This window comes from Vigna umbellata, chromosome 5 (genome assembly GCF_029865625.1).
Source record: "Vigna umbellata cultivar VRB3 chromosome 5, Vumbellata_1.0, whole genome shotgun sequence".
NCBI lineage: Eukaryota > Viridiplantae > Streptophyta > Magnoliopsida > Fabales > Fabaceae > Vigna > Vigna umbellata.
The window spans coordinates 19,179,141-19,251,229 of record NC_142169.1 but is presented as its reverse complement, the minus strand read 5'-3'; the positions used below and the strand labels follow the sequence as shown (position 1 = coordinate 19,251,229).

The window sequence follows — 72,089 nt, the reverse complement described above, 5'->3', positions numbered from 1 at the left end:
CTCAACGTCTTTTTCTTGAGAACATGGATTCTGACAAAGTCTTTCTGCTTTTATGAATCTACGCAAATATAAAATATTTATAAGAATTTAATTAAACTTAAAATTGATTGATAAAAATGCATAAAGAGTAATTTACTAAAAGTATGTAAGATATGTTCTTAAGTAAATACTCATACATAAGTTTGATCTTCAAGTCACTTGAATGTGTCTACAAATGAGATTAATCCAAAGGCCTAGAATTCATTTTAACGTTATGTTGACTTCTTCATTCAACAAATTACTCTCCATGGCTTTGCTAAAAGCACAATGGTTTGAGATAGAACTCAATTTAGAATGCGTCTAGCACCAAGGCGATTCAGCTGCAATACTAAGGGCATTTCATCTTTTACACATTTTATGGAAATGCAAGAGAAAAATCATGGGAGTGCAAAAAGAAATCCCCAATTTCCCTAACTCGTAGACTTGGCCCAAATTCAATTTTTTAAATATCTTTCGCCCTTTGTACTTGTTAGGCTTACCCCAATTATATCACCTTTTATTTTTATTTTAATTGGACTAAACGTTTTACAATTTTTCTTTACTAATGTATGTCGCTACCTTTTAGAACGTGTAGAAATTTCTAACGCATTTCGAGAAAAAAAAAAAGCGAAATGTGATGAAATTATCATATTTCGGAAAATATTATGTGGAAATATTTAAAACTTTACCATATTTTGGAAAACATTTCTTGAAGAAACTTAAAAAAAAAATAGATATCAATTGCTTTTAAATGTTGTGTTTGTCGTGTATTAATATATTTACCCCTTTTTTTATTTATAAACATTCTAATCACTTTGACAAATATTTCAAGTGAAATAATCATTGATATCGTTTGTTACTGATGTCAATAATTGAAAATCCCTTTTTTCATAATTAAATTTTTAAGTATTATTTATTTATTTAATAATTTGTTTGACTAAAACTCTTAATTTATAAAAGTATAATAATTGTAATAATTTATAAAGTTAATGATGCCAATTTGAATATAAAAGACTACCTTTGCGTGTTTTCAAATATCGAAATATTTGATTGAATCCTAATTTTGTATTTAAATGCGGGATTTTAAAAAATTAAAATGCTATGATGTTTGAATTACTTTGCAATTAAGTTTTCTCTTTCTTTTGGATAGAATAATTAAGATATTTTATACTTCAACTTTTGGTTAAAGTAATCAAATTTGTTTATGAGATAAAAGTTACTTTTATATATAATTTAAAAAACATATTAGTCAACTTTAAATATTAAAATAATATTTAATAATTCAATTTTAAATATTTAATATTAAATAATATTTAATAAATTTTTAAAAAATAATTATTAATAAATATTTATATTAATATTGATTGATTTTATAGAAGAAACATAATACTATTTTCTAATTACTTCATTTAACAATAATAAAATCATTTAATTATAAAAATTACTATTTTAATACATAATATAAAGCAAAATTATAAGTGTAATTAACTTTTTAATCATAACACACATTTTATTATTAGAAAGGAAAAGTACACGGTACTAAGCTTTCTTAACAAAGTACACGTTGTCACTTTTCATCACTCTTTCAAAGAGCTTTCTTAGCAAAGTACACAGTTCCACTTTCCACACTTTGTATCACTTAACTAGAAAGCTTCCCCAACGAAGTACATAATGCCACTTTCCATCACTCTCTCAGAGAGCTTCACCGGTGAAATATACCTTCGATACTGCTATGTTGAGTCCTAATTCCTTGCTGCTCCCCCAAAGAGCTTCACCAATGTAGTACATGGTGTCACTTCCCGTCACTCTCCCAAAGACCTTTACTGATGAAGTACACAATGTCACTTTCCACCACTCTCCCAAAAACCACAGTTGGACTCCTAAAGGCAATCTCCTAGAGTCCCCCTCACCTTTGGTTGAGTCGCACGCTTCTCATCCACACCATCACATATGTAAGCATCACATTCACAATAACACATATTCTATTTCATATTATCAAACAACCACATAACTTAAACTCACATCATTATTACATGCAATATAAAAATCACATCATATCCCCTAACCAACTTTCTAACCCGATCCATAATCATATTTTAGTTCAAAACATATTATCAAATCAATAATGCAACCACACATGATTTAACACCCTATTTCATCACATATAATGGTCTCAAAGCAAGGCACCGACTCATACAAAGCTACCTGATATATCTAGGTGATGACGAGTTTGATATAACTCAATCAAGGATTGATACATCTCAGCCAATGTCTGAATCTCGGTCAAAGTCTAATACAACTTGACCAAGATCTAAAACATGTCGGTCAAAGTTTGATAAAATTTGACCAAGTCTGATAAAAAAGTCCAAACAATTCTGATAAATCTCGGCCAACATCTTGACCAAAGTTTGATGGGTCTCCACCAAAGTTTGAAACATCTCAACATCTCATACAGAAATTGGTGAGCTTTGACAAAAACATTAATTCACTCCTTTAACATTGTACATATAAATTATAACAAAAGCTCTTATTGTCTTTTCACGTAATCATAATGAAATCAAAACAACATTGTACCAATTGAAGTCGTATTGATAAACTAAATTAAAACTGTAATTTACTATATGTTGATTCAAAACATCTAAGAATATTTTTTTATAACCATAATGTTGTGTTTTTGTTCAAAAGCATACTAACTGGGATTTGTTTTTGGCCCACCCTAATTCCTTCAAATGGTCATTTGCTCTCAACCTACCTAATCATTCTTGCCAGCCCTTCTACTATTATAAGAAATAAAAAAAAGACTAAGAAAGAAATATTAGATGATTCTAAACCGCTCATAATCCATCTAATCCATTTACAACAAAAACCTAACCTTTGCATCATATATAAAATAGAAAATCTCAATTAACTAAATCATACACTTTCCGAAAATCCATCTTTACGATAATACCCTTCATTTTAACCTTTTTACTTCCTCTTTGTGACTTCATTTATTACGACCACACTATCCATGATTCCCTTATACCCTTTATGAATGAAAATTGTTTTTTATGTATAATGTTATGAACTACTTTCTGGATTCTTAGATAAGAGCTTGGATACGATTTTATACATACTTCTTACTAAAGATATCGACCTATACTTTTCAAGTCCTTGTGAATTGTATATCTTTGAGATTAATTTAATAAATGATGCGTTACAACCTATAGGTCATCTCCCACATCTATGAAAGCAATGCAAAGTCCTCATTAAGTTTTCTTTAATGATATCCCAGCCAAATTTATAGAAATTAAAATTAAATCCGTATGGATCGGGGTCTTTTAACTACTATCACAACATCATGCCGCATCCTTGATCTCCTCCTAAAAAAATCTACTAATTAGTAGAACATTATCCTCCGTATTTATTTGTGCAAAATCAACATTATTCCTTCTAACTTTGAACTCTGAAGATATACTGTAAATCTATTATTGGTAATAAGCTTTGGACCACCTTTTTTCCTTACTATAACTCTTAGTTGTTTAATAAAATCTTTTTCCATTCCTCTATAAGAAAAATTAAGCAAATTATGCTGTTCCAATTCAATTTATAAACGAATTGTCATGTATAAAACACCACTTTTAAAAAATTCAATTTATAAATGAGAACGCAACGAAAACAAAACCTACTTTTGTATAAAAAGTTGCATGCTATACATTAGTTACACATTCCAATGTGAAAGTCTCTCACTTTCTATTATTGGTTGTACAATAAATATAAAATTTAAAAGCTATATATATTAAAAAATCTCATTCCCACTTGAGTTAATCATATAGAAAACAAAATGCATGTAGATATATAAACTCTATTACACAAGTGTCATTCTTTTATATAGAGATAAATAAGTAAGTAGTACAACAATGTATAAAATAAATTGTATCAAAACTGCTAAAAACAAACTAACCCAAAGAAGAAGCATAAGAAAACATTGTTACAAGCATTACATAATATTTACAAATTGGATAATTAATATTAGAGGTGTCAATTTGACCATAACACATGGATTATTTCTAACCTTATTTTGAATAAGTTCCTCTTTATTGAACTATCAAATGAGTGGGCCAAAATAAAATCTTAGTCCCTAAAGCCTCCTTTTAAGTGGGTTAAGATCATGACCAAAGTGGGTTTGACCCCAGAACAAAAATTTAATTAATTTATAAATAATACACCTTCAGCCTAGGTCAAAGGTCGTGCTAAGTCATCCAAGCTTCAAGGTCTACCCAAGTTTGGCTGGACTGAATTTCAAGTCGAATTAGCCTAAAATTGAAGGTAAAATCAAGTTGGCTCAAGACAAAGTTCAAGTCGAGTTAGGTTAATGGTCGACTAGAGTCGATTATGCCAAAGGTCGAACAGAACAACCTAAGTTAAAGGCCAAAAAGGATTGGCTCAAGAAGAAGGTCAAGTTGAGTCAACCTAAGTTGAAGGTCAAGTTAGGCCAACCGAAACTAAAAGTTGAGATGGATCAACTCAGCTCAAGCTAAAGGTGGAGAAGGGTAAGCCTAGACAAGACAAGTCAGCCTATGCCAAAGGTCAAGACAAACCAACTCATGCCCAAAGTCAAGACGTGTTGGCCTAGGCTAATGGTCAAGACAGGTCGCCTTTGGTCGAAGGTCACTATGTTTTGACCTAGGTCGAAGGTTAAGACGTTTCTAATCGAGCCAAAGGTCAAGAAAGGGCGACCTAGAATAAAGGTCGACACGAGCGGACCCAAGTCAAAAATTGAGACAATGAGCCTAGTCGAGACTAGTTGACCCGAGCTGAAGGTCGAGATAGACTGACCTAGACTAAGGATCAAGACATGTACGGGTCAAGGGGTTGACCCATGTCAAAGCACTAGTACTAAAACATCGTCTAATGTCAGTGTTTTTTGGCCTTTCACGTTGAATTTAAGATCGACGTCAAATTAGAGATTTTAAATTGACGTCGAATTTAAAAAATTTGATGTTACGTTAATTAACGTCGAATTTTGTCAATATACGACGTTAATCATTTTTTTTGTTTTTATTAATTAATTGTGATCATTTTTTACAACTCTATAAAGACCAAAAAATAGAAAAACAACAAATTTCAGTTTTTGGTATTTTAAAAACAGAAAAACAACAAATTTCAGTTTTTGATATTTTATAAAGTACGAACTATGAATGTGCAGTGTAGTATCAACAACATACAACAAACAACAACAACAAACAAGTTCAACTAAACAACAACAACAAACAAGTTCAACCAAACAACAACAATTTAAGTTCAATCAAACAAGAACAACAAACAAGTTCAACCAAACAAGTTCTTCAAAACGAAAATGAAAACTAACCTTCAAAAGGTGGGTTCGTCAGAATAAAGTGTTGCCACCCATGAGAGAGAAAGTAGAATGTGCCTATGTAGGACAAGAACATGAAAATAATCGGTCAAAACAAACGAAAATCATACCTAAAGTAGTTAATTAACATGCATTTGTATCAAATGAAAGAAAAATTACATGTGATAGTTGTCAAACTTCGTTCGAGAAAAATTTGAGCAGAGAAAAGGGTATCGCGCGCAAAGATAAACTGAATGAATTTTCAATCTCTCGCTCAATTTTTTATTGAATTCACTAACCTTTTGACATCTAATGCTAGGGCATTCGACATTTTATAACCTTTTGACGTGTAATTCTAGGGCATTTGACGTCATACGTAAATATATTTTCACCTTCAGGCCAAACACTTTTGTAAAATTTATCCAATAAGACGTTGAATTTCTCAATATTCGACGTCTTATAAAAAATTAACGTCGAATTAAAGTTCTAAACGACGTCTAATAATTGCATTTATTTACAAAAATGTCATCGATCATTTTTAACGTTGGTTATTCAGTGGTTGGACATTGAACGCGTGACATTATACGCTATTTTTGTACTAGTGAAGGTTGTGACAAGTTGGCCCGAGCTAAATGTTCAGATGGGTTGATCCATGCATAAGATTAAGACAAGTTGGCCTAAGTTGAAGGTTTAAATGGGAAGACCAGCCAGAAGGTTGAGATGTGTTGACTTGGGTCGAAGGTCAAGATAGATCATTTAATTGCAAAGTTCTAGATGAGCCAGCCATGAAAAAGGATGAGATGAGTTGAGTTGACCCCAACTGATGGCCAAATTAAGTTGGCGTGAATCGAAGGCTAAATTAAGTCATCCTAGACTAAAGGTTGAGCAGAATCGGCTTGACCCGTATTCTAGTTGAGTCAATCCATGCTTATATTTAAGCCAAGTTAGCCTAGGCCCATAGTTGAGTTGAGTCAGCTTGGACTCAAGGTCAAGACGAGTCAGTTCTAATTGAAGGTCAAGATAAGTTGGCTAGGACCAAGCTTTAAGACAAGTTGGCCCAAATTAAAGGTCGAGACAAGTCAGTTTTAGTCAAAGTTTTAGTTAAGTCAATACAAGTCGAAGGTTGAATTGAGTCGTTCAGGCTTAGAGTTGAATCAATCCATATCTGATTCAACCTTGTCTATCTTATATTAGACTAATTAACATAAGTTAACCCATGAAGCTTTTGGCACCTTGTAAGCTTTTCCTTATACAGGTCTTTTGGTCTTGTGAATTTGTTTACTTTGAGCTAAGTAGATTGATATTTAATATGAAAGTTGAATTATAGCGCAAATAATACAAAAGTTAAGCATATCTCGATATCTTTCCGAGAGACGTATATGGAGCAACCAACACCAATATGACAACATTGTGGTGATGCGAAGCAAAGTGTGAAAGAAAGAGAATCTTGTGAGGAGAAGAATAAAAGTGCAATCGCAGTGCAACGGTTCAAATGGAAAAGTTCAAGAACAAAAGTAGAGTTTGAAATGAAAGACAATGAATACACACAATGCAATAGTATCATATTAGGAATTAAATGTGAGTTTAAAATTTGATATTAAGTAAAAATAAAAAAATTAATAATATACAAAAAAGAATTCATAAATTATTGTTTTAAGATTTTAAATTAGAAATAATATTCTAGTCTTTGATATAAGTTTCTTCACATCTTATTGGTACTAAATTTCTCAATGTTTTCTTTTTCTTTTTTTTTAAAAAAAAACCTTAATAGTAATATCAAAACCTATACATAGATCATGGATTATTTGACATGATTTACTATAGATCATTCCATGTCATAATTAAGATGCTATAATGAATATTTATGTCAAGGTATGATGGTTGATGAGTGTATGCTATTTTTCCTATTCTCGTGTCTAGGCCTACAAATTAAACCGATTTAACCAAACCGCAAGAACAGTACTCAATTAAAGTGTAGGAATTTAAAAGTAAGGTAAATTTAATGTGAAGTTGGTAAAATGCACACACTTACAACATCATGATGCTATTTACTGCAATAAACAAAATCTGAAAACATGGCGTGCTATAAAGACTCTTATAAATCAAATAGATTATGATCAGTAAATAAATCGAGTTAGGTCTGTGGGGGCATAGAATAGAAAATAAAATGAACAAGTTGACTTTTTTGGCTTATGTGGTACATTAATTAGTGCATTGATGTCTCTTTACTGTGCCACCTATTTAAGCACAAAGCTTTGTGCTCTCTCTCATCTTATTCAAGTGCTCTCCTTGTCATCCAACAACTTGGTGTGGTGTATGCTATTGCTGTTCATCCTCTAAGATGCAGAGAAACCTCATGAAGCTGCTACTGCTGCTCGTAATCTTTTTCTACTTCTCATGTCTTTTTTCTGCCTCTGCTTTTCCTGTAACAAGTAAGATTTTCATTGGATTTATAACTCAATATTCTTCACTTTTCTTTTAGGTTTCCGTGCAAATTTTTAAAATGAACTTGATTAATTTGTTTTGTTACAGGAACCCAAAATTTGAAAGGTGATGAAGAAGATGAATTTTCGGCCGTTCCTTCTTTAACTAGGGTTAGTGCTCCTTACTTTATAGTCTCTCTCTTAAGCTAAGAATATCTTCCTCTCATATGTTCTGGAGTTACTGATTATTGTCATTATTATCAGTTTATACAGCTAATTAACTTAATTAGGGAATTTAAAAGAGAGTAGTAGTTTAAGTGAAAGGATTAAATTGTTCAACAAAATACTTACACAAAATCCTATATAGTAAGGGATGAGATGATAGGTTTTGAGTTCATTAAATAAAATATTACATGTTTATCTCCTTTTTATGAATACCTTTTTATTATAATGTGTTTTGAAGCTGGACCATGCCCTTGGAAATGGTGATGAAGTGGTGGTTGATATGAAAGAAGAAGAAGAAGTCACAGAGAGAAGGGTTAATTTGGAAACTCAAGATTATGAAGGGACTGGAGCAAATAAAGATCATGATCCAAAATCCCCAGGAGGGGTTTAATCCCAAAAGCCACTATATATTTTCATGAAGTTAGTAGCATCCAGAAATGTATAAGAGAATTAATTAACTTACATATATTTGGTCTTTCTACTTGTATAATCAAATACGAATTATTTTCCTTTGTTTGTTCATAAATTTATGTTTGCTTGTTCAACGTGTCTGGTGGTGTATTATTCAAAAGTTATAATATGGTTATGGTTACAGCCATAACATAATATATATGCAAAACAAGTATATTTTAATCTCCTCCTTCATTGTTGTAATTGATTAAATACTCGTTACATTAGTTTAATACATTTTTTTCTCTTGTTCCTTATCTCTTCCTCAACCATAAGATGATTGTTAATTTGAAGTATTGTTTTAAATAAATTACAAGGTTATTGCAAAAAAAAAAAAAATAGTAAAGCACTGAAAATGAAAATATTAGTAGTAGATGTCTTTGGCTTGAATGTGATCTGGTCTCACTTTTTCCTCCCGTGTTGATTTCTTGAACTATTAATATATAAAGATACGTCAAAGTATGGTGTTCAAGTTATCACAACGATATTTTGTAAAAGAAATAATTGTGTTGATAAAAAATTGATAATAAAGTTAGATTTTAAATGTGATAGGAAAAACAACAACACAACTAAATTTATAGATAAAATGTAGTACATATAATTTTCTCAAACAAACTTGTAAGAATCTACAAAGAACAACTATAAAAAAAATCAACAACAATAAATCACCAATATTTTTAATGTGGAAATTTAAAGCAATGGTAAAAATCTCAATTCGTCCAGACTAAAGAAATACTTCCACTATGATCAACAAAGAGTACAAATGAGTCTTAATCAATCTCAATGTGTTCTAAGTGGATTCTGTTATTACTTTTTTTTTTGTCTCTCACTTACTTTCTAGTCCCTTCTCCATTAGGTTAAGTGACACATGAGTTTCTCAACCTTTGGGCCTTTTCTCCACATAGGAAGGGAGTCCAATACCCAACAAGTCTCCTCCTCACAATTATTTGGAGATAACTGCCAAATCAGCGATTTCATAATCAACTTTAAATTTTCCTCTTAGCAATGCTTTAGTCATCATATCAACACCATTGTGATATGTATGAACCTTTTCCAACTCCAATAACTTAGCATCCAAAGTATAATGCATCCAATGATATCTCACAGCAATATGTTTGGATCTATAATGAAAAGTTTATTGTTACCAAGATGGATAACACTCTAACTATCAACAAAGAATGGATAGTTATCTTGCACAAAACCAAACTCTTGCAAGAATTTCTTCAACATAACAACTGCTTACATGCTTCATTAATGGAAACGAACTATGCCTATGTGGTGGACAATGCTATACGCCTTTGTAGTCTTGATTTTCAAGCCACAACTCCCCTTACAAACTTACTCAAACAGCTTGCAATGAGCTTCTTTGAATCAATGTCTCCAGTCATATCTGAATCTGAGTAGCCCAAAAAATTAGGCTTATCAATTCCAAAACAAAGTTTCATATCAATAGTACCATGAAGATATCTCAAAATCCATTTCATAGCATTCCATGTAGAATTAACATCTTATTTCACCCTGAAAATCCACATTCTCTAAAGTCGTTTAGCCCTTAGGCAATTTAACCAAGTTATAAGTGTGACTCTCAAGCAAATATTTCATCTCATCTTGCATTGAATTATTCTTTTTCTTCAATCTCTAAAGCCTCTTCAAAACATTCATGTTCTTCATCGCCAGTCAAGGTTATATACTCATCATAAGAATACCTTGTACAAGGTGGTCTTTGTATGTTAGACCTCTTGAGTTAAACTTGAGGTGGTTCAGATATATCACCAATATCATTATCATGTTCCTCTTGAGCATCATCAATTGGAACATATACTTCATCTCCAACCTATTGATCATCAATGTCACCATGTTGCTTATCATCTTAAGCTTTAGTTTCAAAATTATCCAAATTATTAATGGGCAACCTCATCAAATTACCATCAATTTCCTCAATGTTTGGTCTTTCATAAATTGTACATAAGAACATCTAACAAACTTCTTCTCAAAAGGATCATAAAACTTGTAGCCAAATTCATCCTCACCATAGCCAATATGCACTACCTTGTCTTCAAATCCAACTTCGATCCTTCATATCTTAGTATATGATCAAATGTATTGAAACCAAAGACAAGCAAATGATCATAACTTACATTCTTACAAAAAAAAATTATTTGGCGCTTCACTGTCCAATATCATAGTAAGAGTGAGATTAATAATGTGCAACACGCCTCACCCCAGAAATGCTTGGGTAATTTACCATTTGAGAGCATACATCTCAGTTTCTTAAGTAATGTCCTATTCATCCTCAGTTAAACCATTCAGCTAAGGAGTTTTAGGAGCAATCTTCTCATGTGCAATACTATGTTGTTTGTAATAACCATCAAAGGATCCACAATGCTCACCAATATTTCAGCTTCTTGCCTGATTTCCTCTCAACTAAGACATGAAATTACTTGAACTTTTCAAGTACTTAATCCTTTCGCTGAAGTGCATAGACCCATAACTTCCTGGAACAATCATCAATAAAAGTAGCATAGTAAAGTTCACCACTGAATGACTTTACCTTCAATAGGCCATAAACATTACAATGCACCAATTGTAACAACTCTAACTTCCTTGAGGTTGGATACTTCTTGAAGGATACTTTGGTTTACTTGTCAGTCATGCAATGAGAACATCTCTCCAATTTTACACTTTCAAACCATTGAAGAACATTCTTTTTAATTAAATAATTTAGCAATTTTTCACTGATATGACTGAGCATTCGGTGCTACAAAGATCCCTACATATATAGGACATTCACAGTGTCTTTAGAAACCAAAACTTTTATTCAATATAATTTGTCTTATTTTTCTCCTCTAACCACATCTAGGTTACCTTTGGTGACTTTTCACTTTCCAGAACCAAACTGATTATCATAACTACCATCACCAACCATATGCACAAAGATTAAGTTAAAATGGACATCAAGAGCATGTTTCACTCCTTTGAGCAACAATTGCATTCCCATATTAGTTTTATGGCAAACATCACCAACATCAATCACCTTAGACACACCATCATCACCATTTTCAACACTAAAAAATCACCAAAAGTGTAAGATATGAAGAAGTCCTTCCTCGATGTAGCATGAAGTGTAGCACCATTATCAATAATCCACATGCTCTCGTCAAATACAAGATTAAGTGATTCACCATGATCACCACCTATAGTAGTAGTGACACGATCATCGCTATGATCATTTTCATTCTGCTTGTCTTTGTTGTCCTTTTTCCAGTTAAAATAATATTTCTGAATGTGTCTTGTTTTGTTACAATAATGGCACTCAAGATTCTTGTATCTTGACTTCAGGACTTGCTCATGTTCTTCTCTCAACCACCTTTTGGTTTCTTTTTCTGATTTCTTCCCCTAATTTCTATGCACAAGCATCTCAGACTAAGATGAAAAATCATGTGCCTTCCTTGTCATCTTTTCATTAAGAACATTGTTCTTTGTTATCTGGAAAGAAATAATGTCATTCGGGACCGAGTTATTAATTGAAACCCCAAAATATTTTCTAAGACTCCGGTAGAGTATTCAGTAACCATAATCTTAAGACTTTATTGTCAAATTTTATACCCATTCTTTATAGTTTATCTAAGAGACCTTGAAACTCATTTGAATAATCTAAAATGGAAGAATTCTCCCTATATATTAAATTCATCAAGCAATTTTCATCAAATAAAATTTATTATTGTCCAACTTAGAAACATACCAAGACTCAATCTTCTACAAAGTTTTAGCATATGTCTCATTTGTAATGTGATTATAAACATTGCCTTCAACATAATGTCAAATAAAACCACACAGTTGTTGGTGCTCAAAGTCTCATTCTTTATCAAACATTAAAATCTAGCTTTTGTGTAGCAAATACTAGAAGATGCAATTTCTTCACAAACAACAAGTTTTTCATCTTTCCCTTCCACAAGTGATAATTTGAACCATTCAAAGCAGTCATCTTTGTATTTGCCTCCATCATTTAAGCAAGTAAATATAATCTTTAACTAAGAGCTTTGATACCACTTTGATGGGAAAATAACAACACAACTAAATTTCTAAAGAATGTAGCGGATATAATTTTCCTTAACTTACAAGAATATATGAGGAGAAATTATAAAAAATACATCAACAATAATCACCAAAATCACAAACAAAGGCACCAATATTTTTAACGTGGAAAACACCTCAAAACAATGATAAAAACTACAAGTTATCTAGACCAAATAAATATTTCCACTATAATCAACAAAGAGTACAAATAATTCTTAATCAACTGCATAAAGTAGTTCTAAGACCCAGCCAAACAAAAAAGAAACAAGGTTGCATATAGATAACAGAGAAGATAAATTAAACCTAAATACATAACTCCAGTGCAAACTAAATTTCTCCCAACTCAGACCTCATATTGATGATCCGAACGGTCATAATGAAGAACAAGATGTTTTGAACCTGTTTTCAAATTTTCAACACAATCTAACAATGAAAAAAATCTGTAGTGTCAATTATACAATAACAACTCAGTGAAAAACGTGAATAGGTATTTCCCTCTTTCTCTTTCTTAATGTGTTAGGTTTCTAAATAGATTATGTCTCTACATTTTGTGTTTCTCGCTTGTTCACCAATCTCTCTCCACTAAGTTAAGTGAGACATGGACTTCTCAACTTTTGGACCTTTTCTCCGTATAAAAAGAGAGCTCAATATCCAAATTCCATGGTATCTTTTTATGCCTCTTAGTATTAATATGGATTTTTTTTTATATTATTAGTCCTCCCTTACATGAGTTTGGTGTGGTCTTCATAATTCTCTTCTTTTTTTATGCTATGATTCATGTAAAAATAAATTATGCATGAATTTTAAAATTTTAGTCTAGTTAAAATGTTAAATTTCATAACGACACCTATTATATGTTAAAAAGAATTAATATTAATATTTTGAAAAGAAAAATTATAAACCACGACAAGGACGAATAAATTTTTTTGTCCCATTATATGAGTTGGTTAAATTATTTATTCTTCAGGGATTCGATGGTTCACGTTATACTCAACATCTTCAAAGTGATTCTTATTTTATAAAGTATTAATTAATTGCACATCCAACTTCATTGAATTTCCATTTCACGTGTTGGTCAACGTGGGAATTAGAAGACAATTGGCATAACTCATTTGTCAAATTCTTTCAACTTGATTTCTTATTTTAATAGGTCTTGTTTTATAAGAATTTAGTTTGTATTAAAAGTCAAATACTTGCTGCCTTGTATTTAATTGTTTTTTGTCTCTCCGTATTTTGCTAATATTCGACCTAAGAAGCTTGTTATGTTAACCTCTGTTTTTTTTTAAAATGTTTTATATAATTTTTGGTTGACTCGTTTAAAGTGGTATATTTGAATTTTTTTTCACAATTTTAAATCATATACAGACTTGTAACTAATTATGATTATTATACTTTAGAGTAAATTAGATTAAATACACTAATATTTCTTTTTTATTTCCATTGTGTATAATACAAAAAGATGAGCATGGGTAACTTTAAAAAACATAATTAAAATAAGTAAACCTTTTACAATTGTGTAATCTGGACAGTGGCATTTATTAAGGGCAGTATGAAGATACGTATAGATATAGCATATTTTGGCATAGCCATCAGAATTCAATAACTGAAATTTGGTGCCCCATGTGAAGTAGTAGATGCAAGTCATTTCAAGGATAGAATTCCTACCTCTGGTCAAAATTTTCCATCATTTCATTCCACAATAAGTTGACACCATTACTCATTTATGGACCCATCATTTTCCTAATGGAATCCAACCTGTGTCACTAATACCTTCAATGCCAACAACTATTCCAATTAATTTTAAGTTTAAAAAAAAACACTTGTCTTATATTATTAATTAATGAAAAAAGTTGAATTTATTATTTCTCTTACTTTTTCTTCTAATTTTTATCTTAAATTATCTTTAGAATCGTCATAATTCTTGTTATACATGTATCTTTAATTATGATCATTGATGGAACTAATTTATTTAAAATTATTATTAAAAAAATCAAATTAATAAAAAAAATTCAGCTCAATCCTGTTATAAGTTTGATTTTTTTTTATGTTTTGAAAATTTTGGTATATTACTATAGCCTAAACAAAATAACTTATAAAAACTTATTTATTTTTAGTTGAATTAATTTATTTTTAATTGTCAAAGTTTCTTTGAAAATAAATTGGCATGATCAGTGGGACTAGTGTTTTGTTTACAATAAATTTATATAAAATATGTAATCTGTTTAGCTCTAAATGTGTTGAATTATATGTGCTATAGGTTTTATAACGAATTTTGTAATTGCTCTAAGATTTTATGAAGAGAGGAGATTATGATGTCTACCCAATAGAATAATAATGTGACTGTTAAAAGTGTTATTATAATTGTGTCACTTAGGTTAAAATACAAATTCACAATAAATACTAAATAGAATATGATTAATCAGTCACTAACATAACAACATAATCAAATCAAGTTACAACATTAACTACTATGTTGATGACGAATCCTATTTTAACTGAAATAAGACTCATTTCGACCACAGGAAAGAAAATATTTCATTGTCCAATGTAAATCATACAAATAAGATGGGACTTTCATGTCTAGAACTCAAAATCATGAAACCTTTCTTGATATATAAAAGTACAAGTTTAGTAAAGAAATTTGAGTTATGTTTATGTTGTATTGGTGAGAGTAAGATTTCGATTAGATAGTAAACAAATCAATAAAAAAATTTGAAATCTTTTAATTCAAAATATATTCTATAGAAAATATTGTTAATTTCCAAAGTAAAATTGAAAAGGAAATTTTATTGGCAAAAAAGTATAAATCAAAGTTATTTATCGATAAATGGAAAGGAGGTTATACGAAAAGTTGGTCGAAGTGGAAGTTGTGAGTGACGTGTGTCTATGTCAACTTCAAGTGACTTTGTACCAAAACTCTTCCAACATTGAAGTTGAGAATGACAAATACAAAGTTAATATATATTAGTGTTTCGGATGTGTAGGGCTGTGCAGTTCCAAACCTCCACGACCTCCTGTCAATTTGTCCCGGTGGCTGATCTTCTGTCCTGATTCTCGATTCCTTCTCTCAATCCTGAGGGGTGGAGACCTGCAAAAGATTCTCCGATGCCAAAGTCAGTTTCTGAGCAATGGTTTCTCTCTCTAGAATAGCAATAAATGTGCATTCAATGTAACCTATCTACCACTCACCGTGGACCTGTATTTATAGTTTTCGCTATGGGCTTGGGATTAGTGAAAAGTTAATCACGGCCCAAAACGGCCCAATAGCTTCTAATTTCTACTTACCTTTAAACCAGGCTGCTTTTCCTTAAGTCATGTTGATTAGTGTTTTGGCGGGCGTGGACGTCCGCCCATGTGAAATGGGCGTCTGCCTCGCGCGCACGGAGATCCGCCCATGTGGGATCTTTGGTCCGGCGTTCGGTTTTGCCGGCCGTGTCCGCGAAGATCCGTCCATGTGGGATCCGCCCATGTGGGATCTTTGGTCCGGCGTCCGGATTTGCCGGCCGTGTCCGCGAAGATTCGTCCATGTGATATGGGCGTCCGCCTCGTCCGCATGGAGATCCGCCCAATTAGTTTGTGCGTCCGTACACATGGATCCTTCCGTACGGCGTCCGGCCCTTGCAGATACACAAGCCCCCCAAGTCCTAGTGCCCGTAGTGAACGTAGGACTTTGGGTCACTTAACAGGCAAGATTTGATGCAGTGGCTGTCGTGTCGGGCCGCTCTGTGATGGTAGAATTCCTTGTGAGTTCTTCAAAGTTTTTCTTATAGAGAGGTTCGACCCGGTTGGTAGGTGTTCCTCCCTGCTACAGGAGGGTTAGGAGAGTTTATACCGGGTCTAGGTTCAATCTTTGGCCGGCTCTTCAACGCATGAGCCTCCGGCTTGCCTTATACGATTGCGTACAGGCATTGTCGTAAGTCACCGTGGCCTCCGGAGTGGACTCCGGTACATCTGGGTAGGCGATCATTGGGCAATCGGACGGTCCTTCCGTATGGCGCCCGGTATTTCGGGCATCTTTCGCACGGCGCCTGGCACTTCGGCGCCCTTCGTACGGCGCCTGGCACTTCGGCGCCCTTCGTACGGTGCCTGGCACTTCGGCGCCCTTCGGCGGTTTCGGTATTTCGGGCGTCCCTTGTACGGCGCCCGACACTCTCTGGTACACAAGCCCCCCAAGTCCTAGTACACGTAGTGGACGTAGGATTTTGGATACGGCGCGTGGGGGTCGGGAACCCGTAATTGGGCTTTATCCAGTGGGCTTTTTGAATTTGAATTTCGAGCGGGAAAACACGTGGCGCGTCCTCATTGAATAGGGCTGAAGCGTCGCCAAATCTAGAGCGTTGGTTGTACCAAATCTAGACGGCCAAGATACGTTCAACGGTTACTAATTTTTCCCTATAAATAGCGGAATAGATGGTGTCATTTTCACTTATCCTCATCATTCACGCGCTCAAGATTCTTTTTTCCATCAGGTAATAAATGGCGTCTGTGTCCATCGAGTCAGGTTCTGGATCGTCGGGCGGAGTCCGGGAGGGGTCGGCGCGGGGCGACAGCAGCGATTCTCTCAGCTCAGTGTCTTCTCACTTTTTGGAGGAGGCGATTGGGTCTTCTGGGGCGGATCCCGATTCACCGGCGGCGGCGGATGACCGGATTTTTCATGGCTTGCCGCTATTCCTGCTCAAGGGCGGTATTTCCGTGGTCGGGTCCCCCTTTGAACCGGAAGGTCAAGGGGTGGCTGAGTCGGACTTGGCTCCCCCTGTTCCTAGCCGGTATGCTTCCTCTTACGCCTTTCGCAAGGATTTAGTGTGGCAGGTTCGTCGCATCCATATTGTCCGGGATGTGGAGGACTCTAAGTTAATTAAAGCCGGGGTAACTTTGCTAAATGAGAGGGTTTTCCATGATGGGCGGTCTAGTCCGTACGATTTCTTTTTCATGTATGTGGCTTTCTTCACCCACCTTTTTGTCCGGGTTCCCTTTACTAATTTTCAAACGGCTATTCTTCGGGAGGTCAACGTGGCTCCAACGCAGCTGCACCCCAACTCGTGGGCGGCCGTGCAGGCTTTTCTTGCTATGTGTTTGGCAGTAGGTGTCACCCCAACCATCCCGGTTTTCTTTCATTACTTCGTAGTCCGCCCATCCCATTCTGGCGGCTGGGTGTCTTTTAGATCGGTACGGGGCAGGACCCTTTTTCGCCCCTTCTCTGATTCGTTCAAGAATTTTAAACAACATTACTTTAAAATAATCATTAACAAAGTCGGCGTTCGCGAATTTTCTGACGATGAAGGGAATCCGCTGTTTCCACTTTATTGGACGAGAGATCCCCGACACATAAGGGCGACTTCCACAGGAGCCTTGACAGCAGCCGACCTAGAAGCTGTGCGCACCATTAACGCCCTCCCCCGCCGGATATCCGCCCGCCACTTGGTCGAATGCCTTAGTCTCGAAGATTGTGGACCAAAGGCGTTCGGTATGGTCTTGTCCCGTTGGGTGTATTTGTTTTTCGCTTACTGACGTTAAATTTTCTGAATTTTCCTGTCTCTTGCAGAATTAATGACGAATCCCGGTCCCCGCAAATCCAACTTTTTTGCACTGAGGAAGAAGTCAGGGGCTAGCTCGTCGACCGCCCGGCCGACTGTTGTTCCAGATGCGCCCCGTCCTCCTCCTTCGGGGGTCCGCCAGGCGACCACCCGCGCTGCTCCTAAGGTAGGAATCACCCCTGCTGCCGGAACCGGGGGTCACAGTATGCAGGCACCGCCTCCCAATCCTCCGCCGGAATTGGAGGCCGCCCACGTGGAACCTTTGTCTGAGGCGGCCACTGTTTCAGCCGATCTCTCGAAGCGCAAGAGAGCAGATCCTACTGCGGAGGGGCGACGAGACAAAGAGGGGTCGTCGTCTCGCTCGGCCTCAAAGAAGGCCCGGAAGGGCAAAGACAAGGAGAAGGATCGGGGGAAAGCCCCGTTCGTTCCTCTTCCTGGCGGCATTTTCAGCCCGGCCTTTAGCATGAGCGACCGCACCAAATTTCACATGAGCTCCTCCCAACGGGCGCTCATTGAACCACTTTCCGAATTGGAGCTTACTAACGCCATGCTGGAGATGTCAACCCGGACATCCGCCTTGGCTTGGTATTTGAAGGAGTGGGCCGACCGCCCCGGAGTGGCAGAGGTCCGGGCCGAGCTTGACCGGGAGAAGAAAAACGCGGCCTCCCTTCAGCTGACTTTGGAGGAGATGGTACTGAATCAAGACGAATACGATAAGAGGATCGAGCAGCTTGAGGCCGAGCTAGAAGAAGCTAAGAGGGAGTCCGCTGAAGGGTTGGAAGCCGCCCGGATTGAGCAGGAGCGTTTGGCGGAAGAGAGCTGCCAGAAAATTGAGCTGCTGGAGGCGGAAGTAACCCGCTTGAAGGAGGCCGAGTCGTGCCGCGCCAAGGCCAATGAGGAGCTCACTCTTGAAGTGGCTAAGGCTAAGGAACAGATTGCTGAGTTGGAGTCCACCATCCTTTTTGAACATGAGGAGGGATTCAACAAAGCCCTTCGCCAAGTGACTCTCTTGGCGGGCGTCCAGGATCCCTTTGCCTTGGGCGTGGATATAGAAAAGGACGTCTTCAACGGCGTCCTTGTGGACTTGAATGCCGTCGAAGAGAACGAGCCGCCCGTGGAGATCGCTGGGGGCGGGAAGAATTAGAATTTTTCTCTTTTTCAATATTATTTTTTGGAGGTGTATCTTTCGACCGTCCATCCAACGTCTCGAGTGTTCCAGAGGTTGGCTGGGCGGTCTTTTTGTAGATCGCAGCGCCTTTAAGCGCAAATGATTAATACACAGCTTTTTAATTTTGCACATCTTTATCTGCCTTTATTTTTATCCGGTTTAGTTGCATAGCGTCGCCCAACAAAGCTGAGAATTGTTCTCGTTGGAACAATCGCCAACTTGGATTTTGGTAGCGCGGACAATCCTTTCGCGATGTCGCCCAACCAGGCCGAGATTTGTTCTCGTTGGAACACTCACTGGCGTGGAGTTTGGTAGGGCGGACAATCCTTTCGCGATGTCGCCCAACCAGGCCGAGAGTTGTTCTCGTTGGAACACTCACCGGCGTGGAGTTTGGTAGGGCGGACAACCCTTTCGCGATGTCGCCCAACCAGGCCAAGAGTTGTTTTCGTTGGACCACTCACCGGCTTGGAGTTTGGTAGGGCGGATAATCCTTTCGCGGGGTCGCCCCACCAGGCCGAGAGTTGTTCTCGTTGGACCACTCACCGGCTTGGAGTTTGGTAGGGCGGATAATCCTTTCGCGGGGTCGCCCCACCAGGCCGAGAGTTGTTCTCGTTGGAACACTCGCCGGCTTGGAGTTTGGTAGGGCGGACGTTATTTCACTTCGTCGCCCAACCAAGCTAAGAGTCGTTCTCTTTGGAACGCTCGTTCGCCAGCTTGGAGTTTGGTAGGGCGGACGTCATTTCACTTCGTCGCCCAACCAAGCTAAGAGTCGTTCTCTTTGGAACGCTCGTTCGCCAGCTTGGAGTTTGGTAGGGCGGACGTCATTTCACTTCGTCGCCCAACCAAGCTAAGAGTCGTTCTCTTTGGAACGCTCGTTTGCCAGCTTGGAGTTTGGTAGGGCGGACGTCATTTCACTTCGTCGCCCAACCAAGCTAAGAGTCGTTCTCTTTGGAACGCTCGTTTGCCAGCTTGGAGTTTGGTAGGGCGGACGTTATTTCACTTCGTCGCCCAACCAAGCTAAGAGTCGTTCTCTTTGGAACGCTCGTTTGCCAGCTTGGAGTTTGGTAGGGCGGACGTCATTTCACTTCGTCGCCCAACCAAGCTAAGAGTCGTTCTCTTTGGAACGCTCGTTTGCCAGCTTGGAGTTTGGTAGGGCGGACGTCATTTCACTTCGTCGCCCAACCAAGCTAAGAGTCGTTCTCTTTGGAACGCTCGTTTGCCAGCTTGGAGTTTGGTAGGGCGGACGTTATTTCACTTCGTCGCCCAACCAAGCTAAGAGTCGTTCTCTTTGGAACGCTCGTTTGCCAGCTTGGAGTTTGGTAGGGCGGACGATCCTTCGTTACTACATTTCTACAAGACGACATTAGCTTTGTGGGAGAAAACAGATATCTTGATTCATTGATTATGGGGGTACATCGAATCAAGTATTTGACATTAACTAAAGTAAAACTTTAAATGTGTGGCGTTCCAGGTGTTGGGGATGGGACGTCCGTCCATGCGTTTCAGCCTGTAGGCTCCGTTTCCCGGGGCTTCCACTATCCTGAACGGCCCCTCCCATTTGGCGGCGAGTTTTCCGTGCGCCGGGTTTCGGCGGGCATCCCCCGTTTTTCTCCATACCAAATCCCCCTCTTGGAAACTTCTTGGGCGGACCTTGGAGTTGTATTTTCTCTCGACCATTCGTTTGCAAGCTTCGGCCCTCAGCGCCGCTCGGTCACGCCGTTCGTCCAGGGAGTCCAATTCGATTCTCAACTCTTGATCGTTGAGGTTCAGGTCCTCGACTTCTCGCCTTAAGGACGGTTCGCCCAGCTCAACCGGCAACATGGCATCAGTACCATAAGTTAAGTTGAAAGGGGTTTCGCCTGTGGTTCCATGAGGTGTGCACCTATAGGCCCATAAGACCTCGGGCAGCTCGTCCACCCATGCTCCCTTCCTTTCTCCCAAACACCGCTTGAGTTCCGAAACTATGGTTTTGTTCATTGCCTCTGCTTGTCCGTTCGTCTGGGGGTGCTCTACAGAGCTGGTGATGTGCTTGATCCCTAGCCCTTTGAAGAATTCGGCGAGTTTTTTGTCAATAAACTGCCGGCCATTATCTGTGATGACGGACTGAGGGAGGCCGAAGCGACATATCAATCTCCAGCAGAATTTCTGGACCTGGGAGGCCGTGATTGTTGCTAAAGGTTCGGCCTCCACCCACTTGGTGAAGTAATCAACTGCCACCAAAAGGAATTTCTTCTGTGCCTGCCCTGTTGGGAACGGTCCTACGATGTCCATTCCCCATTGTGCGAATGGCCAAGGGGAGGATATTGAATGTAAGGCATGTGGCGGAAGATGGGAGTTGTTGGCGTGTTCTTGACAGCGGATACACTTTTGGACGAACGCTCTTGTGTCCGCCTCCATGGTAGGCCAATAATATCCGGCTCTCAGTAGCCGGGCTTTTAACGTCCTCCAGCCCGTGTGGAGGCCACAAACGCCGTTGTGGAGTTCGTCCATGACATAGTATGCCTCTTCAGCCCCCAGGCACTTAAGGAGGGGGGAGGAGAATCCCCTTCGGTACAAGTCATCTCCCATGATAAAATAACGGGCGACTTTCTTGGCTTCGCCCGGACCTACCATCCGCCCCTCATCCTGGCGGTTCATGATTTCCCGGATTCCTGCGCGCCAATCTTGTCCTCCGCCGGATACCACCGAGCATTCTACAGAAGGCTGTAGTAGAACCTGCCGTACGATAGTAGTCAGCTGCCCCTTTTCCTTTCCCGAACTGAGTTTGGATAGTACGTCCGCCCTCGTGTTTTGCTCCCTGGGAATATGCTGTATATCCACTTTGTCGAACGCCCGGGTGAGCTCGGTCGCTTTCTGATAGTATTGCGAAAGGCGTTCTTCCCTGACTTGGAAGTTGCCATTCATTTGGCCCACCACCAGCTCAGAATCTGTGCGACAGGTAATCCTCCTCGCCCCCATATCTTTTGCCAGTTCGAGGCCGGCTACAAGGGCCTCGTACTCGGCCTGATTGTTGGATACTTTGAATTTGAATATCAAAGAATGCTCCAGTAGGAAACCATTGGGACCTTCAAGTACGATGCCGGCACCGCTTACCGAGCGGCCGGAAGCTCCATCTACATACAAGTTCCAGACGTCTTGGCCGGAAGAGGGTAATTCGGCCGCGAAATCCGCCAGATGTTGGCCTTTAACCGATCCTCTTGGTTCATAGCGCAAGCCGAACTCTGAGAGCTCTACCGCCCAGGCCACCATCCGTCCGGCTAGATCTGGCTTCCGGAGGATTTTGGAGATTGGGAAGTCCGTCCGGACTATGACCTGGTAACTTTGGAAATAAGGACGAAGTCTTCGAGAGGCATGTAACAAGGCCAAGGCCACCTTTTCTACCCGCTGGTACCGGGTCTCTGCGTCCAAGAGCGTGCGGCTCACAAAGTAAATTAGCCTCGCCTGAGGCCGTTCCTGCATCAACACGGCGCTGACAGCCGTTTCAGACACTCCCAAGAAGATGTGCAAATCTCCACCTGGGACCGGTCGGTTCATGACCGGTGGGTTGCTAAGGAGGATCTTGATGTCCTGGAATGCTCGCTCGCATTCGTCGTCCCATGACTGGCCGGTCCCCTTCTTTAACTTACGCAGGACCGGCCTCATCCGCTCTGCCAACTTGGGGATGAACCGAGATAAAGCAGTGAGGCGTCCCACCAGTCTCTGCACTTCCTTAAGGGTGGCCGGACTCTGCATTTGCAATACCGCGTCGCATTTGTCCGGGTTAGCCTCGATCCCCCTGGATGTCAGCATGAAACCCAAGAACTTTCGGGCTGCTACCCCGAACGTACACTTTGCGGGATTTAAGCGCATGCCAAATTTCCTAACTTGGTGAAAAACTTCCTCAAGATCCTTGAGGTGCCCCTCTCCGTCTGCTGACCGGACCACCATGTCATCTACGTATACGTCCATGCACCGGCCTATCTGGCCCTGGAAGATTCTGTCCATTAGGCGCTGATAGGTTGCCCCTGCATTCTTCAGGCCGAACGGCATAACCTCGTAGCAGAAGTTAGCCTTCTCCGTAATGAAAGCTGTCTTTTCAATGTCCGGCCCGTACATGGGTATCTGATTATACCCGGAATATGCGTCTAGGAAGCTCAATACCCGGTGCCCGGAAGCGCCGTCCACCAAGGCGTCAATACTGGGCAAGGGGTGGGAATCCTTCGGGCAGGCTTTATTCAGATCTGTGTAATCAGTACACATACGCCACTTCCCGTTGGCCTTCTTCACCATGACCACGTTAGCTAGCCACGTGGTGTAAGTGACTGCCCGGACGAAACCGGCTTTCCTCAGCTTGTCCACCTCTTCTTGCACAGCCTTACGTTTCTCCTCGCCCATTCGTCGCTTCTTCTGGGCCACTGGGCGAGCGTTCTGGAAAAGCGAGAGCTTATGGCTCATTACGGCGGGATGGATGCCCGGCATATCCGCTGCCGTCCATGCAAATAGATCCCGGTTTTTCCACAGGAGTGCCCTCAGATCCCTTTCCGTCTCAGGGTTTAGCTCCCTGGCGATGAGGGTGGTCTGGGCGGGTTCCTTTCCTATCAAGATAGGTTGGGTTTCCCCAATAGGTTCCAAGCGGTCTTCGGTATTCGTCCTCGGGTCGAGGTCTGCCATGGCCACCTCAGAGCCGGCCGCCCGTCTTTTCATTGGACGGACGTGCAATCTCAACCCCGCCGCGTAGCATTCTCGTGCCGTCTTCTGGTCCGCCCGGACCGTACAGATAGTTCCCCTCTCGGAGGGGTACTTCATTGCGAGGTGGGGGGTAGAGACGATCGCTCCAAAGGCGTTTAAACACGGCCTCCCGAGCAGTACATTGTACGACGTGTTGGCCTCCACCAGCAAATACCGGACCCTCTTCTCCTCGCTAGATCGTCCGGTTCCCAGCCTCGTTCGTAATTCCACATACCCCCTCGTGTCAACTCTCTCTCCGGCAAATCCCACTATCTGTCCATCGTAGGGGACGATCAGATCTTCCGAGATATCCATCTGCAGGAAAGTCTTCCAGTAGAGGATGTTGACCGAGCTTCCTTGATCAACCAGGACTTTACTTATCCCGTAACGTGCTATTTCTGCCGTTATGACCATTGGGTCGTCTTGGTCGGGATCGGGGGCGTGAAAGTCTTCATCCGAGAAGGTGATGGCCGGCATGGAACGGCGCGGCTTATCAACCACATGGACGGAATGGAGGGCCCGAATATGGCGTTTACGGGCGGAGGAAGATGATCCTCCCCCCGCGAATCCTCCGGAAATGGTGTTGATATGCCCTCTCAAGGGGCGCTCCCTGCTACGGCTTCTGCTTGGTCGCCTTTCCGAGCGTGGTCGCTCTGTCCTCGTGCTCTTTGGCTCGTCCTTTCGGTAGGCCGGCCTCTGAGCAGGTCGTTCGGTTTGTAATGGCGGACGCTCATCGCGGACGTATTTCTTGAGCTTTCCCGCCCGGATGAGCTCCTCTATTTTGTCCTTGAGGGTCCAGCACTCTTCGGTGCTGTGACCCATGTTTTTGTGGTAGGAGCAGTGTTTGCTCCGGTCAGCGTTCTTCGAAGTTGGGAGTCCCTCATGCTCCACTATCAGTTCTGCACTTAGGGCCTCTCGGAGAATTTTCTCCCTTGAGGCGTTCAAGGGCGTATATTGTTGGAAGCGGGGTCCTTTCTTCTGCTCCCGGGGCCTAGGGCCGAACGTTTTTCCCGTAGGATTGGCGGATTTATTACCGTCCGTCCTCTCTCCTCTGGCCTCTTGAGTTTCTTTTTTATAGGAGAGCTTCATCTCCTCCACCCTTATTTCATCAGCTGCTCTTTCCCTCAATTCCTCCATTGTTTTGGGTGCTCGCCTGCAGACACTATCTTTGAACGGCCCCGGCTTAAGAGCCGGCAGGATGTAGTGAAGGGCGAGCTCCGGCGTCAGGCTTTTCACTCGCCGGACGGTCTTCTGATACCTGTCCATGAACGTCCGCAAGGTCTCGTCCTTCTCCTGCTTGAGGGTCATTAATTCGAATACGGTCAGATCTTGAGTGCTGCTGGCCGCAAATTGTTTGACGAACAGCTGTTTCAATCCGGCAAAATTTTCTATTGAATTAGGGGGGAGGGTGTTGAACCATTCCAGTGCCTCATCTTCCAAAGAGAGCGAGAATGCTCGGCACCAAATGGCGTCATTGCCTGTTCGGAACGCCATCGCATTTGAGAATGTCTGGATGTGGGACGCGGGGTCCGTCGTTCCGTTATACATTTTGAACTGCGGAGCGATGAATTGCTCCGAGATTTGGACATTCATTATGTTCTGGGTAAATGGGAGCAATAGGGTGGATGAAGGCTCCGGCTTGATAACCATCCGCCCGTCCTCGGCAGCGCTTTCCGCGTGCACCGACTTAGCCTTGCTTTCCGCTGCCTCCGATCCGGATGGCCTCCAAGTCCTATCGCTCTCGGTACCCGGGGGCGGGCGTTCTCCTTCCACCCCCTTTCCTTTATCCTTCGTTCGTTCTTCCCCGTTCATCCGCCCGATCTCCCGAGCTATCCGGGCTTCGCAGTCGGCCTTCACGGCCGCCATCTCTTCTTCATGACGTTGCTGCATCTCGTCCATTTTTTGTTGTAGCGCGCGCATCATCTCAGCGGGATCGTCTAAGCTCATATTTCTCGTGGTCACCATTGGGTTTTTTAAATCACACGGCCCCACGGTGGGCGCCAAATGTTTCGGATGTGTAGGGCTGTGCAGTTCCAAACCTCCACGACCTCCTGTCAATTTGTCCCGGTGGCTGATCTTCTGTCCTGATTCTCGATTCCTTCTCTCAATCCTGAGGGGTGGAGACCTGCAAAAGATTCTCCGATGCCAAAGTCAGTTTCTGAGCAATGGTTTCTCTCTCTAGAATAGCAATAAATGTGCATTCAATGTAACCTATCTACCACTCACCGTGGACCTGTATTTATAGTTTTCGCTATGGGCTTGGGATTAGTGAAAAGTTAATCACGGCCCAAAACGGCCCAATAGCTTCTAATTTCTACTTACCTTTAAACCAGGCTGCTTTTCCTTAAGTCATGTTGATTAGTGTTTTGGCGGGCGTGGACGTCCGCCCATGTGAAATGGGCGTCTGCCTCGCGCGCACGGAGATCCGCCCATGCGAGATCCGCCCATGTGGGATCTTTGGTCCGGCGTTCGGTTTTGCCGGCCGTGTCCGCGAAGATCCGTCCATGTGGGATCCGCCCATGTGGGATCTTTGGTCCGGCGTCCGGATTTGCCGGCCGTGTCCGCGAAGATTCGTCCATGTGATATGGGCGTCCGCCTCGTCCGCATGGAGATCCGCCCAATTAGTTTGTGCGTCCGTACACATGGATCCTTCCGTACGGCGTCCGGCCCTTGCAGATACAATTAGTATTCTTCTTCACCAACTCCATAGATTTCTCATTTAAATATATGTTTTATTATTGGTAATTCCCTTTCCATTGTTTATTTATTTAACTTTTTCAATAACTTTTACGTTTCAAATTCATTTTAGTATTATTTATTTTATTTCAGTTTTATTTATTATCAATTAGTATTTTCCTATACTTTATTAGCAATTTGATTTTGTAATAATCTCTTTAACGTATTTAATAATGAGGATTAATGTATTGTTATTGAAGGTGACTAGTGTTTAAGAAAATAAATATACATAAAGTGTGTTAGGATAATTATAGTTATGATGAATATGAAAGCATGATGCAACTTTAGGTATAACTGGAGGGACCTATTTATGCATGCCTCGTAAAATTCTTTTCCCACTTTTGAATGGGATTGTACCAACCAACTCTCTTGAAATTATAGTGGCTTTGTACCTTTTTTTTATACTATTTAGGTTTAATTCCTTAAAAGTTCTAACCTGGGATTTGCGTCTTTCATTTCATAAAGGATATCATCGTAGACTTCTATACCTTCTAAAAATAAGAGAAATTAGTTTACAATTTAAAAAAAAAACTAATTTTAATTTTCAGTAAATTTATATTTAATCCTTAATAATATTACACTGAAATGTTAGTTTCAATAATTGTATCGTATCAAAAGTATATATAGTTTAATAATTGTGTATATATAGATTAATAACTTATCGAAAGTATATATAGTAAAATTGTTGTTTCTGATCCTAGAATTAAATAAGTTTTGGGGCACGTGAGACAGGAAGTGTTATGGATCATTTGCTCAAAGCAAAAATATATTAAATATTATTGTTGTCGTTGGCACTGAACCTGTTACAATTCATATTCATACTAAAATAATATGAAATTCGGATAAAGATATGAATCGTATGGCGTGAGTGGAAAAGAAGGGAGAGAAAGATACAATATACATATATTGGAAGAATAATAATTATCAATCTTTTATTTTTTACCAACTTTGGATAACAATATGGCATTAAAGTTTTTAATAAAAGCATCAACTATTAGGTCAATAATTAAAAAAATTGCGCAAGGCCTTTTAAACTAACTAATATTTTATCGGAAATAGAGTTACATGAAAACAATTTTGGGAAATGAAATCATTTCAATGAACTGTGAAGTCCTTCTGGATAAGGCCTAGTATAAAAATCCACCGACACGAGACTATGTGTTCGAGTTAATAATGTATAGTAAGATAATAATAATAATATAATAATAATAATAATAAAATGTTAAATATGTTTTTAATATTTAAGACATAAAATTGAAATTTGTTTGTCTTAAATTTAAAAAATAAATACATGTAGTTTTTCTAATTCAAGTGCGTGATATTTTTTAAGTTTGAGTAACAGCACTAGCTTATTCTTTCCTTGGTAGTATAAAATAATTTTAACTTCAAAAATAATATCTTATCCTAGATAGTTTGGTTAAATGCTAATGTTTTCTTCATTAATTTGAAATTTATATTTTCCTTTTTATTTTTAATTTTTCTTCTTTCACGGGAATAATTTCCATTTTTTTTCTCTCTTTTTCAAACTTATTTCAAATTCAAATATATTTTTTTCATATATTAATGTCGACCTAATTGACGCTTACTTTGACTCATATTAGTGTCATGCAATGGTCGACGCTATTATGATGCCAAAATGACATTACGCTTTAACATTTTTGTAGTGTTCTTCTAATAAATACTCTAATGGCAATTTCTAGTAAAGATCATCTAAGAAAAATTGTTTAGTGTAGTGGATGTCTTTTATATTCTAAAGTGTCAATGTTTATTCATTATTGTTATTATAGGTTGTTTTATTAATTAATTGAACCTTTTAATACTTTGTTATGTAGTTAATTATGGTTGTGGCTACTTTATATATACGTAAGTCTCACTAACTTAGAGGACTCTAGATTAAAACATGTATGTTTCGTTGTTGATCATGCTGTGATTTTCTCTTTATTATTTGAGTGTGTATTATAATTTTACAATTATTGTGTCAGTTCTTACATGTTCTTATCAGGAAAGTTTATAGACAATCACCTTCATCATTCATATAGTCACTATTGCAAAAATAACTTTCTATGACGAGTTATTATGTCACTGATAATCTACCCAACATAAAAAGTGACATGATGGACGTATTCTAGATATAAGAAGACTTTTTATGCCGATTATTAGTAGTATATACATACAAAGTGGACGCGATGACAAATTTGTAATAAAGTAATATTTCCTGTCAGTTATATCTAGAATTGACATAAAGTAGGTGTGGTGGCAAATTCGTAATAAAGTAGAAGATTTTTTATGCTAGTTGTACTTAGAACCGACATGAAAAATGGGTGCATATAATATTTTTAATTTAAAAAACATATACTATGTTGTTTATTCATTGTAACGGAGATAGAATATTTACTTTTCTTCTTCCCCATCTCCCCCTCAGTGCACTTCACCATTCTGCACCCTTGATGAACCCTCTAGGCACATAGCTCTCTCACTCTTGTTACTCTTCAATGCTCTGCCTTTCATCGGTGGCTCTCGCTCTTGTCTCCTCAAGCTCTCGTTCTCGTCTCATTCAACACGTGTTTTGCTCTTGTAGACACTCTCCTTCTCGCTCTACTTATGACCACTCTTACTCTTACAAACGCTGTGGTCACTCACATAACTCTTTGACTCTTATACAGATTGTGTTTAGGGTTTTCCAATACCTACATTTTGGTTGCACGTTATTCATCCATTTGGGCATTTTCTATCTTGAGTATGAGGAATGAATCTGAATTTGTGTAGTATTTTGGTCTAGTCTAGTAAAATATGATATGCATGTCTATTATGTGAATAGTTAAGAAACAATTAAAATTGTCATTAAAAAATAATAATACTTTATATATCATTTATAGTCCTAACCAACAAAAAAGGTACTTTTTAGGTCATTTACTTTACAATTAATATAGAAAGTGTAACTTTATATAGTAGTTTTATATAGTAGTTGTGGCCATAAATCGACATAAAAAGTCACACTTTTTATATTGGTTATAACCAGCACAAAAAGTGTACTTAAAGAATAATAAGTCAATAATAAAAGACATTTTTTTGTTAATTATAGTCATAATTGACATAAAAAACATGATTTTATATAACTGGCATAGAAAATGAAAACTTTCTATACCAATTTTAAACCCAACATAGAAAGTCTTTTCCAACGGACATAAAAAAAAGTCTCTGATACACTAATGAATATTTAATGTGTTTTTATTTTTTAACCTCTTAATCTCCAACACCTAACGAACTACTATCATAATTTAGGTTATTATATGTTTTTTCATTGCTAAATGGTTGATTCCTAAGAAGAAGGAAATATTCAAAAAGATGTTATGATCAAGATCGTGAAGTTCATGAGAAATAATGACTTCAATCATGCCTTGTTAAGATGCATGATTTGTTGAAAGAATAAAACAATTATACACCTTTCTCTAGTTGCAGTAGAGTCAATTCTAAGAATTCAAAAGGAGGAAGACTGATTCTCTAATTTCATGTTCTCTTTTAGATGAAATTCTTTATAGGAATGAAGATGTATAATAATGATTTGAGATTGAACTTGTTAAGCAAAATGATGTGTTCGGAGACATTAATTATATATTTAATATCTTTCGATAGACATGTGCTTCTAGTTTTGACTTCAATAGCATGAGAGATAGAAGCTACTCCTAGTCCTTAAGATTTTTATCTCCTTCTTCCAACACATTGTTGATTGTCTCATTTGCTCCATTGGTTGTATGTCATGCATCATGACTTTGTTGTCGTCTTAGACATTCTATAATTATTGGTTAATGTACTAATTTTTTGTAAGTAATAAATGAGAAAATATTACACAAAAATAATACTTAATGAACTTTTTAGAACACAAGTAAAAAAATATTTATGTTTGACCCTAAAGAAGTTTTGAAAACAAAGTATTTATGTTCCTTTTTTAATTAGTTAAAACTTTACTAGAATACCAAAATTTGAATATAGTTTTGTGTTCCTCTCACAATCTTACAATGATTATCTCTTTTCTTATCTCTTACATCTTTTCTTATCGCTTACATCCTTTTTAAAAAGTTTATAGAGCTTAATTTATGAAAGTTTTTCAAATTTTAAAGATTATAGTACAATCTTTATTTAAAACTTATCTATAACATTTAACAATGAAAATTAATTTCTTAATTAATTTTTAATACGTAGTTTTTACTTTTTTATCTGTTATCTTTTGTCTCCTAATTTGTTATATTTTATTTATCTTTTGTATCTTTGGTTTTATTAACATTGTGTAGTTGTAACAATTAATAAACAAGTAAATTATTTTTTGTATACATATATCATTACAATTTTATTTGATAATTTTTTTTATTGCAATAATATTAAAAAATTTAATTCTATTTGTTATTGTTTTATTATAAAAATTGTAACACTAGTAAAAAAACTGTTTTCTAACTCGGTCCTTACGCTTCGGTTTTATAAAAACCGAAGCATAAAAAGACGCGATGTTATTTCTGTAATAATAGCGAAGTTATATACCTCGGTTAAAAAAAACGAAGCGGAAAGGTAATATTGCCTCGGTTTTAAAGCCTATACCCCTGTCGAAAGCACCTTTCTCTTTTACAAGTTTGTCTTTCGTCTGTCACTTTTTTCAGGAAGAGGCTATGGCCTCGGTTCCAACCAGTAACCGATGCCTATACCCTCTACAAGTCAGACTTTTACTCTAAATTATCTTTGTCAAACGTTTAAAAAACATTTAATATGAGAAGATACTGCTTTGGTCTAGGGTAACCGATGCCATAGGCTATTGTTCCAGAGAACCGAAGCCTATAGGTTCTGCTTTATTTTCAAAATTGCCATAAGGTTAAAGGTTTAGGCATCGGTTAGGTTAGGAACCGAGGCAGTAGGTTGTTTATTACCTCGGTTAAGTGAATAACCGAGGCAGTATCGTTTGTTATTTTCCCACCCTCGCGAAGTCAGTTCCTTTCACTGTTCTTCTTCTTCGCTGAACTCTGTTTTCTCTCTTCTCTGTCATTTCTCCATTTCTTGCGGCCAACCTTTCTCTTCCTCCAATTTCTCGCGGCCTCTTCCTCTCCATCCTCTACGGCAACTTCCTCTCCACAGTGGGTGCATCCATTTGTTGCGAGAACGGTTGCACCGTTGTTCTCCCCAAGCGCTGCCTCCATCACCATCGTTGCCGCTCCTCCGGGAGTCCTTCATTTTGTTTGTGTCGCCTTCGTCGCTGCCGCTCCGCTGCGATTCATTCAATTGTTGGGTGTCGCCTTCGTTCCTGCCACTCTCACCTTCGTTGTCGCTACTGCCGTCCTCGGCCCCACTGTCGTTGCAGTCGATGGTGCTGTCCATCAAGGTAAGTTAAACCGTCTCTATCCTTGTTTGTCTTTGATATTTGAGTTGATATATTGGTTGAAAATCATATGTAGTAATTGATTTAGATGTATTTAGTATATTTTTGACATTAGAATCTAAGTAATTTAGATATAGATTTAATAAAACGGTGTTAGGGTAATCTTTGTGTAATGGTGGCTGGACAATCCACATCAAGGTAATGGCCTTGTGAACTTAATGAAGTTGTTAATTGTATGCAATTGGCAAAATCAATCCTCCACAATTTAAACATTGAACAAATTTAAGATGAGATAAGTAAGGCACTAAAATTACTTTTCAACAATATAACCCTTTATTTAATCTAAATTAAATTACAATATATGTTGGGTGTCTAATATAGATGCATTAAAGAATAAAAATCGGTGGACATCTTTGTTCTAAACATCTAGAAAGAATTAGCAAGGAATGAAGAAAAATAAAGATAACTCATAAGCATGATGAACAAATAATGAAATGATAAAAAAAGAAATCATGTTAATTAAGTTCTTATAATTATCTGTGTATGATTATCACTTGTTGTTTGCTTGAATATATTGTTTGCTTCAATATAATGTTTGCTTGAACATATTGCATGTTGTATATGTAATTATTTGTTTGCTTGAATATATATTGTTGTTGAGAATTAGCCTTTGTTTCCTGTTTGAGATTCAATACAAAAATTATTTACTATCTCCAGATTTTTTGAACAAATGTACTTTTTACAAATGAATAGAGGAGATGATAATAATAATTTACAAGTATTGAATCTTGAATTGTCTGGTTGGACAGTTTAAGAAGAGTATTAATTTTTTCATAGTTTATTAATACATATCAATTTTAATATACATGTCTTAAATTTCATGAAAATTTGTAGTTGTGTAAACAATTTCAGTAAACATGCTTACGGATCGAGGGTGGATTAATTTACCACGCATCAGAACTGAGTATGAGAGAGGGGTAGAAAAATTTATAGAGTTTGCGCAACGTAATGCAAGTACAAGTGGTGATGATGAAGTCAAGTTCAGATGTCCCTGTGTGAACTGTTTGAATGGAAGGAAGTTGAACGCAACTGATATTAGGGAACATCTTATCTGTGATGGTTTCGTACGAAGTTATACAACATGGATATGGCACGACAAATTTTTAGACTTTCCAACTGTTTGTCCAACTGAAAATGTATATGATTCCACCATGGATATGGAAGATTGACCAGAAGAAGACAACTTAGAGGACATGATCTGCGATGTTGGCACAGAAGCTTTTGCCCAAGCGCATGTGTATGAAACGATGTCCATTGATGCGAGACTCCTTTGTATGCTGGTTCAATTAAGTTCACACGGTTGTTAGCGGTGTTAAGGCTCATGAATTTAAAGGCGACTAATGGATGGACTGATAAGAGTTTTACAAAATTGTTGTCATTGTTGAATGAAATGCTGCCAGATGGAAATACATTACCCACTCGTAATTATGATGCAAAAAATATTTTGTGTCCGATGGTATGGAGTATAAACGGATACATGCATGTCCGAATAATTGCATATTAGGTTACATCATCCCCCAACAATAAATAGAGTTTAGTTCACCATAGACATGGTGAAACTAGATGAAGAATGGAAAAGCATGAGATAGCAAAACCCTAAAAGTAGAGGATGGAAGCTCCCGCATCCAAATCCGCCTTCAGAGAGTGGAAGAGTGTGTTGTTGCGAGGACGTCTGGGTCCTTTAAATAGAGCGAAGACAGAACATAAACAAAGCCCAGGCCCGTGTCACTGGCGCTCAAGTGCCCCACTTAGGGCGCTCGGGCGGTGAGCGGTGGTTCCCTGCGCTCAAGCTTCAGAAAGGACAACCTAGCTTCGTGCTTCTGGCGCGTAAGCGCCCCAAAAGGGGCGCCCGGGCGGTGAACGACACTCTTCTGCACTTAAGCCTCCAAAAAAGGCGCCCAAGCTTCGAGCACTCCTCTCTTCTGGTGCGTTTCCAGGCCTTCCTGAGCTCCACCTTCATGGCACTTCATCTCTGCTTTCCATATTATCTCATTTCCTGTCAAAACAAGGCAAATTAGTCATAAAACATCAAATTCAACCTCAACTCTCTTATTCACACAACTTTACAGAAAAACATGATTCCAAGCAAGTTTCTAAGCAGAAAAAAGTGCATTTAGTATCAAAATTACATCACATATAACGGTATTTTCAACCGTTATCAGGCTCCACTTCTGACACTGCTAGAGAGATATCTAAAAGAATTGTAAGATGTCATTTTTCATATTTAAACAACATTTTTGTTATATATATTACATAGATCTTTCAAATAATTATGAAGTTTTGTTATGTTATAGGACTCCTTGGTTGAGCAGAGCTCCCAAGGTCAATTCACACAACAAGGTCGTGAGGATATTCTTGCCACAACTATTGGACGACCTGAGTACCCAAGACGGATGCGTGCTGCTGGGACTGACATAGGCATACGACAATTCTTTGGGTCTTCCTTGCCTCCATCACCATACGAAAAGCTAAAGGAGGAAATCAGAAAATAGATGACACAGGAGATCACAAAGAAGGTTGGAGCAGAGTTGTATGATGAAGTTATTGAAATGGTTGCGCGTCAATTCCAGCAGCGTTATGAGGATTATGACAATTGTCCTCCACCATCTCTTGTAGCGGAACATGTTGTGCTCCCTATAAGTAAACTTAATAATCATTTTTGTTTAATAATTTACTTTTTGTATAACCTAACATTTAATTTCACAGGTAGAAGCGGCAAAGGAAGTTGCTCAGCTGCCGGTGCCCCAAGGGACGACATGGACGACACTCGTCCATGTCAGTTATATATTCTCTCTGATACTGGGACCATGCTAGTGGCTCGTGGCACACTATGAGACAGCCACTGTAGTGCATGGTGTACATCTAGCAGAAGATGAGGTCAAGGTCACAGTGGATGAAGTTGTCGTACCAGATGTCGTTCTTCCTGTGCCTACAGATGAGTTTTTCACTGTGCAAGAGGCATTTAAGTCCTTCGTCGCCTGGCCTAGACATTTGGTTGGTGATGTATCTGATCCCCCGGTAAACACTCTACTATATACTTCTCAATTTTAATATTTACTTCTTATTGACATCATAACATAACCATTTTTTCATGTAACAGCAGACAGGTCAAGAGGCAAGTCCTACACCGAAGAAGACTCATTTATCTGAGGACGACCCTCTTGGTGCGTTAGACGAGCTTGCTAACATCATTTCAAATGCGCCGATGAGTGTACACTTGGATTCTACTACATTTGGAAGAGATGCTCAGATCCCATTGTACTTGCATTAGCAAGATGTTAGGGAGCTTGCGTCGGGGAGAGAAGAAATTAATATTACACTCATTCAGCTATGGATGATGTAAGTTTATGAGAAATTTTTTATATAATTCTTTTTTATCAAGTTACTTATATCAAATTATTTCTTCATTTTAGGTATATGTTTAATGTCACTAACAAGAAGAGGTTCAATGATGTATATGGGTTCATTGACCCCTCTATAACTCATGAAAGAAATAAATGTGATGATATCCAAACATACATCACCACCTGCTTTGCAACGGGGAAGGAGATATATTTTCTCCCTTATATACTTGGGTAAGTGAAGTTTGTTGACTTTAAAGTTTCATTTATTAATTTTGGTATATGACAATTAAGTTATTACCAATTTCAAGCGTCATTGGCAGCTACTTGTGATCTTCATACCAAAGAAGATTGTTATCTGCTTTTGTTCATTGCACCAGACTCCTCCTAGCCCTCTTAGACATGTAGTAGATTGGTAAGAACCTCAATGTTTCAACTTTCATTATTATATAAATGTATGCTAAAGCATTTTTTTTAATAATTCCCTTGCAACACATACGATGTTATCTAGGAGATCTACTGCTACAACTAAAAAGCTTGCATGGGTTTCCCTTAAGGTTTGATATTTTAGTCCATACTTTGTTACATTTTGTACCATTCCAATGATGTTACTTAACATTTTATAATTATGATGATATATTGTAGTGTAATAAACAAACAGGATCATATGAATGTGGTTACTACGTCATGTTTTGGATCATGACCACTATTCGTGCACATTACACAAGTGGATTGCACACGATAATATTTAGGTTTGAATTTTATCTTCTCTATAGTTTAGATTTCATATACACTAATTGAAATCATTGTTTTTTATGCAGAGATTCAATATGACTGCTCCAATTCCAGAGAAGTCACTTAAACTCGTGAGGAAAGCAATGGCTAAATATATAATTCACTTATATAATAGTATGTAGTAGATATTAGGATATAGTAAGTTCTAAGTTTATGCTTCTAAATTGTTTTATACTATTGTACATTACTATTAGTTTAACTTTGTAAAGCACTGGCTACCCCTTTTTGCCTTGGTTTGGGAACCGTTGCCTATGAGCGAAAAGAACCGCTATCGTTTTTTTTTACTGCATTAAGGTAAACACAACCGTGGCCACCCGTATATTTTCATTAGTGTTTATCAAAGTTTCAAGTATAACGTTATGATCCAAAAATTTTAAAACAACATGCCAAAATGTTATGAAAACACAATATATTATTTGGAAAAGATTCTAAGATATCTCAATTATTTTTTGGAATAAAAGAATTATTTGTAATTTCATTCATAAAATGCTCTTTCTATACATGTTCATAAAACTAAAGTGAAATTTTACTTTTAAATTATAACTTAATAAATGTAGGAATTCCAATATATTTTCAACACCTTCCTTCATTTTGAATTCATTGCCTATTATAACAAAACACATTCTATTCAGGTTTGTTAAGTAGACTTTTGATATGAAACACAACCAAACCATTGCTTTGTGTCAAAACAGAGTGATGCTTAAACCTACCTAACAATTTCCTTGTCAAAAAACTTCCAAAATTTTGGCAAATGCATGCGATGAGTGAATAGAAAATAGGAGGAAAAACTCAGCATACAAAAAGAATTCAGTCTCTGGCAATCTTCTGTTCAGCAGCCAGCCATGCTGAATAGCAACTGCAAACAACAGATAATAAAAGCAGAAAGGGCACTTTGTAACGTTTCAGTAATCATCCGCTGGTCCGATCTCATCCTCCTCCTGTGTTATAATAATATTGAAAAAACATTTAAATTGGAGAAAAGTCCAATTGCCTTGATTTTAAGAATAACATAGGTTAATTGTCAGTAGAAATCTATCTTGTAAATCAATAATGAAATGTCACGCATATAAAGCAAAATCATGTGATGAATGTAAAGAAAATTACAAATCACATAAAACCTATCTACCAAACTAAACTATTCAAACGCATATAATCAAAACAAGTTTCCACTCACAACTTTCAAAACTTAATAAAAGAGAAGAAAGAAATTGCTTTATCAAACATATAAGCCCTGGAGGTATTTAAGATTAATCAAGTGCCAACTTTGCAAGCAGCTTCCATTTACTGTTATAATGTCAATGAAACTTTCAATACATAAGAAATGAAGCAGTAATAGATTATTGAGTGATCTATGCTTTAAGTATCTTTAAGAAATGAGATTCGTAATTTGAATGAATTACAGTATGAAACAAAAGATACAGACAAGCTGAATATTAAGAAACACTTACAAGAAAGAAAAAAGGTTAAAGTTCCCTCATGAACTAAAATTGACATACACACAAGTCAATCAACTTTTGGAGTCAAACAAGCCAAATGGAAGAACTAAGATAAACTAACATATGTATAAACTATTTTAATTTGAGAAATTTGATCTTTTTTTTTTTTTATCTTTTGCCTCTTATAAAAAAGTTTATTAAGACATTAATATCAAATATATATTTTCTTATTGGTGGAACTAAAAGTGTATCAATATTACATGTGTCAAAAAGTAAAACAGTTCTAAAGAGAATTACCATATCATTGAATAATTCCTCCAGGCGATCTATATTGACTTTAGAATTGAAACTCTGCAAATAAAACAATGAAACAAGTATTGTTAGTATACATAAACAATTTCTGAAGATCTTATGTTGACTACTAAAATAACCAAAATTAATCATATATTGATCACGGATTTGATCATGAAAAGTGCACAAACATAGTAAAACAAACTAAATCATAGAATTGCAGATGTTACCCCATCTCTATCTCAAAAAGATGGCAACAAAGAAGTCTTAAAGTTAAATTGGAATGCTCAACGAACAAGGGAATCCAATCTCAAAACAACTATAGGCACTCCCCACACAACTCATTGCTTAGATAGGCATTGTCTTTTGTTTCCAATGCTTTTTACAAGCATATCTCTCCTCTTCAGTTTTTACCTCTAAGGTTATTTCGTCACATAATATATTTTAGAAAAGAAAATGAAGAAATGTGCAGAAAAGTTACAATTCACAGCACTGATGCTTGGTGAACACTACTAAGGTGTCAAAATTTCTTTCCAAAAACACCCCCACCACTTACTCTACCATCATCACGACAACAAGAAAGAGACATCTCAGCCACCAGGTACTCACACTGAAAATCATTTCCCCTTTTATCTCCCTCTGCTGTAGAACAAACATCTAAACAAAATGAACTTTTGTTGTTGAATAAATTACCTTTTTTTCATTAGACATTTGGCCGAAGGCCTCTGCAGCAGATTGAGTTGGCGCAATGTTTCTTGCTTCATGGGCTCGTCGCTGCTTCATTCCCTAGAATAGTAAATTTAAGAAACTAAGACAATGTAAGGCTTGAAGTTTTGCATCAGTTTATGCAGTACTAATCATACTATGGTGACAAAAAAAACATCCAGAATTATTGGACCACCTACTAGCACTCCCGTTGTAATGTATATGGAGGAGTATAATCAATTTGAAATTAAAACAATTAAAAATACATTATGTTAATAAAAAATTGACTTCGGTGCATTTGCTAGATTCACCAACTTCCTAGAATTGCTCCTACAAAATTTCCCTTGCATCTCAGGCTTCCATTTCATTGTCCTCTTGTTTATATACTAGTAAATAGTACATACTATAGAATGACAGACCAGAAATTCTTCATGGGGAGCTGATAGAATACCCAAGAACGGCAAGGGTACATCAGTACCAGTACAAGAAATTGAAGCACTTCAACCATTGAGTTGAGTAACTTATTATGTGATCTTCATCGATCCATCCATTGAATCGAGAAAAAATAATAGTTCATGCTAATCAAATTTCAAATAAGCTAAAATCTAGTATCCGATAGTTTATTTTATATATCACTGAAATCATATTTTAAATGAGAAATGCTGTATGATAAAGCCTAGATTAAAATAAAAATGGCGTGACACTTCTTCATATGATTTATGTAATGAGGGCTAAAATTCTTAGCAGTGGATTTCATGAAATTTTTTCTCAACTCGTAAGTTACTTGTGGTATACATTCAAAATAAGAACCTCAAAAATGTCAAAAAGTACCTTTCTGGATTTTGCCGCAGCTGCAGCTAGCTCTCTTGCTGCTAGGAAATCCTCTGAGCAGTTTCCAAAATTTCCCTCAAAAGCTTTCTTATTAGCTGTTGCAACTGCTTTCTTGGCTGCCTCTTCCTGAAATAAAAGATCAAGTTAAATTACAAGATACAAGCAGCCTCTTCTGAATTTGACTTTCAGATCATGATAAAAATTGAAAAAGCTTACAGATACAGACAACTTTCTAGCACTACAAAAACTGGAAAACAGCAGATAAATTTATGTACCATAACATACACTCGGTTAACTCTTTCCCACAGCATCTTCTTGATATTCTTCTCCTCCTCATTGTGAAGATACACATCAACGTCACAATCATCAATATCAGACAAAGTTTCTGATTCATCTTCTCTAAGTGAATCATCAAATTCACTATCTTCGGCGGCCTCATTCTCAACATTAGCCCCTGAAAGCATATTTTATTCAAAAGCTGCAATGCAAATCAGAAAACGGTCAACGAAGCCGCGCCTAATATAAGAAAAAAAAAATATGGCTCAACTAAAACACCAATTCCAATTTAGGTCTTTCTAAGTGAAGAACCAAATAAATCAATCAACAACTAGTCTACGCAGAACATCAATGCCATACATTCCTCCATAATAAGACCATTTCTCTGTTCAAAAGAAAAAAAAAATGCGTAAACGCAAACAGAATTCAACATTAAACTCCGAAATCAAATTTTAATAACCCTAGTTGTATAAACTACTGAGTGAAGAAAATAAAAAATAAGTTTTTTCATTTTCTTATAAAGTAAACAGCATTTACACATACAAAAAGTACATTGAAAGCTTTAAAAATATAATAAAAGAAAAGTAAAACTGTAAAAACCACTGAACTCACAAATTTATTGGTTCAATAACAAGTCTAAAAGTATGGATCAATTATTTTAAAGGATCATTGCCTAGAGTTTTTCATTACAAAAATGAAGAGAAAGAACATATTTTGTAAACGATAGAACAGAGGAAGAGCGAATACGAATGATTAGAACAGAACACAGAAGCAGAGAATCGAGAATGTGTTTTGGTGAAAAGAAACAGAGTATGAATGCAGACCCTAAATGTTTGGAAGACAGAGGAATACGTGAATCCAGCTCTCTCTCAAATGCTCTGTTTATATTTAACATTTTCTCACACGCTCTTTTAGATTAATTTATTAAATGGGCTATAAATTATATAATTCATGTTGGGTGCTCATTTTTGCATCAATTCACTCTTATTATTCATTATCTTTTATTATAAATTAATATACATGTTACAGCAAATTATATTTTATTCTTATAAATATCAATAGTTTAATTTAAAATATTACAAAACAGTGATTTTTCAAATAATTAAGTTAATAACTAAAAGAAAATATAATTTTTTCAAATTTTGAAAATATAGACCATTTTTAATATTTTAAAATATATAGAACTAAATTATCATTTATTTTAAAGATGGAAATCAAATTTTAATAAAACATAAGAATAATAACTACTTCTATAAATGCGGAACAAAATATAACACTAACCATTTTTTATGATTTCCAATTCATTTGAATCAATAGAAAAATTGACAAAGAGTACGTATTACAAAATAAAGTATAGGTTGGAAGACTCGCTCAATGGAAAACATTAATGTATTCCAATTGTTTGAATATCATGAATATATAATATGTTTTATTACTTAATATTTATGTGAAATTTCATTATGTAATATTGGTTTCCAATATTGTTTGTGTCAACTATTAAAAGGTTTAATTTCTTTTATTAGAATGAATTCACCTCATTGTTATTAATCTTGAACTTACTGTATTTGAAGAGAAACCAATTGCTATTACTAACGAAGAAAAGAAGGTGGCTCAATTAAAAAACAATACTTTAAGCATCTTTTTATGCGTATGTCACTGATAGAGATTCAAATGGAGATGTAACAAGTAACCATACCAGCAGCGATGTGCAAATCTACCTGATAGATGCGATTACACTCTATTTTTTAATAAACGCCATATAAAAGACTATTTTAAATATATATTGCATATATTTTTTAATAATAATTTTATACACTTTCATTTTTTTAACTTTTCTTTTCTTGTAATCTCTCCTTTCTTTCTTATCTCAACTCTTATTTTGTATACCCTTCTTATCTAATTATTCAACAAAGATATTCATCTTAAAATATGTGATTCGTCCGGGAGAAACAACTGAAAGCAACACTAGGAAGACTCAGCAGAATTTTACCGATTTAACTTTTGTCATGTTAAAAAGAAATGGTTGGAAATAAGTAGATTTTAATTTTAAACACAATCTAACCCCTATCTTGTGTTGAATATAGAGATGCTGGTAAAACCTACCTAACAATTTCTTGGTACTATAATTCACAAGCTTTCTTTAAAAGCATATTGGATTGATTAAAAAGAGGTAAAACTCATTAGAGATACTTGCTAATCAGATGGCAACTTAGGTTTCAAGGAATTTTGTCTGACAACTATGGTTCCACTGCTGCCAGCCACGTTGGATACCAATGGCTAAAAAATCAGATAATCAAAGCAGAAAGATCATCTGGCATCTTTCATTAATAATCATAATCGTTATAGCCGTATCCATCATCCTCAGGGAAATATTTATCTGCAATATTATCAGTAGACAACCCACTTTGATACATCTCTCCCATATCATCTTCAAATTCATCCACTGATCCATCTCATCGTCATTTTTGTGCTCAAATGACTGTAAGTTGTCATGATTATCTAGGGGCGGATCAAATCGTGCTTTCTTTTCTTTCTTGGGATCATCCGTTTTTTCCTGTTTGATAATATTAGAAACAAAGTTAGATTCAAGAAAAATTCAATGTCTTGATTTAAAGAATAGTATAGGTTAATTGTCAGAAGACATCTTTCCAAATTTGTCTTTTGAACATGTTGACATGAAGTAAATCAAGAATGAAAACAGGCAGATAAGAAAAAGCATGTAGGCCTGATTGGACAGGATTTTCAATAAACAAGTATAGGAGAAAAATATTGAAGTAAACTTCTCTTACAAACAAAAACTGACTTTTTAACAAGTCAAAATTAGGTTTTTTAGAAGCCAAAATCATTAGCTTACCTAAAAATATGATTTTACAGTATGCATAAGCTAATTTTAAACATATTTCATTTCACTTTTGTATTTCTTCTTTTGTCAATGTCTAATGAGAAGTTTATCAAAATCATGTTTTAATACGTAATATTTTCGGGTGCTAGTGGCACTTAAAGCGTGTCAATATTACATGTGATATGAAGCAAATAAGTTCTAGAGAGAAGTACCAGTTCATTAAATAATTCACCCAGGCGATCAAAATTGACTTTAGATTTCAGACTCTGCAATTGCTACACAAGCAAACAAGTAGTTTAGTTATATATAAACAATTTCAGAAGATATTAACTTGATAATTAAAAAAACTGAGTCATATATTATATTGCTCAAGGATTTTATAAATAAAGCTGCATGCACATAATAAAACAAACTAAACTATTAAGGATACACAACAAAAGCCCTAAATCCAAATGCTCAATGAGCACGACATACAAGGTGAAAGCAACACTGAGTACTCCAACACTACTCAATGCTTCGAAAGACCTTGCTTTTTTCTTTCCTATCATATTTTCTTTTTTAGGTTTTTACCCCTAAAGTTTTTATACTGGACTACACGTGGAAACAAGAAATAATTTTATTGATAGCGATCATATGAATTACATTCCGGATGCCTCATTTTAAAACAATCAATCACTCCATAATAAAGAAACAATATTTAAAGATATTTTATCCTAATAATGAGATTTTGAAGATATTTTTATCCTAAAAAACTGTAATTTGCAAAACTCCCCCTTTGTATCGGATATATGCATATAGTTACCTATTATTTTTTTACAAATATACAATGGAAATGGGGTGTAACAATATATAGAGAAAATGCATGTTTATTGTTGAATAGATAAATACTCTTTTTTTATTAGACATTTGGCCGAAGGCCTCTGCAGCAGATCGAGCTGGCCACATATTTTTTGCCTCATTGGCTCGTCTCTGTTTCATTTCCTGAAATAGTGTATTTAACAAACCCAAAAAAAAATTATAAGCTTGAAGTCTTGCAGCATGAATCGTACAGCGTAAACAAAAAACAATGCATAACTATTGGATCCACTCTACACCCATTAAAATGTATATTGATAAGCATACTCGATTTGAAAGTAAAACAATAACAAAAATATTTGCAAATCACAAATTGAATCAATTCATCTGCCAAACTCACTAACTTCGTAATGCGGCTGCTTTAAATTTCCCAATGCATCTCAGGCTTCCATTTCATTAGTCTCTTAGTTTATATACAAGTAAATAGGTGATTTTAACTAATGCATATAGTCATAACCTTCTTATTTACTCTTTCTATTCCGAGAGAAATTTATCCAAATTAGGTCATACTATACAATTCCAAGACCAGAAATTCTTAGTATCTCAATAATCTAATCTCTTTCGATATATGAATCGGGTCCAACTCAACAAAGTACACTCATAGGAATCAGGCCTGTGGGTGTTAGAAATCAAATTCTCCCTTCATCAGACCTTGGACCTCTAAACAACAAATAGCATCTCATTCCTGACATTAGGACTGCAGCAATGGCAACCTCTCGCTAAACAAGAACAGAAATTGCAAACATCAAATAAATGCACACCAACATTGGGAAGCTGATAGAACATCCAATTAATGGCTCGATTTTATCAACAATAGGGGAAAAACAGCTTAAGTTCCAACAAAAACAATTCTAGATCTTGCAGCTCCTCAGAGACCCGGGATAGAGTCCCCTTTTCAAACGACAATTCAAACAATGCATATAAACCTGCAACCTTGAAAACATGGCTGAGGGTAAATTTGTTGCCTTCCCCCTTCTAAATTAAACCTTCCAGACCATGGAACTCTCTGGAGAAAGTTTTACATGTAAAATCAATATACAGTGTCTTTCCTAGTATTCTTAGCAGTGTCCATGCTTCCCTGATTCAAATTTAGACAAACTAATTTTTCAGTGGTAATGACCACTTTCCCAAAATTTTATATGATAGCTTACTCATTCCAAACTAAGGCCAAACATGCGAAACATACTAACACTATCACTCAACGCAAATAAACGATTGTAACACTGGGACAATTATGTAACTTATTATAGGTGATCAATCTAACCGATGAATTTTGAGAAATACATTGTTCATGAACATCAAATATCAAATAAACTCACTACTGATAAGCCAAAATCTATAAGCAATAGTTTTTAAGGAAATCATGTTTTATGTCCATTAAACATCGAATGAATTAACAAAGCATAGATTAAAATCAAACTGATATGACACTTCTTGACATGGTTTATGTAATGAGATAAAAATCTAACTATATTTCATGGATTTGTTATCTCAAGTTAATTGTGGTATAATTTAATAAGTAAGAACGTATCAAGAAAATATTCAAAAGGAACCTTTCTGGATTTTGCCACAGCTTCAGAAGCAGGTGCAGCGAGCTCTTTTGCTGCAAGTAAATTCAATAGTCAATGCCAAAAGGCAATGTAGCTTAGAAAGGAAACCATCTTGATGATGAAGAAAGTACTCACGTCCTTATAGCATTCTTCACACAATCCAAGTGCAAAATGGGAAGCCCCACTGTCCTTGTGCTCACATAGTAGATCTTTCGAAGTAACCCCTTTCAATTCACCTTCTGGCATTACTGTTGGATTGTTTTCTTGCTCCTTTGCCAATGTATCCAACTCCTGAACCTATAACCATAAAAGGTTCATGAAAAATGTTTACTCACTGTCAAATCTAAGATAGTGAATTCAACCACTGGTCTTAAAACACATCAGTATCATAATAGACCATGTCATTAAAAGGAAGTAGAAACATACTGTCAAGCTAGAACATTTCGTATTCTCAAATTCAACCAATCGTTTGGTCAATGTTGCTTCACATACATGGACGATTCTAAGCTGCATTGAAAATTAGAAAATCAACGGACATCCAATATAAAAAAAATATTAAGGCTCAACTAATATCCTTGAAAGTTAGATGAATAGTCAAGTGAAGCAACAATTACATCAGCAAATGTGTAACTAGTATATGCAGAAGATTGTGAAATATGTCACTGCTATTATGGCAATTCTCTTCAAGAATAGATATTCTTAATCGTAAATAGGATATAAAATGTAATACTAAAATCAAAGGAAAACTTGACTTGAGAAAAACACAAAGGAATCAGAATAAATTTGAGAGTGGATTTCCCTCTCTTAGGATCACATTTATAATAACTTTGTATACATCAGATACAATGTATGAGAAGAAAGAGAAGAGAATATGAAAAGATATATCTTGGAACTAAGTACAACACAAAGCAAACAACACCTTTACAATAAATTCTGCTTAAGACTATTTACTCTAACAATTTGTATGACTTTTACAATAATACCAGACACATATGATACAAAAGGATAAATCAACCGTAGCTCAAATAATAGGAATTGTTGTAAGCTTGGTAGATGACTCTCAACTGAAATTTTAAGGCATTAGCAAACTCCTCCCTTTCCTAACCTTTACTTGGATTTAACACTTACTGTTATTGGCTGTCAATTAATTTAGCATCCTTTAGCAAGCTAACATGCACTCTTGATTATTCTATTCTTTTTGTTCATAACTTTGTTCTAGCCCAAGATTGTTTCACGTAATGGTGTAGTGCATAAAATGATGCACCGATACTTTAATTTGTATCATGTATAAGTTCCTGACACGTATCCGATACTTTACAGATACTTGTCAATGAAGTATCTAATCTATAAAGTAATAATACTTTTATGATGACAATAACTTATAATTTTTTATTTTGACAATGCTCAATACATTTGATTTTAATCTGAATTCACACAATAGCAATCATATATTTATTATGCTTTTAAGAATTTTCATTTCTAAATATGCATATAGCACGTATCGTATCCTATTATTTTTAGAATAAGTTTATCTATCATATATCCAATACTTTAGGATACTTTATCGACACTTATCAATGAAGTATCTAATCTATAAAGCAGTAATACTTTTATGATCACAATAAAGTATAATTTTTTTATTTTGACACTGTTCAATACATTTGATTTTAATTTGAATTCATACAATAGCAATCATATATTTATTATGTTTTTAAGAATTTTTATACACTTTTAAATATGCATATATCACATATCATATCTTATTATTTTAAAAATAAGCTTATCGCCATGTCAAATACGTTTTGTATCCATCGCCATGTCAAATACGTTTTCTATCCATGCATCGACATAAGTCAAAAGAATTATATCAATTTCAACCACTAATATTCTCCAAAATTGTCTCTTTATTGACTCTTGTCATTTAGGAAAACACGTTGCTTGTATTTGTAGTCATCTAGCCAATAAAAGTGCTTAACATTTGTGCTTTGGTTCACATTTAGGTGTTATATAAGGAGTATTGGTAAATCTTGAAGAAAATTGTTTTGATGATGCTGCAAGAAGTTTTAGTTGAAAAAGATATTAGAATTATTTAAAAGCAATTTGTAGAAATTAAATATATATAGTAGGAAAGTCTTGTAAACTTTGTAAAAATTGCATTTTTAACTGCCATAATCGATTATGGAATGGCAATAATCGATTATCAAAAAGTCATCCAGGAATAATCGATTATCACCTCATATAATCGATTATCACATTTTTGAAAAACCTGTAACGAACTTGAATAATCGATTATCACTTACAATAATCGATTATTTGTGGCAGTTGAGACTTAACCTTAGATATTCAGAACAGCTGGCTATATATTAGGTTTCTGTGAAGATCAAGTGAAGAAGTTGTTGAACAGAAGCTCTTGCAGAATACTGTTTGTCAGAGGAAGTTCTCAGAAGCTATAGTTCAAGTTCCCTTGTTTGGTCTCGTGAACAGGAGGGGCTCGCGTTTCGTGTGTCGATAGTCGGAGCAAGCTCTCTTCGACTTAGCAAGGTGCTCTGCCTGGTCTCGTGAATAGGAGAAGCTCGTGTTTCGTTTGTCGATAGTTGGAGCGGTTCTCTTCGAGTTGGCAGAGTGTTCTTCTTCCGATTCGTTCGTCGAAGGAAGGTTTATTTATCTGTTTTATTCACTATTTGTTGTAATCTGTGAAACATCTTTTTAGTGGAACTGTTAATCACTTTTTATAGTGATTAACGACTAGATGTAGATTCTGTTGAATCGAACCAGTATAAAAATTACTCGTGTGATTTTCTATTCCCTACATTTTTTATCTTTTACGCATATCAACTGTTCGATAAATTTTCTGAAAGAAAATTGATTTTCGAAAAACAGACCAATTTGTTTTAAAAAGGTGACCGAACACGCTTTCTGCAACTCTAGTTTTATTCCGCTGCGTTACACTCTGTCTGGTACCAGTCGATAATTGGTATCAGAGCTTGCTTTTATAGTTTTTCAAAATTTGCGAAAATGGTCGGTCACAACCAACACCTTGTATATGCCGAGGGTGCTTCTATTAACAGACCACCACTTTTTATTGGTGATAACTATGCGTTCTGGAAAGTCAGAATGGAAATTTTTATGGGGTCTGTTGACAGAGGCATCTGGGAAGCTGTACAAAATGGTCCTTATATTCCTAAAAACAGAGTTGAAGGTGTAGAAGTAGAAAAACCAGTTTTTGAGTGGACTAATGAAGAAAATAGACGAGGTCAGTTTGATATTAAAGCTCGTAATATTATTTCATCTGCTGTTGTGCTTGATGAATTTTATAGAATTTCAATGTGTAAGACAGCACAGGAAATGTGGGAAGTTCTCAGAGTCACACATGAAGGAACAGAGGACGTGAAACGTGCAAGGAAGAACACTCTCATTCAGGAGTATGAGATGTTCAGAATGCAACCTGGAGAAACAATTTCTGATGTCCAAAAGCGTTTCACTCACATAGTGAACCACTTGACAGGGTTGGGTAAGACTTTTGATACTGATGAATTGAATGTAAAAATTTTGAAATCATTGGACAGGTCGTGGCAACCAAAGGTGACTGCCATCTCTGAGTCTCAAAATCTCACTCAAATGTCAATGCCAATTTTGTTTGGGAAACTCCGTGAGCATGGGCTTGAGTTGAGAAGATTGACGGCTGAAGAAGATCAAGGCAAAAGAAAGACACTAGCCTTCAAGTCCGAGATTTCCAAAGGAAAGAACTCTAAAAGGATTGAAGATGATGATTCTGATGATGAGGAGAACATGAGCCTCATGATAAAGAAATTTGCCAAGTTTATGAAGGCAAAAGGAAAGGAAAATTTTCGTAAAGAAAGGAGAGAAAATCAAGAATCTCCTTCATGTGTTAAATGCTATGGATGTGGAGAAAGAGGGCACATGAAAACTGAATGTCCAAAGAACAAGAAAAGTGAAGAAAAAAAGAAAGGAAATTCCCAAAGAAGAAGAAAGCTTACATAGCTTGGGAAGACAATGCATCTAGCTCAACAAGCTCAAGTGATTCAGATGAAGAAGCCAATATTTGTCTAATGCCTGATTCAGAAGATACTGGAAGCCAAGTAAGTGATTCCAGCTTTGAATCTAGTGAATTAGACTTGCAAAAGGCCTTCTGTGAATTGTTGATTGAATCTGAAAAACTTGATGCTGCACATAAAAAACTTAAGAAAGAGCACAATGAATTAAAATTGAATTATGAAAAGTTGCTTGATGATGAAGTTGTCTTAAGAAATAAAGTTAGTTCTTTAGAAACAAAATTATCTGATGCAAATGCTACTGTTGAACCTGTTGAATGCTTGTCTTGTAAGAATCATATGCTTGATATTGACATACTTGAAAACTTACTTGCAAAGGAAACCAAGACTAGTTCACATGCTAAGACAAACCTTAATAGAAGCAATGTTGAAAATAGAAATATGCATCAAATAAATAAGTCCAAAGTTAATTTGTTTTGCAGGTTAATTTTTCAAAAGGAAAAGAAGACTCTATGGTATCCTGATAGAACCCAAGAATATAAAGGAAGCTCTTCAAGATGATAAGTGGTGTGTTGCTATGCAAGAAGAGCTAAACCAATTTGAAAGGAATGAAGTCTGGGAACTTATTCCAAAGCAAGATAATTATCAAGTCATAGGAACCAAATGGGTATTCAGGAACAAGCTTGATGAGGATGGAAACATCACAAAGAACAAAGCAAGGCTAGTTGCAAAGGGCTACTATCAAGAGGAAGGTATAGACTATGATGAAACATATGCACCAGTGGCCATGTTAGAAGCAATTAGATTGTTGCTTGCATATGAATCTTTGATGAAATTTAAATTGTATCAAATGGATGTGAAAAGTGCATTTTTAAATGGTTTCATAAAAGAAGAGGTATATGTTAGTCAACCTCCTGGTTTTGAGGATTTCAAATTTCCTGATCATGTTTATAAGTTGAAAAAGGCCTTGTATGGTCTTAAACAGGCACATAGGTCTTGGTATGAAAGACTTAGTACCTTCTTACTTGATAATGATTTTTCTAGAGATAAGGTTGATTCAACCTTATTTATAAAGAAAGTAGGAAAATACATCTTGATTGTACAAGTTTATGTAGATGATATTATCTTTGGGTCAACTGATGACTCCTTATGTGAAGAATTTGCAAAAATAATGCAAGGTGAGTTTGAGATGTCTATGATGGGTGAGCTGAATTTCTTTCTAGAACTACAGATAAAACAGATGAATGGAGGAACTCTTATTTCCCAAACAAAATATTGTAGAAAAATTCTTAAGAAATTTGGTATGGATACGTGTAAAGAAGCTAGTACACCTATGGGTACTTCATGCTATTTAGATAAGGATTAATCTGGAAAAGGAGTAAATGAAACTATGTTTAGAGGCATGATAGGATCTTTATTGTACTTAACTGCTAGTAGACCAGATATTATGCAAAGTGTATGTGTGTGTGCTAGGTACCAAGCAAATCCTAAAGAATCTCATTTGACTGCTGTCAAGAGAATCTTAAAATACCTTAAGGGAACCACTTCTTTTGGACTTTGGTATCCATCTGATGCTTCACTTAGTTTAATAGGTTATTCTGATGTAGACTATGGTGGTTGTAAAATTGATAGGAAAAGTACTAGTGGTACTTGTCATTTTCTGGGCTGTTCTTTGGTATCGTGGAATTCAAAGAAACAAGCATGTGTAGCCTTGTCTACCACTGAAGCTGAATATATTGCTGCTGGAAATTGTTGTGCCCAAATTTTGTGGATGAAACAGCAACTGGAAGACTTTGATATCTTCCTTGATAATATTCCTTTAAAATGTGATAATACTAGTGCTATAAATTTAACTAAGAATCCCATAATGCACTCAAGGACTAAGCACATTGAGATTAGACATCATTTCTTGAGAGACCATATTCAAAAGGGGGATTGTCAAATTGAATATGTTGATACCTTACACCAATTAGCTGAAATTTTCACCTTGGCGCTACCTAAGGATAGATTTTTTGAGCTTAGAAGAGAGCTAGGAGTATTAGACATGTCTTAGGATCAACGCTTATAAAAATTTTCACATTTTCGTAAAATTTACGCTTCATAATCGATTATCACAAGGCAATAATCGATTATTCAAACTTAAAACTCAATTCTGGGAACTTTTGAACGAATATTCGATTATCATCAGCCATAATCGATTATCAAGCTGACAATTTCAAAAATAAAGTCGTTGGAGCATCCCATAACGGCTATAAACGGCCAGAAACGGCTAGTTTTTCCATTCTTCTTATAAATAGCCTCCTATAATCGATTATTAGACACTTCTTTGCACCCAGAAACTACTGAAATCAAATCTTGAGCTCAAAAGCTCTCCATTTTTATTCACTTTCTCAAAATCTCACTACCTCACTCTTTCTCCATGGCGGATTCAAGAAGACATCGCCGCAGAGCTGCTGGAGCATCCTCTTCCTCTCAACCACGTCCTGCAACCATGGATGGGTGGATTTCAGATCAAGGAAAACATGCGAACTATGTTAATTCTTGGCAAGAAAGAAGAATCATGGCGGTAAAGTATATTCGCCTTGATTTTTTCCGTTTCTATGGATTTCAATTTCCAGATCTTTTAGTTGTTCAAGGACTCACGAATCTGGTGGAACAAAAAGGCTGCATGTATCCCGATCTCATAAGAGTTTTCTACTTCAACATGAGATATCGAGATGGGATTATATCCACTAAAGTAAAGGGTGTCCGCATAATTTTAGATGATGATGTGTGGACCAACGTTGCTCAACTTACCATCTGGGATGATGCTGTAAAAGTTCATCTAGGACTTCAAGATTTCAATAGGTTGATGACTTTCCAATCCTTCTTGCGTCACCCTGAACAGCAGACTAATCGAAGGCAATTGCTTGTTGGAGGTTTCAAGGTTGAAGAAAGGATGATTCACTACTTGATTGTTTGGATACTATGTCCTAGAGCAACCAATCATGCTCAATGCTCTGAGCAGGATCTACTTCTTCTATATGGGATCCTAAATCACATACACATCGATTGGCCTGCTCTCATTGCTGACACAATGGTAAAAGCTAAGAAATCTCATTCTTATCAATTTCCCTATCTGTTCTTATTTCTAGGATTTTGGAGTACAAAGGTGTAAATGTTGAAGGAGAACTTGTCCAAGCCATTCAAGCTGTTGGTTCGGAAATTGGAGATACTACCTTTCGTCAGATGGGATTCGTTACTAGAGGACGAGTTCTCATTCACAAAGATGATGACCATCCTGATGAAGATGAAGATGATGACATCGATACTCATATGGCAGAACCAGTTAGTGCTGTTGCTCCTTCTGATGCTGGTCCATCTATCATGCCCTCATCCTCCTCACTTTCCATGGAAGAACATTTTGCTAGATTATCTAAGCAATTAGAGGATATGAGTCTAGAACAAAAAACACATTTTGAGGAGATTTATGAGTGGCAACAATCTATTGATGAGTACATGGTTGATCAATTTCTTGATCTTAATGTTCGCCTATCTAACATCGAGAATCATCTCAACCTTCAACCTCCAGAAAGATCTCCTAGTCCTGAGTTTTAGATATAGGTTCTATGTTAGCATGTTTTGTTATTTGCTTGCTATTTCATCTATGTTATAATTCTGTCTTTTATGTTTCTTCTTATAATGTAATCCTTCTTTTCATAAATAAAATGATCTCTTGATTATATGCATACTTTGTTTAATTGAGGGGGAGCTTTTTACATCAAATCTTTTTTCTTATTATAAAAAAGGGGGAGAATAATAATATAAGGGGATAAGTATACATTAATACAGGTATTGCTAACTCTGTTGTTGTCTGTTAGCTTTTATGTTTTGCAGGTAAGCCAAAATTGCTTTTAAAATTGAATTTTTTGATCATCATCAAAAAGGGGGAGATTGTTACCAATAAGGAGTATTGGTAAATCTTGAAGAAAATTGTTTTGATGATGCTGCAAGAAGTTTTAGTTGAAGAAGATATTAGAATTATTTAAAAGCAATTTGTAGAAATTAAATATAGTAGGAAAGTCTTGTAAACTTTGTAAAAATTGCATTTTTAACTGCCATAATCGATTATGGAATGGCAATAATCGATTATCACAAAGTCATCCAGGAATAATCGATTATCACCTCATATAATCGATTATCACATTTTTGAAAAACCTGTAACGGACTTGAATAATCGATTATCACTTACAATAATCGATTATTCATGGCAGTTGAGACTTAACCTTAGATATTCAGAACAACTGGCTATATATTGGGTTTCTGTGAAGATCAAGAAAAGAAGTGGTTGAACAGAAGCTCTTGCAGAATACTGTTTGTCAGAGGAAGTTCTCAGAAGCTATAGTTCAAGTTCCCTTGCTTGGTCTCGTGAACAGGAGGGGCTCGCGTTTCGTGTGTCGATAGTCGGAGCAAGCTCTCTTCGAGTTAGCAAGGTGCTCTGCCTGATCTCGTGGATAGGAGAAGCTCGCGTTTCGTTTGTCGATAGTCGGAGCGGTTCTCTTCGAGTTGGCAGAGTGTTTTTCTTCCGGTTCGTTCGTCGAAGGAAGGTTTACTTATCTGCTTTATTCACTATTTGTTGTAATCTGTGAAACATCTTTTTAGTGGAACTGTTAATCACTTTTTATAGTGATTAACAATTGGATGTAGATTCTGTTGAATCGAACCAGTATAAAAATTACTCTGTGATTTTCTATTCGCTACATTTTTTATCTTTTACGCATATCAATTGTTCGATAAATTTTCTGAAAGAAAATTGATTTTCTAAAAACAGACCAATTTATTTTAAAAAGGTGACGGAACACGCTTTCTGATACTCTAGTTTTATTCCGCTGCGTTACACTTTGTCTGGTACCAGTCAAAAATGTCATAATCGATTATATGAGGTGATAATCGATTATTGCCATTCCATAATCGATTATGGCAGTTAAAAATGCAATTTTTACAAAGTTTACAAGACTTTCCTACTATATTTAATTTCTACAAATTGCTTTTAAATAATTCTAATATCTTCTTCAACTAAAACTTCTTGCAGCATCATCAAAACAATTTTCTTCAAGATTTACCAATACTCCTTATTAGTAACAATCTCCCCCTTTTTGATGATGACAAAAAATTCAATTCTAAAAGCAATTTTGGCTTACCTGCAAAACATACAAGCTAACAGAGAACAACAGAGTTAGCAATACCTGTATTAATGTATATTTATCCCCTTATATTATTCTTTTCCCCCTTTTTGATCATAAGCAAAAAGATTTGATGTATAAAGCTCCCCCTAAATACGATCTCTCCCTCAATTAAACAAAGTATGCATATAATCAAGAGATCATTTTATTTATGAAAAAAAGGATTACATTATAAGAAGAAACATAAAAGACAAAATTATAACATAGATGAAATAGCAAGCAAACAACAAAACATGCTAACATAGAACCTATATCTAAAACTCAGGACTAGGAGATCTTTCTGGAGGTTGAAGGTTGAGATGATTCTCGATGTTAGATAGACGAACATCAAGATCAAGAAATTGATCAACCTGTACTCATCAATAGATTGTTGCCACTCATAAATCTCCTAAAAATGTGTTCTTTGTGCTAGACTCATATCCTCTAATTGCTTAGATAATCTAGCAAAATGTTCTTCCATGGAGAGTGAGGAGGATAAGGGCATGGTAGATGGACCAACATCAGAAAGAGCAGCAACACTAACTGGTTCTGCCATATGAGTATCGATGTCATCATCTTCATCTTCATCAGGATGGTCATCATATTTGTGAATGAGAACTCGCCCTCTAGTAATGAATCTCATCTGACGAAAGGTAGTATCTCCAATTTCCGAGCCAACAGCTTGAATGGCTTGGACAAGTTCTCCTTCAACATTTAGACCTTTGTACTCCAAAATCCTAGAAATAAGAAGAGCATAGGGAAATTGATAAGAATGTGATTTCTTAGCTTTTACCATTGTGTCAGCAATGAGAGCAGGCCAATCGATGTGTATGTGATTTAGGATCCCATATAGAAGAAGTAGATCCTGCTCAGAGCATTGAGCATGATTGGTTGCTCTAGGACATAGTATCCAAACAATCAAGTAGTGAATCATCCTTTCCTCAACCTTGAAACCTCCAACAAGCAATTGCCTTCGATTAGTCTGCTGTTCAGGGTGACGCAAGAAGGATTGGAAAGTCATCAACCTATTGAAATCTTGAAGTCCTAGATGAACTTTTACAGCATCATCCCAGATGGTAAGTTGAGCAACGTTGGTCCACACATCATCATCTAAAATTATGCGGACACCCTTTACTTTAGTGGATATAATCCCATCTCGATATCTCAAGTTGAAGTAGAAAACTCTTATGAGATCGGGATAAATGCAACCTTTTTGTTCCACCAGATTCTCCAATTTCCGAGCCAACAGCTTGAATGGCTTGGACAAGTTCTCCTTCAACATTTAGACCTTTGTACTCCAAAATCCTAGAAATAAGAAGAGCATAGGGAAATTGATAAGAATGTGATTTCTTAGCTTTTACCATTGTGTCAGCAATGAGAGCAGACCAATCGATGTGTATGTGATTTAGGATCCCATATAGAAGAAGTAGATCCTGCTCAGAGCATTGAGCATGATTGGTTGCTTTAGGACATAGTATCCAAACAATCAAGTAGTGAATCATCCTTTCTTCAACCTTGAAACCTCCAACAAGCAATTGCCTTCGATTAGTCTGCTGTTCAGGGTGACGCAAGAAGGATTGGAAAGTCATCAACCTATTGAAATCTTGAAGTCCTAGATGAACTTTTACAGCATCATCCCAGATGGTAAGTTGAGCAACGTTGGTCCACACATCATCATCTAAAATTATGCGGACACCCTTTACTTTAGTGGATATAATCCCATCTCAATATCTCAAGTTGAAGTAGAAAACTCTTATGAGATCGGGATAAATGCAACCTTTTTGTTCCACCAGATTCGTGAGTCCGTGAATAGCAAAAAGATCTGGAAATTGAAATCCATAGAAACGGAAAAAATCAAGGCGAATATACTTTACCGCTATGATTCTTCTTTCTTGCCAAGAATTAACATAGTCCGCATGTTTTCCTTGATCTGAAATCCACCCATCCATGGTTGCAGGACGTGGCTGAGAGGAAGAGGATGCTCCAGCAGCTCTGCGGCGATGTCTTCTTGAATCCGCCATGGAGAAAGAGTGAGGTAGTGAGATTTTGAGAAAGTGAATAAAAATGGAGAGCTTTTGAGCTCAAGATTTGATTTCAGTAGTTTCTGGGTGCAAAGAAGTGTCTAATAATCGATTATAGGAGGCTATTTATAAGAAGAATGGAAAAACTAGCCGTTTATGGCCGTTTATAGTCGTTATGGGATGCTCCAACGACTTTATTTTTGAAATTGTCAGCTTGATAATCGGTTATGGCTGATGATAATCGATTATTCGTTCAAAAGTTCCCAGATTTGAGTTTTAAGTTTGAATAATCGATTATTGCCTTGTGATAATCGATTATGAAGCGTAAATTTTACGAAAATGAGAAAATTTTTACAAGCGTTGATCCTAAGACATGTCTAATACTCCTAACTCTCTTCTAAGCTCAAGAAATCTATCCTTAGGTAGCGCCTTGGTGAAAATATCAGCTAATTGATGTAAGGTATCAACATATTCAATTTGACAATCCCCCTTTTGAATATGGTCTCTCAAGAAATGATGTCTAATCTCAATGTGCTTAGTCCTTGAGTGCATTATGGGATTCTTAGTTAAATTTATAGCACTAGTATTATCACATTTTAAAGGAATATTATCAAGGAAGATATCAAAGTCTTCCAGTTGCTGTTTCATCCACAAAATTTGGGCACAACAATTTCCAGCAGCAATATATTCAGCTTCAGTGGTAGACAAGGCTACACACGCTTGTTTCTTTGAATTCCACGATACCAAAGAACAGCCCCAGAAAATGACAAGTACCACTAGTACTTTTCCTATCAATTTTACAACCACCATAGTCTACATCAGAATAACCTATTAAACTAAGTGAAGCATCAGATGGATACCAAAGTCCAAAAGAAGTGGTTCCCTTAAGGTATTTTAAGATTCTCTTGACAGCAGTCAAATGAGATTCTTTAGGATTTCCTTGGTACCTAGCACACACACATACACTTTGCATAATATCTGGTCTACTAGCAGTTAAGTACAATAAAGATCCTATCATGCCTCTAAACATAGTTTCATTTACTCCTTTTCCAGATTAATCCTTATCTAAATAGCATGAAGTACCCATAGGTGTACTAGCTTCTTTACACGTATCCATACCAAATTTCTTAAGAATTTTGCTACAATATTTTGTTTGGGAAATAAGAGTTCCTCCATTCATCTGTTTTATCTGTAGTTCTAAAAAGAAATTCAGCTCTCCCATCATAGACATCTCAAACTCACCTTGCATTATTTTTGCAAATTCTTCACATAAGGAGTCATCAGTTGACCCAAAGATAATATCATCTACATAAACTTGTACAATCAAGATGTATTTTCCTACTTTCTTTATAAATAAGGTTGAATCAACCTTATCTCTAGAAAAATCATTATCAAGTAAGAAGGTACTAAGTCTTTCATACCAAGACCTAGGTGCCTGTTTAAGACCATACAAGGCCTTTTTCAACTTATAAACATGATCATGAAATTTGAAATCCTCAAAACGAGGAGGTTGACTAACATATACCTCTTCTTTTATGAAACCATTTAAAAATGCACTTTTCACATCCATTTGATACAATTTAAATTTCATCAAAGATTCATATGCAAGCAACAATCTAATTGCTTCTAACATGGCCACTGGTGCATATGTTTCACCATAGTCTATACCTTCCTCTTGACAGTAGCCCTTTGCAACTAGCCTTGCTTTGTTCTTTGCGATGTTTCCATCCTCATCAAGCTTGTTCCTGAATGCCTATTTGGTTCCTATGACTTGATAATTATCTTGCTTTGGAATAAGTTCCCAGACTTCATTCCTTTCAAATTGGTTTAGCTCTTCTTGCATAGCAACGCACCACTTATCATCTTGAAGAGCTTCCTTTATATTCTTGGGTTCTATCAGGATACCATAGAGTCTTCTTTTCCTTTTGAAAAATTAACCTGCAAAACAAATTAACTTTGGACTTATTTATTTGATGCATATTTCTATTTTCAACATTGCTTCTATTAAGGTTTGTCTTAGCATGTGAATTAGTCTTGGTTTCCTTTGGAAGTAAGTTTTCAAGTATGTCAATATCAAACATATGATTCTTACAAGACAAGCATCCAACCGGTTCAACAGTAGCATTTGCATCAGATAATTTTGTTTCTAAAGAACTAACTTTATTTCTTAAGACAACTTCATCATCAAGCAACTTTTCATAATTCAATTTTAATTCATTGTGCTCTTTCTTAAGTTTTTTATGTGCAGCATCAAGTTTTTCAGATTCAATCAACAATTCACAGAAGGCCTTTTGCAAGTCTAATTCACTAGATTCAAAGTTGAAATCACTTACTTGGCTTCCAGTATCTTCTGAGTCAGCCATTAGACAAATATTGGCTTCTTCATCTGAATCACTTGAGCTTGTTGAGCTAGATGCATTGTCTTCCCAAGCTATGTAAGCTTTCTTCTTCTTTGGGAATTTCCTTTCTTTCTTTTCTTCACTTTTCTTGTTCTTTGGACATTCAGTTTTCATGTGCCCTCTTTCTCCACATCCATAGCATTTAACACTTGAAGGAGATTCTTGAGACTCAGAGATGGTAGTCACCTTTGGTTGCCACGACTTGTCCAATGATTTCAAAATTTTTACATTCAATTCATCAGTATCAAAAGTCTTACCCAACCCTGTCAAGTGGTTCACTATGTGAGTGAAACGCTTTTGGACATCAGAAATTGTTTCTCTAGGTTGCATTCTGAACATCTCATACTCCTGAATGAGAGTGTTCTTCCTTGCACGTTTCACGTCCTCTGTTCCTTCATGTGTGACTCTGAGAACTTCCCACATTTCCTGTACTCTCTTACACACTGAAATTCTATAAAATTCATCAAGCACAACAGTAGATGAAATAATATTACGAGCTTTAATATCAAACTGAGCTCGTCTATTTTCTTCATTAGTCCACTCAAAAAATGGTTTTTCTACTTCTACACCTTCAACTCTGTTTTAGGAATATAAGGACCATTTTGTACAGCTTCCCAGATGCCTCTGTCAACAGACCCCATAAAAATTTCCATTCTGACTTTCCAGAACGCATAGTTATCACCAGTTAAAAGTGGTGGTCTGTTAATAGAAGCACCCTCGGCATATACAAGGTGTTGGTTGTGACCGGCCATTTTCGCAAATTTTGAAAAACTATCAAAGCAAGCTCTGATACCAATTGTTGACTGGTACCAGACAGAGTGTAACGCAACGGAATAAAACTAGAGTAGCAGAAAGCGTGTTCGGTCACCTTTTTAAAATAAATTGGTCTGTTTTAGAAAATCAATTTTCTTTCAGAAAATTTATCGAACAGTTGATATGCGTAAAAGATAAAAAATATAGGGAATAGAAAATCACACGAGTAATAGAACGCATAGTTATCACCAGTAAAAAGTGGTGGTCTATTAATAGAAGCACCCTCGGCATATACAAGGTGTTGCTTGTATTTGTAGTCATCTAGCCAATAAAAGTGCTTAACATTTGTGCTTTGGTTCACATTTAGGGTCCAAGTTGCTTTCTTTCAACTTTAGGCTACTATTATTTTGTCACTTTCATGGATGATAGGCAAGAGAAAAAGGAGTGTCTTGAAGGTACACTATAGGAAGAAAAATAAAAACAAAAACAGTTAACTAGTAGCTATTATTTGATATGAGATGTGTTAGATATATTATCTATATATTATCTTTATCTTTTATCTTTAATTAGTTTCATATTATGTTTTATTTGTATTTTGGGCTTAGCCCATATTTCTTCTATTATAAATAGAAGACCCTATGTTTATATTCAACATAAAGAGATTCATCTCATACATAGTTTTTACCATATTCAACAAGATGAATACCTTTTGTGAAAGTCTATATATTGTCATGTCAGGAGAGTTAGAGGACTTTTTTTTAATTGATGTTTGTGATAGGGAGAACATTGTAAATAATAACAATGAAACATATATCAAAAGGGAGAAGAAAGAGCATCTCTAATCAAGCATGCCAATGAATTTCAAAACAGAAATCAATAAATTATGAATAAATTTATTGATTATCTTCAACATTTATGAGGAACTGTATATCTTGTAAAAAAATACCCAGAAAGCAACATATTACAATAATAATAAAAAATAAGTTACTGTTAAATATAGTGAAAATTATTTATGGGATTAATCTCCCTTGTGTTAAACACACATAGGGTTTTCTATTTATAATAGAAGAAATATGGGCTAAGCCTAAAATACAAATAAGAAATAATAACAAACTAACTGAAAGATAAAAGATAAAGATAAAAGATATAATATTTCTAACACTCCCCCTCAAGCTGGAGCATACAAATTGTATGAACCAAGCTTGAAATAATTGAACTTGGTTTTGAACTAGATGATTTGTCTTCAAGAGCAACGGAGAAGGAGGCAATAAACACTTCAACTTCAAAAGTGGATGAAGGAGCGGAGAGCAGCGGAGAAGGAGGCAATAAACACTTCAACTTTTCAGAAGTGGATGAAGAAGAGCAGCGGAGAACAGCGGAGAACAGCGGAGAAGGAGACAATAAACACTTCAACTTCAGAAGTGGATGAAGGAGAGCAGAGGAGAAGGAGGCAATAAACACTTCAACTTCAGAAGTGGATGAAGGAGAGCAGCGGAGAAGGAGGCAATAAACACTTCAACTTCAGAAGTGGATGAAGGAGAGCAGCAGAGAAGGAGGCAATAAACACTTCAACTTCAGAAGTGGATGAAGGAGAGCAGCAGAGAAGGAGGCAATAAACACTTCAACTTCAGAAGTGGATGAAAGAGAGCAGCGGAGAAGGAGGCAATAAACGCAGCAGATCTGTGCGGCAGATACAATAAGAAAGGAAGAACAAGGCAAGAACAGCAATACAGAGGCGAAACCCTCTACAACAGAGGCGAAGCACAAAAAAACGCAGAAAGAAGAAGGAGGTCCGAAGATGCGGAAGCATGCGGCGAGAAGAAGACAGACGTCGATGGCAGCAATGGCTGCTCTGGAAGGTCTGAACAGAGAGAGGGAGGTTCGGTGAGACGATTGGCAGCGGCGCGATTTGATACCGACGCCGAGAAGGCGGCGCGTGATGAACACGCGTTCAAGATCTACTTGCGGAGAGTGGAGGCGCGTGACAACGCATGCAAATGAGACAAAGACGGTGACCGCCAGGGTTAGGTCACGCTTGAAGAGACGGTCCAGATCCACTGGTCACCGGTCGAAACTGTGACGGTGGCCGGTGAGAAGGCGGCGACTGGTTCAGACGAGGCAGTGGTTCCCAGGAGACTTGTCTCTTTGATTCTGGGTGCTGAGATTTAAGAATAAGAGAAAATGAATCTTATGAAATTTTTAGGGGCTGCCGGCGGCCATGACGGCCAGCCGCCGGCAGACAGCAAAGACCACCGGAAGATATCAGAAAACTTGCTCTGATACCATGTTAAATATAGTGAAAATTATTTATGGGATTAATCTCCCTTGTGTTAAACACACATAGGGTTTTCTATTTATAATAGAAGAAATATGGGCTAAGCCCAAAATACAAATAAGAAATAATAACAAACTAACTTAAAGATAAAAGATAAAGATAAAAGATATAATATTTCTAACAGTTACAAGGTAGGAAAATTTATCATTACTTACAATATTGGGTTTAGAGCATTTAATTCCATGTGCAAAAGCAGAAATGTATAATGCCGCACCACATAGACCACTAGGTTCCTCCCTGTTTTCTAACATTAGCAATTCAACATCCTCGTAATAAAAAAAGTTTATATTCCACACATCCCAAATTAAGGCTTCCTTTGTCCAAACTAAAAACATAACTAAGAACAATGCTAGAACAAGGTTAAGATACCTGCATCCAGTCTCGTTTCATACTTGCAACAATGGTCAGAGCAGTATCAGAGACCGCCTTACTCCCTCGCTTAATCAAATCTACATGACATGACATTAATCTATTATTTCTCCTAGGTCAAAGAAAATAAACTGGATAAAATTTAAAATAAAAAATATATTAAACCAAACCAGGTTAACTTTTGCCAAAAGAATGATGAATACACTTTTGCACTAAAAGATACAAGTTTGATCATCTGAATTACTTATACTTTTATTAACAGAAGAAAAAAAACATATAAAATATTGAAGGAAATTCTCATTCCATATCAGGAATTTAATTTCATGTTCAAATAAACATAAACCAACAAATAATTCCCTTCTATATTCTCAATTTATTTATTGCTATCATAGGTCCAGAGGAATCTTTGAAGGTTAGAATATGAGAAAGGAACAAGAATAAAGTCTTGCAAGTGAACACTATCAAAGAATACAAAGGAGAGTTTTTATTTGCTAACAATCATAAAGCTTAAAATGCTTTAGCGGGAAGTACATCATTACAGGGTGTGTGGGATTCGTGCATCATGCACCAAAAATGCATTTAATCTTCATCCCTATTAATGTCCAGAAAGTCGCACCACTCATTATAATCAGAGAGATAGTCTCCACTAGGTCTATAAAGAGTTCTCATTTTCTAAATTCTCTCTAAAACGATTTGTTTTCTCTCTCTCTCTCTTAAAATTCACCACACACAACCAACAAAATGTTTTAGTTATCCGCTTATACAAACTGAGCTGAAAAGAAAACACTCACTTTTAGTATATCTATGAATAAAAAGGCTTGGATCAATAGGCTTTTGAACAATTGGGTGCTCTCCAAGACTCAGCACTTCACAAAGCTGCAAGAAAACTGATCCTAGACCATAACTGCACATCCAATACGTGAATAGAAGCAAAGCAACAATCAGAAACACAAAAAACAGGGATACATTGACAAAACATTAACTAAAATATGGGAGAAATATAACCAGTAGACTCCAATAACAAAGAAAACCATACTCACACATCTATTCTTAAATAATTTGAAAAATCAATAAGAAGGTACGGCTTGTTGTTGTGCCTGCAAGAAAAGGAAAAACAATTTCAGCACAAAAAAAAAAATGTTGCAATACGACCAGTATAGTAGACTCATTATGCTAAATCAAAGGTGAAAAGTACAATCCATTGAACTCATTGCTCTTCAACCACAGTCGTAGAGCACTACTCTCTACCAATTAAATGCTCATAAACAAACATCATTAACACAGTATAGAACTCATGCCGAATTAGAACTCATACCGAAATGCAATATAGAGACAAGCAGCCTGTACTTGCTCTGATTTACGAGTGAAGTTTTGATGAAGCGCCATCTTCAATAGGAAAAGTCAATGATTAGTTAAATGAAAAAAATTATTTTTCAAAAGTGTATCAAAAAATAAAAGCAAGTTTAAAATGAGTTTGGTCGAAAATGTGACATACGTTATAAAAGGTCAGTGCTTGGTCAGCCATATGTTCATCCTGAACTCCAAGGCCAGAACTTAGAACTTTAATCTCTTCATGAGCTGTGAACTCAAAAAGAAATTGGCACATAGGAATACAAATAATCACAAGCATGAAATTATTAACAGTAATCAAACTCATAATCATATAACACAAGCACTAAGAAAAACTATCCAAATTTCTCTTCTAGACATGGTTTTCCCATAACGGTCCACAATCAATTGATTGCATTGGCTGTGTGAACATAAAAAATACTAGATTTTTTTATCATTGAATAAATATTAAACATTAAATTAAAATTTATTATTGGACTGCAACTTTGAAAGGATTGAGGAGCAACCAGAAGAAAATAGCAGAACTGGACAGATTTAGGACCAACATAGCAATATGTTTGATAATTCGCCAATTTGAGATGCAATATTTTATGCAAATCAGAGGATTAATAAATCAAAATACAGCGTGAGACACTGAGATTTAAGAAAGGCATACCTCTATCTAAAGTCCTTTGACGTGATTGGAGAAATCGCTTTGAAGTGTTCTTACATAATTACCTGATAATTTACTCTACAGACACAAATCAGGAATCCATGAGAAACAAAAACAAGTGTAGAATTACAGGTAAAACAATTGCTCGTGGTTAAAAAAATTAAACTTGAATATCCCAGAAACTGCAGTTCTACTACTTGTATGATTAATGTCTTCTATGATGCTCTCCATTGATTGAAGAAGCAAATAATGGATGCACCACAACAATATTTTTGGCACGTTTGATAAAAGTGCTACATGTGACCTTATGAGAGTTTAGATCCTCTACTTTTCCTTAAGATAACGACAGGGTCACACCTGCAATAGAAAAAAAAAGGACACTTGCAGGGTTGGAATATAGAACTGCACGGCAGGATCCACCTGCTTTTCCTTTCTCTCACAAACCAAACTTGCAGTCAAACTTAAAACTCAAGCAATCTAAATCCCTATCAGTTCTTAATAAAAATAGCTCAAGCCTCTTTCTCTGTAACATGATGTTGTAATTTAAGTGGGTCAATCGTAAAATTGTCTGCCCAAAAAACCGCAATAGCCTGTCAAGCTTCAATTAGCTGCCCTGCCGCATTCTTGACAAATGTAGGCTCCTCAGTAAAAAAGTAATCTTCCAACACCTTCCCACAGATTACACAACATCTGAGAAGCAAAACTAATAAAAGAAAATAAACATTCAATAACACCGGAGGTTTCCTCTACACATTCCTAGATCAATAATTAAATTAAATAAAATATACAGTTCCAAATTCAATATGCATAGCATAATGCACAAATTTTACTAGAAAAAAGAAATTCCGAGAATTAGTGTGAAAGAACCAAAGATACTCACAAGAAACCATCATCCATTCTCTCCCCAGCTACATCTTTGGCACAGTGACTGCAGTACACCATTGTGGTTGATACAGATCTGCAAAGTCAGTGAGATGAAGGCATTGAAAATGATAGTAAAACTGAAGAGAAATAAGAGGGAGTTGAAATGTTTTAGAGGATTGGAATAAAAGTTGAATTCAATAAGGGTTTATCATTTAGGGCGAAAGGTGGCAAAATCTGCCAAATAAATAAATTAGTAATTAAAAGTTAAAGAATTAAAATAATCAAAAATTACCTCACTCGTAAATCAGTTGATAGAAACTATTCTATCTAAATCAGAGATTTTAATCAACGAGTGGAAACTGTTTTAATTTAATTACGTCCTAATCCTGGAGAGTATAGCTTGCTGTATGATTACTTCATTAATGCAACAAAAGGAAGAAGTAAAGAGTTTTAGGCTTTCTTATGCTCTAATACAAAGTCATTTTTCACCAGCCCAACTTCATTCCTAGCAAATATTACCTGAGCATGCAATGATTGTGTTTCAGGGCCAAATTTTATTTATATGACAAATTGCAATGTTATGGTGATGGTAGTGAGTATCGTACCCGACACGATACGATTCTCCTCCACGATACGAATCGCTTGAAAACTATCATCTGGATCGCATGAATCGACACGATACGTCAAATTGGAACAGTTCAAAAACTGGGAGGAAAATTGAGTGAGTGAGAGTTCATGACACTAGTAAGCTTTAAACTGCGGTCACATATTTTAATTATGAAGGCAATATCGCGAACACTACAAATTAAACTTATTATTTGAAACATATTTTATCTTTGATAACAGTTATTCCAAGAAATATCGTGATATTGTAAATTTATTAAATTATGAAGATATGTATCACAAGTTTACCGGATAATCCGGTCCAATGTTTATGGACAATAATATATCTTCTAATTAGAATTAATTTTCAACACAATTATAACTGTATTTAAACATGTTATATGTACAGAATAAATATCTACACGTATCACTAAAAATCATAATTCATATGAATTATATTTTAATTCTAGGATAAACAATTTGTGTTACTCTTAATAGTAAACAATGTAATATACAAAAAGATTTAGAATATAAAATATTAAAAATAAGGTTAAATTAGTTATTTGATTCCGGTTTTTGTCAGAGATAATTTAAGTAGATCTTCTCAATTATTTATTTTTCTCAATTAACTCTTATTTTTAGAAAAATTAATTTAATTATGTTGTTTTTATTATATATGTACTATCACCGTCAAATAATTACCAAGTGTCACTCAATAATCTTTTTTTTGTCAATGTGTTAAATCAATATTATGTTAAGTGGCACTATCAGTGTCATGCATTAATTTCAGTATTAAGATTGTATATTCAATTTATTTTCTATATTTTTTATATTCAATTCAATCTCAATCTTTTTAAAAAATTAAATAATATTATCTCTTTTTAAATTTAGAGTAAATTTATTTTTAATATAAATGTCATACTTATATTTTTACTAAAATTGATATTTTTATTAAAGATTTTAAAAGTATTTTTAAACGGACTCTAATTATATTATTAAATTTTATTTAAATAAATTGTTTTTAAACAATATTTTATTAATTAAAAAGGATATGATTATAAACATAAAATGGCTAAATATATATTTTCAAATTTTTGAGTTAGAAGTTCAACCATTTAATTTCAATAATTAAATAATTAGAAAAAGACTAAAGTATTTTTTTTCTAGATTTTTATTAAGAATATCAAAACGAGTTGGGCTCAACGGATCGACCCCCCAACCCGACAAAAAAAAGGTAGGTTGGGTCACATATTTGAACCAGTAACCTCAAAGTAGCCGACCTGCCTCTGATCCTCTAACTCATTTGATGACAATGCAAGCCAACTTGCAGTCAATTTGCAACCCGTTTTAAATGTGTTATTTTTTTCTTTATTCATTTACCAAAGACCTACAAATAAAAACAGAACAACACTCGTCTTTCCATCTTGAAACTCAACGGCGAGACTCCTTATTAGTTAGGCTCTCTTACGACGACATAGGTCACCCACGGTAGCGAAGTTCACGCATAATGGCCACAAGTTCGTTTTTCTTCTTTGATTCATTTTCTAAGCTTCTTCTTCGTACTACAAGATTTGATGGCCCATTCTTCAAGTTGTAGGCACCAAGCAAGAAAGATTGTCCAAGGGGAAGCAAATGAAATTGAACCAAAGTAAGAAGAAATATATGAAATTTTAAACGATGAAAACACAAGACATTAAGGAAAAACAACAATACACAACACGGAAATATAAGGGAAACAATATACTAAACTCTTGAAGACCAAGATTATCAAAGCTCTTGACACCCAATAATTCTCATCCTCCAAGCTATAGGCGCCAAACAAGTAGGAAGGTCTGAGGTGGGTGCAAAAGCTATGATAAAAAAAGGTGTGTTGTGGTTCGATAATGGTGATGTTTGGGTGCTCTCTAGAGAGATTCAGTTAACTCTCAAGGAAGAGTGACTAAAGGAAACCAAAATGTGAGCTCTAGCCTAAGGGACTTTTGGAGATAAGTAGAATGACATAAATTTGGTAGCATTCATTTACTAATCTCAAAAGGTAGTTTTAACAATGTGAGAGGGCATCTACTTATATCCTAAGAAATCCTAGATATATCTCACAAAAAGGAGAGAAAAACCCTAATTTACTTTAGCTTGGAGGTTAAGAGAGAGTCAAGTGTTAAAGGTGACTTGCCAAGTGGCAAGAGCATCATGCACCAAAGGTGCAAAAGACCATCACACCTTCACACTTAAAGAGTAAGTTAGGCATATATGTAGGGTTGACTCCTTTAGTTCACAACCCTAGACCTAAAACACTACATTACTATCCCAAGGCCCAAAGAAAATCCTATATCATTGGCCCATAATACAAGGCCCAAAAGAAAAATACTCTATTAATTATAATAAATCATTGGCCCAAGAGAATAAGAGCTTGGGTCCACTTATCTCAAATGAAGCTCACTCTTCTTGTTTGTGTTTCGCCATGGCTCTAATGTTTGGTCCTTGGCTAGGGGGTTTATCATCATCCCCTCCTTCTTGAAAATGATTTGTCCTCAAATCTTCATGTTTCTTCATGACAACGTCCCTCTTTCTTTTGGTTATGTTTGGTCTTCTTCCTCCCAGATCAAAGACCTTCTTATAATAAACAAAAGACAAGATAATTGTTGGATGAACAATTATCCAAAGCATGTAACTCCTAATGATCATACACCTTTTATCAAGTGAATAATAATGGTACTTGTGTTTAGGAGCGTTTTCTTTTAATTCCTTGTTTGCCTTATGCAAGACCCGGAAAAAGTAGGGGTCTTAAAAAGAAAGTTTTGTTAAAACTTGAGTATGTTTCTTTTAAGAGTTGATATGTCTACTAAGGTGTTGTGTGTTTACATATTTGTTAGAACATAATTATGTTACTTCTTGGATGCTATTTTAATAAAAGTGCAACACATGTTTTGGTATGTTTGTTGGATTGTGATATATGTGTGTTTGTTTGATATTAGAAGTGTTTACTAGAATTAAATGAATGTGAGTTCAAATCATAAAGAGAAAACTTTAAGAGAAACTTATATTTTTTATTTATATTTTGTCTAGGAGCAAAAGGGTTTTTTTATTCTTATTAATTCGGTGCATAAATTAAATAAGGGGGTGTGGGAACTAAAGAGTCCATGTGACATTAAAATCTGAAACATGATGAGAGGGTAACGTGACAGTGAGAAAAAAATAATTGAGATGGATTTGGATTTAAAAATCAATTGTGATATTAGAATAAGAGATATGATTGGGTGAGTTTCTAGATTTGAAACATATTTTTTCTAAAAGATAGAGTTAGGGCTACAAAATAAAAAGGAGAGAATAAGAGAGAGAGAGAGAGCTTTTGAAAAACCTAAACCCTACATGAAAGGATAGAAGAGAGAGAGAGAGAGATATATAAGGAGAGAAGGACGTTTTATGGGAGAGAAGAAAATGAGCTACAGAAAATCTTAGTGCAAAGGAAGATATGTGATGTTTTGGGGTTGTAAATAAAGTCCTAGTATTGGCCGAGATATGGGGAAACATACCTTTGTTTGTGTGTCATTGTATGTTATATGTTTTTTATTATCTTGATTGATAATCCTTGCTTCGATGTATGTGTAGATGATTATGATTATGATTATCTTTGGTTATTGTTAGATAAGGGTTTCTGTATGCATGGTGATAGGGTTTATATTGTATTTGTGTTGGGTTTTCCCTATGAATATATGTATGATTTTGTTGAGTTATCCCATAATAGAGTTTGATGCTAAAGAGGAACAAAGTTATGATACTTGGGGTTTTTACCATGCAAATACATGATATAAAGATAGTATGATAATCATATGTAAAATATTGGGTTTGGTTGGGTTATGATTTGCATAATGATGGTTTTTGGATGATCCAAGTGATGTAATGTATGTATTAAGGTCTGTTCATAAAGATATGTGAGGCTTGAATGCATGCATGATGTTTTGGGAGTTTCCCTCGTGATCTAGGGTTGATGTACGCGTGTTTTGAACACTTGAATTTTATCCAGTATGTGTTTCGATTTGGCAATAATCGATTATCATTAGTCATAATCGATTATTTTCGTATTAATTTTGAGTTTTGTTCAAGAATAATCAATTATCTAAGATTATAATCGATTATCTTTTCATGTGCGATGAATATGGGAATTTGATGTGTTAAAGCCATTGAAATAATCGATTATCTTAAGAGATAATCGATTATCACATTATGTTTTGTGTAATTGTGAACTTTATGGGAATAATTGATTATCACCAATGCACTTTTGTTAAAAGTGATGAATTTGAAGAATGGACGTGAACCAAGCTTGAGGAGTTGTAAAACGTGATAATAATCAGAAAATAAGATTAGTGGCTATGTTTAGATGTCAGATTTGACTTTTGAATTGGTGATGGAGCATGAGTGGATGATGGAATGCACAAGGGTGTGTGTGGTTGATCAATGAGCATGAGACATGAGAGATTAGTTTACTTGTTGTACCTAGTAAATCCTGAGACTATTTACGGATAGGGACTTCTTTTGACATTGGTTGTTGAAAAAGGAGTGACTTTCTTTGGCACTGGTTGTTGAAAAGGGAATGATGTTCTCTTTGACAAATAGTTGTAGAAAAGTGAATAGTAATCGAGTGTTGAATCTTCTTTGATGAGGGAGATATGTTACACCTTGTGTGATATAGGAGCAAGTCCAAAGCCAAAAGAGGGATGACTCGAGTATGCCTATAGGGGAGGCTATAGGTGGGCCTATAGGGGAGACTACATGTGGGTGAAGTAGGATGCATTAGTAGGTGTGGAGTTCATGGTTTAGTGTTGCTCATTGTGTTGTTCATGATTGAGATAATCATGGTATTAAAGATGTTCTTGGTTATGCTATGTGGATAGTGGTGTTACTATAATGGTTATAGTAAGTAGTTAACATAGGTGCTAATGAGTGGATAGACCAAGGGTCTAGGTGTAAGATTTTGGAGATGACATCAATGGTTAAAGATCGAGGATCGATGATCAATGATCTAGTAATTCATAATTATTGAATTGTTTGTGTTAAAGGATTAGGAATTCTATTGTTAATACTTCTATGTATGCAGTGTCTGACTATTGTTGATATAATCAATATGTGTATATCTTGTTTTTATAATTATTTTACCGGTAGCTTACCCCATACCTATTTATGTTGTATGTTGTGAATGAAATTATCGGCGATGATCATATAATACATTATAGTGAGAAGATGATATTATAGATGTTTCAGAGGTATGATATATTCGTGAGACGACGAGGGAAAAAATGGAGCTTCTTCAAGAAGTTCTTTTGGTATAGACTTTCAAAACAATATAATTGTAGTTGTGTTATTTCCTTAGTCATTTTAATTACTTTTGGAATAATGTAATTGAAAAAAGATTTTGAAACTATTATGTTTTGAATAAATTATGCATGTTTAAAAGTTAAGGTTTGAAAAATACTGTTTCGGTAGAGATTTTTAGGACCAAGAGACTAACATTTTTGACATGGCTTTGCTGCTTTCCAATGCTTGAGTTGAGTGTGCCGCTCGATTGGACTCTGGATGCAGTTCGGTTGAACTCTGGATGTTGTTTGGTTGTACTCCTGATGGGGGGAGGTACCTGCAAAATGCACTCCAACGCTCAAGTTAGGAGCGGTTTTATGAACTGTTTATCACAGTTTAATATTTAAGTTCTGATCGGACGTAAGTAGAACGTAGTGGAGTCTTAGTTAAACGCGTGTAGAATGTAAGTGGAACGTACCTGACTTTTGGCCCTCTCATTGTATTTATAAGTGTTTCATAGACCAAATAACAACATCGGTGTTGCGGATGGACCGAACGACCATGAGTGGATAGACCAAACGGTCCTCAGTGTATACCACACATATGCCCCCCAAGTCCGAGTTAACCGTTTGGCTTTAGCCAAGGTTAAGTATAGGACTTATATGAGCTTGGGAAAGGTCGTCCTCGTTCTATTGGGGAGGTTGTTCTGATTGTCGTTGCTCGTCTCTGACCGAATGGTGGACTTTAGGAGTTCCCTTTTGAACTTGTTACTAGGTCGAGCGGCTTATGATGAGAGTTCTTTTTACAACTTTTTCCCACGTTGACTAACAACTTTGATAGCATTTTGTTTATCTACACTATGAAGCCGACTGGCTGAATACATTTTAGGGCGAATGGCCGAATATCTATGAGGCCGAATGGCCGAATATCTATGAGGCCGAATGGCCGAATATCTGTGAGGTCGAATGGTCAAGTACTTGCGAGGTCGAATGGCCGAGCACCTTTGACGCCTATTGGCTGAATACATGTGAGGAGGCCGAATGGTCGAATGCTTGTGACCGCTCAGCTTAGGACGAGAGTGAGAGTTCACGAAGAACGTTCCTCAACACTCGGTTTAAACCAAGAGTTTTTTGGATAACTTCCCTGGGTTTTGTTTACAAGAGTGACAGTTCGTTGAGAACTTTTATCACCACTCGGTTTGAACCAGGAGTTTTTCGGATAACGTC

General features: G+C 36.2%; 4 protein-coding genes across 5 annotated transcripts; 1 reads left to right on the top strand and 3 right to left on the bottom strand.

Annotated features, from left to right (window-relative positions):
- Positions 1–7,620: 7,620 nt before the first annotated feature.
- On the top strand, positions 7,621–8,639 carry LOC124837087 (uncharacterized). The gene is made up of 3 exons (XM_047312371.2): positions 7,621–7,785; positions 7,886–7,947; positions 8,240–8,639. The coding sequence occupies exons 1-3, from the start codon at positions 7,695–7,697 to the stop codon at positions 8,390–8,392; spliced, it is 306 nt and encodes a 101-aa protein (XP_047168327.1). The 5' UTR covers positions 7,621–7,694; the 3' UTR covers positions 8,393–8,639.
- Positions 8,640–20,664: 12,025 nt separating this feature from the next.
- On the bottom strand, positions 20,665–32,031 carry LOC148197888 (uncharacterized). Its single transcript, XM_088115665.1, has 3 exons — positions 31,725–32,031; positions 27,110–27,164; positions 20,665–26,062 (listed from the first exon to the last, which is right to left on the bottom strand). The coding sequence occupies exons 1-3, from the start codon at positions 32,029–32,031 to the stop codon at positions 20,665–20,667; spliced, it is 5,760 nt and encodes a 1,919-aa protein (XP_087971791.1).
- Positions 32,032–37,006: 4,975 nt separating this feature from the next.
- LOC148197887 (uncharacterized) lies at positions 37,007–40,670 on the bottom strand. 2 transcript variants are annotated; one of them, XM_088115061.1, is made up of 6 exons: positions 40,592–40,670; positions 39,767–39,969; positions 39,492–39,617; positions 38,649–38,741; positions 37,962–38,015; positions 37,007–37,166 (listed from the first exon to the last, which is right to left on the bottom strand). In XM_088115061.1, exons 2-6 carry the CDS (start codon positions 39,953–39,955, stop codon positions 37,131–37,133), a joined length of 498 nt encoding a protein of 165 aa, XP_087971187.1. In that variant the 5' UTR covers positions 39,956–39,969; positions 40,592–40,670; the 3' UTR covers positions 37,007–37,130. The 2 variants fall into 2 exon arrangements, with proteins under 2 accessions (XP_087971187.1, XP_087971188.1); XM_088115062.1 differs by lacking the exon at positions 40,592–40,670 and adding an exon at positions 40,515–40,591.
- Positions 40,671–41,954: 1,284 nt separating this feature from the next.
- Positions 41,955–65,049, bottom strand: LOC148197886 (transcription factor IIIB 70 kDa subunit-like). The gene is given in 17 exon segments (XM_088115664.1): positions 41,955–42,219; positions 42,222–42,321; positions 42,822–42,884; positions 43,498–43,590; positions 44,226–44,238; positions 45,018–45,067; positions 45,150–45,311; positions 45,441–45,521; positions 62,106–62,185; positions 62,897–63,009; positions 63,146–63,202; positions 63,421–63,491; positions 63,601–63,683; positions 64,111–64,137; positions 64,140–64,185; positions 64,452–64,464; positions 64,988–65,049. Coding segments are annotated over 17 exon segments (1,242 nt in total). The 3' UTR covers positions 41,955–42,091.
- Between the last annotated feature and the right edge of the window lie 7,040 nt (positions 65,050–72,089).

Bases quoted from the DNA above. Each gene is read 5' to 3' on its own strand.
- LOC124837087 (XM_047312371.2), top strand. From the start codon at position 7,695: ATGCAGAGAAACCTCATGAAGCTGCTACTGCTGCTCGTAATCTTTTTC. The intron at 7,786-7,885 runs GTAAGATTTTCA...GTTTTGTTACAG, and splicing joins CTCTGCTTTTCCTGTAACAA to GAACCCAAAATTTGAAAGGT. The intron at 7,948-8,239 runs GTTAGTGCTCCT...TGTGTTTTGAAG, and splicing joins CCGTTCCTTCTTTAACTAGG to CTGGACCATGCCCTTGGAAA.
- LOC148197888 (XM_088115665.1), bottom strand. From the start codon at position 32,031: ATGGACAGCACCATCGACTGCAACGACAGTGGGGCCGAGGACGGCAGT. The intron at 27,165-31,724 runs GTTGGCCGCAAG...TCTTATTTTTAG, and splicing joins GAAATTGGAGGAAGAGAAAG to AAGGTATAGAAGTCTACGAT. The intron at 26,063-27,109 runs GTTAGAACTTTT...AATCTTTTGCAG, and splicing joins ATGAAAGACGCAAATCCCAG to GTCTCCACCCCTCAGGATTG.
- LOC148197887 (XM_088115061.1), bottom strand. From the start codon at position 39,955: ATGCTTTCAGGGGCTAATGTTGAGAATGAGGCCGCCGAAGATAGTGAA. The intron at 38,742-39,491 runs GTACTTTTTGAC...TTACTATTCTAG, and splicing joins CTGCGGCAAAATCCAGAAAG to GGAATGAAGCAGCGACGAGC. The intron at 38,016-38,648 runs GTAATTTATTCA...TTTTATTTGCAG, and splicing joins AAATGTCTAATGAAAAAAAG to AGTTTCAATTCTAAAGTCAA.